At 35.7% G+C, this 72089-nt stretch overlaps 1 protein-coding gene and 1 non-coding gene across 2 annotated transcripts; one reads left to right on the top strand and one right to left on the bottom strand.

The window, feature by feature from the left end:
- Window positions 1–34088: 34088 nt before the first annotated feature.
- LOC127130936 (uncharacterized) lies at window positions 34089–34472 on the bottom strand. The gene has a single exon (XM_051059888.1). It carries the CDS (start codon window positions 34470–34472, stop codon window positions 34089–34091), a length of 384 nt encoding a protein of 127 aa, XP_050915845.1.
- A 12237-nt stretch (window positions 34473–46709) lies between these two features.
- Window positions 46710–46816, top strand: LOC127133321 (small nucleolar RNA R71). The gene has a single exon (XR_007807305.1). It is a non-coding gene; the product is annotated as a small nucleolar RNA R71 (small nucleolar RNA).
- Window positions 46817–72089: the final 25273 nt, after the last annotated feature.

Genomic DNA, 72089 nt, shown 5'->3' with positions numbered 1-72089 from the left:
AAAGCTTCCCTAAAGTCCAATCTCAAGGAGTGTAGCATCGAGTCTCAACCAACCCCAGTCGGAACCGAAGTCAATTATCTCACTATTTTCTAATGGCTAGGATGAGTCAATTAGGGTTCTAAAGGTCTGATTAATGCTTTGATGACAGCACGCGGACGCCAAATTTTTCCTCAAGTAAACATGAGGAACATCAGGACATCCAAAGTGTCACATTAACCGTAGCCATCACTTTAACCATTCCAGTATACGCCGGATAGTCGCGATGATCTCTTGCTACTTACCTAAGGTACACTAGATCCGGGTGTAGGATCTTTCACTCAAGCATAAAATACCCAAGCAATCCCTTAAAAGTAAATCAGACAATTTGAATAAGTGATCTTGTTTTTAAGGTAACCTCTCTTTTTAAGGGTCCCCAGCAGAGTCACCAGTTCTGTCATACGGTGAACTGACTTTGTGTGTTTTTGCTTTGGAAAGCAAATGTCGCGGATAGCAAGAGTCGCCACCGACTTTTCTTTTATCCAATAAGGAAAGGTGGAAAAGAACAGGAAAGACCTTAATTAGATTTTGGGTTCGGGAGGTACATTATACAAAGGGAAGGTGTTAGCACCCTTTGTATCCATGGTTATCCATGGGCTCTTAAATGCTTGATCACTTATATTTTTCTTGTCTGAAAAAAGGGTTTGTGAATTGCTTAGAAAATGTTTTGAAAAGAGAGTTTAACTTTGTAATGATTCTTGTACGAATGTATACAAAGTATTTATCTCGTTTAACTTTGAAAGCTGTTTAGAAAAATATAACTTGGCAATGATTCTAGTATGAATGTATACCAAGTGGTGATTTTCTAGTAAATGTTTTGCAAAGTGTGATGTATGAAAAGTATTTTAAGTTGTGATTCAGCATTTAAGAGTTATACCTACTTAAGGTCTTTATGGACATTTCCTATCCTTATGAAGGTAAAACTGTCCTTACTATTGAGAAGTAAGTAGTCTTGTCCTTTTGGATTTAAGGGACATCGTAGGGTCATCGATTGGTCATTGAAGGCAACATTTGTAGGGATACCTTAGCATTCGAAGGGACGATCATCATTTAACCGTAGGCTACATCGAAGGGACTATGATTTATTTTATAGGGACATGATGATTTAATCGAAGGGTCTTTGCTAAGTATATCCCCACATTCGCGGGACATGACCATAATACCGTAATACCGTAATACCGTAAGGCAACAAAGAGAGGTCCAAGATCACATATTCAAAGGCAATATTTTATAATCAATTAGGTAATTAGGATGAATCTCCACATTAAAATCAATTAAGTAATTAGGATGGATCTCCACATTAAAATCAGTTAAGTAATTAGGATGAATCTTCCCAAGGGTATCCCACAAATAAAGTGGAATACCTAGCAAGCTACCTTTCCCGGGAGTATGTGAACCCTTACAAAATTCAGCAAACAGGTCAGAATACCAAATCAGGATGCAATCCAGAGTTGCACCAAACAAAGGAATCACAACGGTAATAATGTCAGGTAAACAATGCATGATGATAAAACATGTCGGATTAGCAAAGATCAGAACAGAAAAATCAGCGACTGTCATGTTCGCTGCTGCCTCGCCTAGCGAGGGTCTGACGAATACTCGCTACATGCTCGCTTAGCGATGTGCTAGCGAGCGGCTGCGGATTCTGGTTTTGATATCAGTACCATGTCAGCAAGCTTCACACCTTATGGCATCCATTACAGAGATCACATGGTTAAACATCCAAGATATTCATACATATTTAAATTCACATGCAAAGCTTAAGATATTTTCATAAATTCAATCATAATGCCATATGCAAATTAAGAACATAAAGCGGTAATAGTAAGGCAAACCTGTTTGCAACTGAATTGCAACCTTGAATTGGCAAGTCGGATTGAGTTAGGCGGAGGTAACCTTGGTGCAGATGAGTTTCCTTCAGGGTTTCCTTTAGGGTTGCTCTGAATTCTCTGGGTTAGCCTTCAGGGTTTGCTGTCTGTGAGTGTTTCCCTTCCTCTTCCGTTTTCGTTCTCCTTTTTCTGACTGAAGTTGTGGTATTTATAATGCTCTTTTTGTGACCTAATGGGCTCAGAATGAAGCCCAGAATTTCCTGGTATTCGCAAGCTTCGCTAGGCGAGTGGCGTAGCGAAGGGTTCGCTAGGCGAAGGAATTGCTCGCCTAGCGAGCAAGCCAATTTAGGCCATTTTCTGGATTTAGTCATCTGTGTGCTGGGTCTTTGTTCTTTTTAAGGTCACTGCCTTGAAAAATAAGTTGGGGTGCCTTAAAAATGCCTTGTAATATTAACGGGCAAATTTTGGGGTATGACACATGCCTATGGATAACTGATCATATGTTAGAGAGGCAATCAGTTTACTCTCCATCAGAATGTCAGAGATCAGCCTACCCAGAGGGATGTAGCTCTTTGTCCTTTTTCTACCATCTCTAGTTTCCCTTACAGTATCCCTTAGATGCTTAAACAGGAGTGCAAGAAGATTTACCTTCCGTTTTGATTTAATATAGTAAAATATATATTGTTGGTCACCATTGATGTAGTCAGAGGAGTTGATTGAAGGCCTGGGATGAATGCACCCAAGAAGGATTATGCCTAAACCTTCAAATGAGGAAGAAGATTCTTGATCTTACTATAGTGTTTCCCAATGGCGAAAATCACTTAAGACATCTCAATTATATTTGATTCCTTTTCCACCATTTGTTCACTCCTTATTCCAGCCCATCATGACCAATGAGTTTGGAAATAAGCTTATCAGATATCACTATCTTCTTCCCAAACACGAAGGAAGTATCTTAGAAAGGAGAAGATTTAACATGAATCTAGAATTCTCTCACATGGTTGAAGAAAACTAGGCCTTAAAGACGATTGAAGAAACTTTCCCATCCTTGAAATTTGACAGTAGGAAAAAGGTCAACTCCATTGTTCTAGTTCGTTGAGTAGTAACAACACATTGTTGTTGAACTTGTTGTTGTTGTTGAGCAGATTGTTGGGAAGTCATTGTTGAAGAGAAAAAGGTTTTAGGGTTTGCTGCAAATTTTTAGCTTAAAGAGAGAAAGTATAGGTTTTGATAATAGTGAAAGTGTATGAGGTGAGTGAAGTGGGCTTAAATAGAAGTTTTTGCAATCGTGACAAAAATAAAGAAAACAACAAAAATATGACAGGGGGTAAAGCGTGAAAGATTTTACCTATGTCCAAGGTATATCCCCCCAACGTGTCACATCAAACGTCAGAAACAGTTTAGTTTTCTAAGTCAAATATCTTAAAACTTGTTCCACTATTCGAGACTAATTGCCAGCTATTTAATGAAAAACTTTTCAGTATCCATAAACCAGATTTGTTTAACCAAACAAAATTTTGACTGGATACATCTGAACTTATGAAACCTTCTCACTTCAGAAGACTCACACATTCAGAATAACCAACAAATCTTAGAGTCTCATTTATCCATTCTAAGAGATTAACATTCTGATAAAAACATCTTTTTCATTATGGACATAAGTCCATTTTCAAATTTTTTAGAAGGAAAAAATACTAATCTTCAGCAAGGGGTTTTGTAAAGATATCAACCTATTGATGGTCTAAATCAATAACTTTTAGATTTAAAATTCCTTTCTGAACATAGTCATGTATAAAGTGATATTTTATCTCAATATGTTTTAATCTAGATGCAAAATGGGATTACTAGATAAAAAATAACATAAGTATTATCATAGAGTATAATAATGTTACTCTCATATAACTGGATATCTTCTAGTTGTATTTTTATCCATAACGTCCGAGTGCTGCATCCAGAAGCTGCTATATATTCAACTTCAATAGTTGAAAGTGCTATTGTTGATTGCCTTTTGCTGGACCATGAGATCAAATTATCTCCTAGAAACGGACAGCTTACAGAAGTGTTTTTCCTCTTAAGTCTGTCTCTAGCATAGTCAGCATCATAATAACCCATTAGCTTGTAGTCTTTATATTTTTTATAACACAAGTCAAGGTTAACCGTACCTTTCAGATACCTGAAGATCCTCTTAACAACTGTAAAGTGGGACTCTCTAGGATCTGATTGGAAGCGCACACAAACAGACAATAAAAAACATGTCAAGTCTAGAAGTAGTCAAGTATAACAGAGAACCAATCATACCTATGTATACCTTCTGTGCTACCTTAACACTTACCTCATCTTTCTCAAGGATGCATGTACGATGCATATGAGTCTTTGACATGTTGCATTTTGACATGTCAAACTCTTCACATGTTCCATGGTGTACCTCCTCTGATGGATGTACGTTGCTTCTAGACTCTGATTGATCTGAATCCCAAGAAATAACTTGAGTTCTTCCATCAGACTCATCTCAAACTCTGCCTGCATAGACTTAGCAAATTCCTTGGACATAGTATCATTAGCAGAACCAAATATGATGTCATCAACGTAAATTTGAGCAACAAGAATGTCATTTTTGAGTGACTTACATAAGAATGTCGTATCAACTTTCCCTATGTTGAAACCATTTTCTAAAATAAAAGTCATTAGTCTTTCATACCATGCTCTAGGAACTTGTTTCAGGCCATACAGTGATTTCTTAAGCTTGAAAACAAAATATGGATTTTTAAGATTTTCAAAACTAGGTGATTTGTGTACATACACTTCTTTAGTAATGTAACCATTCAGAAATCTCTTAACATCCATCTGATATAAGATTATGTTATGATTGGCATCAAATGAAATTAAGAGAGGAATAAACTATAACCTGGAAACTAGTGCAAAGGTTTATGTATAATCAATCCCCTCTTGTAGACTACAACCTTGTGATACCAGTTGAGCCATGTTTCTTACTACCTCTCCTTGTTCATTCAACTTATTTCTGAATACCCACTTGGTTCCAATAACGTGAGTTCTTTTGGGTCTTGGCACCAGATCTCACATGTCATTTCTGGATAATTGATCGAGTTCTTCTTGCATTGCCAGAATCCATTTTGTGTCTTGAAGTGCTTCATCAATTGATGTAGGTTCTATCATAGGCACATAACCCAAAATAATCTCTTTAGAATGTTTGAATGAGGATCTGGTTATGACAGGGTTAGACTTGTCTCCTAGAATCAATTCTTCATAATTTGAAGATCTTTGTATGTGCCTTCTTAGAGGAGTCTGAGCTTCAACAACTTCTGGTTGAGCAACTTTAGAGTCCTTAGCTTCAGCTTCTTTGGCTTCTGAAGTGTTTCCTTCAGAATCCGAGTAAGTGATCTCCAGATCTGCAAATTTCTCAATTAGCTTTGACTTTTCAGAGTCAACCTTATCATCGAATCTGACATTGATTAATTCTTTAAAAAAATTGTGTCTTAATGTTATATACTATATAGCCTTTTAAGCGTTTAGAGTATCCTAACATGATGCACTTATGTGCCTTAGAATAAAGCTTGCTCAAATTCTCTTTAGTGTTCAACATAAAACAAGAACATCCAAAAGGATGAAAATATGAAATGTTGTGCTTCATATTCTTCCATAATTCATAGGGAGTCTTACCCATAATAGGTCTTATAGAGATCCTATTCTGAATATAACATGTTGTATTGACTGCCTCTACCCAAAAGTGCTTAGCCATATTAGTCTTGTTGATCATGGTTTTGGCCATCTCTTGCAGAGTCCTATTCTTCCTCTCTACAAATCCATTTTATTTTGGAATTCTAAAGCATGAGAAATAATGGGAAATTCCATTAGCATCAAAGAGTTTTTAAAAATATTTGTTTTCAAATTCTCCACCATGATCACTTCTGACTTTTACAATTCTGAGATCTTTCTCATTTTGCACTTGGGAGCATAAGGTAGAAAACACAAAATGTGACTCATCCTTATGTCTAAGAAATTTCACCCATGTCCATCTGCTGTAGTCATTAACAATGACTACTCCATACTTCTTACCATTGATAGAGGCAGTTTTCATTGGACCAAACAAGTCAATATGCAGAATTTCCAATGGTCTGGAGGTTGAAGCAACATTTTTAGCCTTGAAAGAAGTTTTATAAAACTTGTCTTTCTGATATGCTTCACAAAGAGAATCTGAAGCAAACTTCAGGTTTGGCAGGCCTCTGACTAAATTAAGCTTATTTAGATGAGAAATCCTCCTCATGCTAACATGGCCCAATCGTCTATGCCACGCCCATTCCTCTTCATTAACAGACATAAGACATTTTACATTCTGACTTTTCAAATAACTGAGCCCAATCTTATAAATTCTGAAATTTGAATTTTGACATTTTTCATGCTAACATGGCCCAATCTTATAAATTTTGTTCTTCCTATTTCAATTGAAATAACTGAGCCATCCTTTTGACTTACATCTTTACATAACTTTTGATTGAAACTAATGTCATACCCATTGTCACTTAATTGACTTATGGATATAGGGTTATGCATTAATCCTTCAACTAAAAGAACATCAGTAATGGAATGGAGAGAATTGTTACCTATTGTTCCATAGCTAATGATCTTCCCTTTCTAATCACCTCCAAAATCGACAATGCCTCTAGGCTTAAGTTCCAGGCTTTAGAACATATTCCTTCTTCCCGTCATATGTCGTGAGCATCCAGAGTCCAGGTACATGACTGGTGTCTCAACTCTATTGCTAAGGATATTTGCAACATATATTATCATATCCTTAAATACCCATATCTTTATAGGTCCTTTTGGGTTAGTCTTCCAGGATATCTATACATGAATGTATGATTTAAATGGGCATGAGGTTTTGCTTTAGCCTTAGGTTTAGAAACAATTCTACCTTTAGGAATCATAGCATTTTGTTTCCCCGAAGGAAAAAAATGTGACTGAAGCATATTTGGCTTCATATCTTTTTCTGAATCAGATTCGTCATCAGAATCATAGCCAATACCCCTTGTCCCATTTTTGCTAATGCCATAAATCATGGAAGAGATCAAGCTTCTAGCAAGAAATTTTTGGAAAGATTTATCATATTTCTTTATGATATCACCAGAACCTGTAGAGACTTTAGAAATAATTTTCTTTTCAAGTTTGAGACTCTTGCTTTGAGGCACAAAGTTAATGTTTTTCAAAATAAGATTTTCTTCACTCAACCTTGAAAAATCTTTCTGAAGCTTATAGTAAGCTTCTGATTCAGATACATGAATCTTCTTCAGATACTTGTATTTGTCTAGAAGATTCTGATACTTTTCCAGAACTTCTGATAAACCAGATTTAAGCTCAGAACAATAAATTTCAGAAAATACCTTTTCTGAATCTGACTCAGATTCAGATTCTGATTGAATTTTTTCTGCATGAGCTTCTATGCAAGCCATCAACTCTACATTTGCCTGTTCCTCTTCAAAATCATCTTCTGAAGACTCTGAGTCATCCCATGTATCCATCAAACCCTTCTTCTTTCCTCTAAAGTACTTCATAGGCCTTTTTTGTCTTTAACTTGGGACATTCATTCTTGAAGTAGTCAGGCTCCTTGCACTAAAAACACATGAGTTCTTTACCAGCTCCAACCTTCTTGGATCCATAACTGGAGTTAGAATGACCACTTGTCCTTATTTGTCCTTTGAATTTTCCTTTCCTTTCCTTCCAGAGTTGATTAACGAGTTTGGACAAAAGAGACAACTCATTTTCTTCTTCTGATTCCTCTTCAGACTCTTCATCAGTTTCTTCTTGAAGAGCTTTTGTCTTATTAGATCTTCCTGACGAATTTAAAGCAACAATTTTTTTCTTTATCTTAGGCTCATCTTTCTCGAGCTCAATCTCATGACTTCTTAAAGAACTAACTAGTTCTTCAAGAAAAGTGTTGTTCAGATCCTTTGATAACTTCATAGTTGTTACCATAGATCTCCAACGCTTAGGTAGGCTTTTGATGATCTTTTTAACATGATCAACAATAGAATGCCCTTTGTTAAGAACTTTAAGTCATGCATTAAGAGTTTGAAACCTTGAGAACATGTTCTCAATAGTTTCCTAATCCTCTATATTGAGTGCTTCATATGTTTGAATCAAGGTAGGAGCCTTGGTTTCTTTGACTTGTGTATTCCCCTCATGCGTAACCCTCAGAGAATCAAATATAGATTTAGGAATATCTCTGTTTGTGATTTTTTCAAACTCAGAGTATGAAATAACATTTAGCAAGATGGTTCTTGCTTTGTGATGATTCTTATAGACTTTCTTCTGTTAATCTGTCATCATTATTCTTTCAACTTTATTGCCACTTACATCTTCTACGTGTAGGTAGCCATCAACTACCATACCCCATAGATCAACATCGTAACCCAAGAAAGAAGCTTTCTATTTTATCCTTCCAATAGTCAAATCTATCTCCATTAAAAACAGGAGGTTTAGCATTGTAGTGATCTTTATCATTTGTTTGAGCAACTGGTGGTGGAAGGGTAGCCATTGTGTTCCACACTAGATCTTTATCTGACACTGTCAATTGTTTCATAATCTTGTCAAGACCTAGATCGGAGCTCTGATACCAATTTAAGGTGGAAAGAAACACAAGAAATAGGGGTTTGAATTGAGTTTCTAAAAATAAAAGCTCTTTCAAAGCCAACTCAATAAAGCAATAACACAAACAAGAAAAATAACAAAGTTATTTTTATACTGGTTCGCTGTTAAGGAAGCTACCTCCAGTCCACCCTACCAAGGTGATTTTTCCTTCTCAGCAAGGACTTAATCCACTATAACTGAAACTGATTACATACACCACAAAGAAAAACCGTCTCTGTCTTCTTGAGTCTATTTGACTAAAACCTAGTCACTCAAGGAAACCACTCAAAACAACTTTGTTATTTACAAGTTTGTGTTTACAAAGAATTCTTATAAGAAAACAGACTGACACAAGATTAATACAAAGAATATTTCATACAATAATGAGCAACAACTCTTGTGTGTTTACAAAGAATATATGCATAAAATATTTACTTCAGCAAGAGCGTGTGTATGTTCAATAGAGCAATGAATTAGCTACCATTTCTAGTTTCCTTCATAATTTCCCTTTAGTACTGAAAAAGAAGTGTGTGTAGGTTCACCTTATTTTTAGTAGCAATATAGTAGAGAACATATTGATGGTCATCATTGTTGCAGTTTGAAGAATTTGTTGACTTTCTATGATGAACACATCCCAGAAGAATTCTAGCCACAATTATCATATGAGGTAGAAGACCCTTGATCTTGTTGGAGTGAATTCTAGAAGTGAAAATAATTTTTTAAATCTAAATTAGATCAAACTTCCTTTCAACCATTTGATTGCATATTATTCCAGACTCATCATGTCCAATGAGTTTGGCAATCAGTTTCTCTGTAATAACAATCTTCTTTCCTATAACGAAAGAAGTAATCTGGAAAATTAAAGTCTTTGCATGAATCTAAAATTCCCTAACCAGATTAAAGAACATTGGACCTTGAAGACGATCAAAGTACTTCTCCCATCCTTGAAATTTAACAACACTAAAAATATAAAATCCATTGTCTTTCAAGTATTCAAATTTAACCAAGAGTTCATAGAGAACTTCCAAATATTCTATAGGAGTAGATAATGTGAGTTTAGGAGTTTCATAAGGATCCCTAGTGAACACATATTGAGCAGATCCTGAAGAAGATTTTGAAGAATTAATTTGGAGGAGATGAGGAGTTTGTTGTTATTGTTGTTGTTGAGATGACGAAGAAGAAGCACAAACATTTCTTTGAGTAGTTGCAACACGTTATTGTTGAGCTTGTTCTTGCTGAGAATATTGTTGTTGAGAATATTGTTGTTAAGAAGCCATTATTGATGAAGAACAAGGATTTTAGGTTGTAGAGAGTTTTAGTCTTAAAAGAGAGAAAGTGTGGGAAGTGAATGTAACGAAAGTGTGTGAAGTGGGTTTAAATAAGGGTTTTGCAATTATGAATAAAATCTTGAATAATGAATAGATATGACAAGGGGGTAAAGCGTGAAGATTTACATAATCACAAGAAGTTTATTTACCAAATGTGTCACATCAATAGTTTAGAAACAATTCAGTTTTCTAAGATAGTTGTCGTTAAAAGTGTTCCACTAACCGAGACTAATCGACATCTATTTAATGCAAAAATTGTTCAGTATCCAGAAGACAAATCGTTTAACCAAACAAGTTTTGATTGGATACTTCTAAACTTATGAAACCTTCTCACTTCAGAAGACTCAAATGTTCAGAGTAAAAAATATCTCAGAGACTCATTAAACAATTATGAGAGATTAAACATTATGAGATAATCATCTTTTTCATTCAGGATATAAATCCATTTTTAAATTCTTTAGAATGAAAACAAATCTATCTTCAGCAAGGGGTCTTATAAAGATATTAGCCCATTGATGGTATGTATCAATAAATTCTAAGTTTAAAATTCCCTTCTGAACATAGTCACGTATAAAGTAATGTTTAATCTCAATATGTTTAGCTCGAGAATGAAAAATGGGATTCTTAGATAAACATATAGCAGAAGTATTATCACAGAAAATAGTAATGTTACTCTCATATATATGAAAATATACTAGCTGACTTTTCCTCTAGAGCATCTAAGTGCTACATCCAAAAGCTTCAATGTATTCAGCTTCAGCAGTTGATAGTGATATTGTTAATTTCCTCTTGCTGGACCATGAGATCGAGTTGTCTCCCAGAAACAAATAGCTTACAAAAGTGCTTTTTCCGTCAATTCTATCTCTAGCATAATCAGCATTGCAATAACACTCTAGCTTGTAATCTTTTGAATTTCTATAAGAAAAGCCAAGGTTAATGGTACCTTTCGTATAACTGAAGACACTCTTAACAATTGTTAACTGGGATTCTCTAGGATCTAATTGGAAGTGAGCATACAAACAGACACTAAACAAAATTCTAGGTCTAGAAGCAATTAAGTATAAGAGAGAACCAATCACACCTCTATATACCTTTTTCTCTAGCTTTTCATTTACCTTATCCTTCTCAAGGATACATGTAGGATGAATGGGAGTCTTTGAAATCTTGCATTATTACATGTCAAACTTTTTCAGAAGTTCTTTAGTGTATTTACTTTGATGGATGTATGTTCCTTCTGGACTTTGATTAATCTCAATTCCCATAAAGAACTTGATTTCTCCCATCAGACTCTTCTCAAATTCTTCCATCATAAAACTTAGCAAATTCCTTCCACAAAGAAACATTAGCAGAACCAAATATGATATCATCTACATAAATTTGAACAAGAAGGATATCATTTTTGAATGATTTACGAAACAAAGTTGTATCAAACTTTCCTCTGGTGAAATCACTTTCTAAAAGAAAATTGATTAGTCTTTCATTCCATGCTTTAGGAACTTATTTCAGACCATACAATGATTTCTTATGTTTGAAAACAAAATATGGGTTTTTAAAATTTTAAAAACCAAGAGGTTGGTGTACATACACTTCTTCAGTAAAGTAACCATTTTGAAATGCACTCTTAACATCCATATGATATAAGATGATGTTATGATTAACATCAAAGGAAATTAAGAGACAAATAGACTCTAACCTGGAAACTGGTGTAAAGGTTTCTATATAGTCAATCCCCTCTTGCTAACTATAACCTTATGCAACTAGTCTTACCTTATTTCTTACTACCTCTCCTTGTTCATTCAACTTGTTTCTGAATACCTACTTTGTACCAATGACATGAGTTCCTCTGGTTCTTGGCACAAGACCCCACACGTTATTTTTAGAGAGTTGATTGAGTTCTTCTTGCATAGCCATAATCCATTATGCGTCCAGAAACGCTTCATAACTAATGTAGGCTCTATCAGGGACACCAAACCCAGAAGCGTCTCTTTAGAAGGTTTGAAAGAGGACCTTGTTATGACTGGTTCAAATTTAACTCCCATAATCAATTTTTCAGAATATGAAGAGCTTTGTCTGTGCTTCCTCAAAGGAGTCTGAACTTCAACAACTTCTAGTTGAGTAGCTTTAGAGTGTTTTGCCTAAACGTCTTTTTCTTCTGAAGTCTTACCTTTAGAACCTGAATAGGTGATCTCCAAATATTCCAATTTCTCAATTGGCTTTGACTTTTTAGAGTCAAGATTATTATTGAATCTGACATGGATTGATTCTTCAATAAACCGTGTCTCAGTGTTATATAGTCTATAGCCATTTGAGCATTCAGAGTATCCTAACAAGATGCACTTTTGTGCCTTAGAATCAAACTTGTTCAGATTGTCTTTAGTGTTCAACAAAAAACAAGAACACCCAAAAAGATGACAATAAGAAATGTCAGGCTTCTATTTCTTCCATAATTCATAGAGAGTCTTACCCAAAATAAGTCTTATAGAGATCCTATTCTGAATGTAACATGTTGTGTTGACTACCTCTGCTCAGAAGTGCTTAGCCATATTAGTCTCATTGATAATGGTTTTGGCCATCTCTTACAGAGTCATATTCTTCCTCTCTACAACTCCATTTTATTCTGAAGTTCTAGGGCAGGAGAAATAATGGGAAATTCCATTTGCATCAAAAAGGTTTTCAAAATATTTGTTTTCAAATTTTCCACCATGATCACTTCTGACTTTAATAATTATGAGATCCTTCTCATTTTGCACTTGGGGGAAGAAGGTAGAAAACATAAAACGTGACTCATCCTTGTCTATCTACTGTATTCATCAATAATGACCAGTCCATACTTCTTACCATTGATCGAAGCAGTTTTCACTAGTCCAAACAGGTCAGTGTGTAGAAGTTCCAATGGTTTGGAGGTGGAAACAACATTTTTAGCTTTGAGAGAAGTTTTAGAAAACTTCCCTTTCTGATATGCTTCACAAAGAGCATCTAAATCAAATTTCTGATTTAGTAGGCCTCTTACTAAATTAAGCTTATTTATGTGAGAAAGCATCCTCATGCTAACATGGCCCAATCGTCTATGCCACGTCCATTGATCTTCATTTACACACATAAGACATTTTACATTTTGATTTTTTAAATCAGAAATTCTTATCTTATAAATTTTGTTCTTCCTCTTTCCACTGAGCCATCCTATGACTGACACCTTTATAGGACTTTTGATTAAAAATAATGTCATAACCATTGTCACTTAATTGGCGTATGGATAGAAGGTTACGCATTAATTCTTCAACTAATAAAACATTAGTAACGGAAGGGAGAGAATTGTTACCTATTGTTCTGGATCCAATGATCTTCCCTTTCTAATCACCTCTGATACGAACGACACGTTCGAGCTTAAGTTCCAGGCTTTGGAACATATGCCTTCTTCCGTTCATGTGTCACGAGCATCCCGAGTCCAAATACTATGATTGGTGTCTCAATTGTGCTGCTAAGGATATCTATAACATAGATTATTTTATACTTAGGCACCCATAATGTTTTGGGTCCTTTTTGGTTAGTCTTCTTAAAGTTTTTAACAAACTTGGGTTTATGTGCATGATATTTATACATGTATGCATGGTTGAAATGGGAATGAGCTTTTTCTTTAGCCTTAGGTTTTGAAAAGTTTTTACCTTTAGGCATAACACCATTTTGTTTACCATAAGGGACAAAATGGGAATGGAGAGTTTTTGGTTTATCATCTTTTTCAGAATTATATTCTTCATTAGAATCATAACCAATTCCTCTTGTTCTGTTCCGGCTTATTCGATAAATCATTGAAGCCATTATGCTTCTATTTAGGCTTATAGCAAGAAATTTCTAGAATGACTTGTTTTATTTATTTATGACATCACCATAGCTTGTAGAGGCTTCTGAAAGATTTTCCTTCTCAAGTTTGGAACTCTTACTCTGAAGCACATATTTATTGTTTTTCGGACTTTTCCAAAGATTTCAGAGCAACAAATTTTCTCTTTCTCTTGGGTTCATCTTCTTCAAGCTCAATTTCATGAATTCTTATAGAACTAACGAGTTCTTCAAGATAAGTGTTGTTCAGATCCTTTGATAACTTCAAAGCAATTACCATAAGTCTGCATCTTTTAGGTAAACTTCTGATGATCTTCTTCACATGATTAGCAGTTGAATACCCTTTGTTCATAACCTTAAGTCATGCAACAAGACTTAGAAACCTTGAGAACGTGTTCTCAACAATTTCATTGCCTTCCATCTTGAACGCTTCATATTTCTGAATCAAGGCAAGTGCCTTGGTTTCTTTGACTTGGGCAGTCCCTTCGAGAGTCATCCTTAGAGAATCAAATATGGAATTTGTAGTATCCCTATTTGTGGTGTTTTCATACTCAGTGTATGAAATGGTGTTCAATAATATAGTTCTAGCTTTGTGATGATTTTTATAATCTTTTTTCTGTTGTTCTGTCATCACTCTTCTTTCTACTTTATTTCCACTAGCATCTACAAGGTGTATGTAGCCATCAACTACCATATCCCATAGATCAACGTCATGACCTATAAAGAAGGTCTATATTATATCTTTCCAGTAATCAAATATTTCTCCATCAAAAATAGGAGGTTTGATGTTATAGTGATCTCTATCCTTTACAAGAGCAACTGGTGGTCGGAGATCAGCCATTGTGTTTCATAATTGGATCTTTATCTGACACTATTAAGTGTTTGATAAACTTATCAATACTAGAACTGAAGCTCTTATGCCAATTGAAGGTGGAAAGAAACACAAGAAATGGGGGGTTTGAGTTGGGTTTCTAAAAATGAAATCTTTTTAAACCCAAAACAATTAAATAGTAAACACGAACGAGAAAAAATAACACATGCATTTTTATATTGGTTCCCTGTTAGCTAAGCTACCTCCAGTCCACCCACCAAAGTGATTTTGAATTATCAATAAGGAATTAATCCACTAAAACAAAAACTGATTACAGACACACAAAGAATACTCGCCAATGTCTTCTCCAATATATCTGACTAAATCCTAGTCACTCAAGGAATACAATGCAAACAATTGAGATTACAATAATGTGTTTACAATATTGCTTCTAAGAAAGCAGAATAACACAATTATTAAGTATAATGAGTTTGTCACACAATAACGAATAAAAGCTCTATGTGTTTTTCTCTTCTCTATACACAATAATATCTAGTTAAGCAAAAACGTTGTGTAGTAGCAGCGAATCATCGTAGAGAATTAGAAGTTTGTCCAATCTTCCAAGTCTCCTTTATATAGGCAATGAAAAGATTCGTTGGAGGGTAGAATTGGAATACCAAAATGCAGTTGTAGCCTTGCATAACGGCTTGCATAATGGAAGGTAAAATGGTACAATAGTATAGTCCTTAGCCCACAAAATCAGCATAGTGGAAGGAATATTTGATCTTGTACTGTGTATTATTTTCCTTACGCAAAACCTTTTAATTTTATCTTCTAATCTTAAGAGGCTTATGAATAAATGATGTTGAAGTATGTTTAGAAGGATCAAGAGACTAGTTGAGAGAATATTCAGAACCTTGGTCTTCAGAGTCTTGAAACAGTTCCCTAAAACCTGGTATAAGAAGCTAACAAAAGATACGAGTAAATTACAAAAAATTATCTCTACTTCCAAAGACATTATCTCTTCCCTTGAATTAAAAAAGAAAAACCTAATGGAAGAAATAAAAAATCTTTGAGAGAGAGAGAGAGTATATGATCTAATTCCAAATTCTTCCTTATCTCATAAAGTCTTAGACAAATTTATTAAGTGTGATCAATGCGACATTTTGAAAAATAAACTTGCATATATTCAAAAACACATGATAAATTCACTAAAGGGAGTTACAACTTGAATATTCTATTAGCTAACCAAAGGGTGTCTTAAAATATGGTTGATCATGGTTATGAATGTAACACCATAAACCCTAAAATATAATTTATAACAGATGTAGAAAACATAAAGATATAAAAGGGTGTCACATCTCTCTAACATTTGCAAAATATAATTCACATCCCCACCTACAACTTATATACTCGTCATTGGTTCCTTTCGAACCTAAAATATACCATAAACAATTATTGACATTTTATGGCCACGTCATTAGTTCCATTGAACATAATTATCTCAACATCAACAATCCTTCCTCATGAGGCATTTGCCAATTAACTCAATCATAATAAGTCAAACACTTTTCTCATCAATCCTTACCAAACAAAAATAAACAAATTAGAAACTCAAATACTTCTCTGAAAATCGAGTCAAACATCCTGAAAAAAAAAGTCAACACCGGGTTGAAGGTCAGCCTCTCACAGGAATGACAGTTGTCACCCTCCCAACCAGCCTGTCCATCAGATCCTGACGATAAGACTAAGGCATTCATTGCATCGCGTGTTGATAGTCAGCCAGTTACATCGCTTACACCCGTCAGCTCGTCCAAGTTGGTCTTCTTTCCTAGCGCGATGACGGGTGGTCCGTCACCTAGGGGGACGCCTGTCACCACTGAAAATAACATGAAAATCTGTGTTTTCACCATTGCATCACTTCCAAATCTCAATTTTTGAGTCCCATATAGCCTCACACGCATAGTAATCTTCCATTCACGATTCATATAACATGTAACACATAAAAACATGTACATTAAACACATATATCACAAATTATTCATGAAATCATCATCATATTCATTAAAACATCACATACGTTCATGAACATAAGAAATTTGAATTAAACACATATATTGACATAAGATGCATCATTAAAATAACATAACTAAGAATTATATAATAACAATCTAGAGAGGTTTTGCACAAACCATCTCAAGGTTCAATTTCACATCAATGTTAAGGAATCTCCACTATCCCCATACTTAGACACCAATATATCAAAAATCCCCCCTTATCGTGATTACGCATAAAAGCTTGAAACTTTGAAGACTTTGGCTATGGAGACTCTTCTCTTTCACTTTACATGATAGGGTTTTCTCTCTTCTCTTCTTTCCCTTTATTCCACCAAAAATTCTACGCATTGCCATTTTCCTTCTAATTAAATAAAACCTAATTTATTTTATTTTAATAATTTCTACTAATTCCCTCAATTCTCACTAAGTCTACTCATCTCCTTATATTTTATGAAATTCTAGTTTATTGCCCAGAATCACAATTTCTCAAATTCTCCAATAATTTGAATATTAAACTATAATTAAATTCTCTCAAACCAAATTAACCTAAATGATAATAATTAATTAAATAAAAGTCACTCCAAAATATCAAATAAAATTAAAAATACTAGAGTAAAAATCAAGACGCTACAACTAACTTAAGAACAATATTAAAAGTTTCAGCAATATTTGCAATGCTCAACAAAAATCAAAATGCAAAACCATAAAACGCAATTATTGCAATAAAGACACATTGTCATGTTTTGTTTTATAAAAAGGATTCATGAAAGCAAAGAAGGAAATCCTCCTTCATACTTTTATAATTAAAAAGAGAAAGATGCCTGCTCATAATTCCACTAACATCAAAGGACTGAAAAAGATTTAGGTACAAAAAGTAGAAAAGTCAAATTGTGTTGAAGATGGCGATACATAGAGTTTCTCTTCAAGTGAATGAATAAATAAGTTTTATTGTTCCACTCACTACTACGGAAAACACCTATGACAATGGTTGGAAAAGGGATATCACCATTCTGAACCAACCGTTGTGAGGTAAGGTGTGGTTGTATGTATGATGCTTTCAACCACGGTTGTGCGACCATGATTGTATCTATGCAGCGCACTACCTACCATAACTGTTACTTTAAACAATTGTTGTTATATTGTTTAATGCAACATATTTAACAACCATTGTGCTAAACAACCGTTGTGATATATAAACCTGAGTTTATTATAAATTATGTGGAATGCTTATTTCTCCAATGCTCACTAAACATATAACCTTTCAATCTTAACTAGAACATTATAATATGACAAATTAAGTTATATTAGAACAAGAGGTTCACTTTCAATGCTTGACAAGATTTCTTCAACATCTTATTCGTATTTTTCTCTTTAACAATAAGAACTTGGTTTAATGATCCTAGTTCTTCAACCACCCTTGCCTTCACCTATAGTTATTTTTGAAAAATATTATCTACTTTACAAACAATATTAGAGGTGGAGAGAGAGGTGGTTGAAGACCTACAATCATAAAACTAAGTTCTAATGGTCAAAGAACAACATGCAGTTAACGGTGTGAAGAATTTGTGTCAAGAATTGAACGTGTACTTGTTTTCTAATGCAACTTTATCTATCATATCATAATTTTCTAATGAATTTTGGAAAGTTATATATTTGGTAATAGATTGGTAAAATAGTCAAACCACATAATATATAATAAACTCATCTTTTAAACAAACATTAACAACAATATTCATCAACAATAAATACAATATATCAAGTCATAGAATGCTTCAGAAACGTACCATACATGTTCCATAATTGTGTGTCCATAATGAAATAAGGATGAAGCTAAAGTTAGAGAAATAAACTTAACATCCCTACCTATAAGTCAAAACAAGAAGAAAGTTCATACATAATGAAACAAGCTATTGAAAGAGATTTTGAAAAAAAAAACTATAGAGAAAACGAACTTATAAATACCCATTGGTTAAGATTTGATGTTATGGTTTCATTTCGGGGTTTACATATGAGAGAGACGAGTGACAAAGTTAGGGTTTCATTTGGAGACAGACGAGTGAAATAGTTGTTTGGGTTTTGTTTTGAGAGAGACGGTTGTTATGTACTGAAGCGATTTTGCTTATATATAAATAAGCATCACCTTTCATCACAGTTGGTAATAAAAACCGTGGTGATATATATTGTCAATCACATTTTTATCTTGATAAATGGCTAATTTTTGGTGTTGAGATTCAAACTATTTCACTTTGTGTAACTTTCACTACGGTTGCTTCATTTGACCATTGTGACATGTCCTTTAGTAAATACAAAAAAAAACACCCAAAAATAAATTATTACCACGGTTAACATTATAAGCGTTGTAAAATTGGTGTTACGGAAGGTTTATTTTGTAGTAGTGACTCTTAAGAGGCAAGAAATTTATTTTCCTAATAACAACAAGATAAAATCATTGGATCTTTGAGTTTTGGTAGAAGTAAAGGCTAGTAATTTTGGAGGTGTCCCTTAATTATGATGGTATCCCTGAACAACTGCAATCATGGAACCTATTGAAAGGGTAATATGATAAATTTGTAATGGATATATTAGTCCCATGTTTGGACCAAATCTCATAGCAAGGATTAATAGAGAAGGAAAATCGACAATGGTTTGTATTTTCCTCGAAAGGGAAAGTCTCTTAAGTTACCCTGGGATTTTAAGGTAGTACACTTAATAGAGATTGAAAATTCAGAAAACTATGATTGACTCTCTAGCAAGTGATTTTTTAATTGCTTAGTGAACTAAATTTATTTTCTACTAACCTATGATTGAGTTACGAATTTTGTTGGAGAAAAGGAGTGGAAAATGCAGTATGCTTAGAGTCCAATATTAGTATAAGGCCTAAGGAGGATCAAAACTGGTTGTCCAAAAGATTTCCTAAGATGAAAGAATCAAAGAAAAAGGTAGACTCTAGAATTTCCTCTCAGCTTAAAAAGCTTCAAAGAACTTTGAGTTTTGTTCAAGAAAGAATTAAGAGGAAGAAGTTATCAAAAATATAAATATCAGATAAATTCAAAGTTGGAGGCTACCATCCACGAGGAGAAATAAAATCTTAGATCCTATTCTCTATGCCTCACTCTAGACTTCTCCTGTCCACCTTTACAAGGTAACTTGTTCCTTTTACATGGGATCTATGTGCTTATATATTTTTTACTTCTCAAATAAATAGTTTTTTCATTGATTTCGAAAAGGGGGAGAAGTATACTCTCTTGGGGAGTATAGTATACTCTCTACTTAATTGAGGGGGAGTTTAATCACTCCAAACAAATACATGATATCTCTTTTACTACCTCCCTAAGAGATGTGTTATTATCATAAAAAAGGGGAGATAATGTGGATCTATGTGCTTCCAGGTTTAAGGTTAAAAATACCGCTGAAGATCTATCTGAAATTTTGATGATGCCAACAATTTTAAAATTCCATGGAAATAGCTTTAAACATTGATGATGATACTATAACCAAATAAATTATCCCATGAATCATCAATAAAAAAAAAACAAGATTGAAGTCCATGTATAATTTAAAGAAAGGTGTGAAAGCTCGCCAGCTCATGGTTGTCTAAGTGACCTAAATATTGTAAAAGTAAGGGAGTAGCTTAAAAGTACTAAGGCAACTGACACACGCATTAAAAAATATTTTTCTCAACTGTGTTTAACTTTAAAATAATTTTCTAAGTCAAAGACAAGCGATTAAAAAGCTCTCCAAACCCTTTCAAACCATTTTTAAACTAACCAATTGATTGGTAAGTTTCCCAATTGATTGGAAAAAAAATTGAGCCAACTAAACTATTAGAGCATCAAGCTAATTGATTAGAAGAGTGCTAAACGATTAGCCAAAATATAAGGACAAAACATTAATGAATTGCAACGACTATATATCTAAACTTTCTTATTTTGGTTGTTAATTGATTAAAAATGAGTTGTCTAATTTATTAGAGCTTTATGCCAATTGATTAGATCATTAATTTGGCTCATGGATTATTTCCATTCCTAATTTTTCCATCTATTATATAAAGGAGCCAAGCCTCCACTTCAAACCACACCATTTTCCAATATTTTACTATTTCTTTGGAATTTATTTCTCTAATATCTCTCTCTCTATATATAAAATATTTCTTAAACTGCCTTAGTGCTAGTAAGTGAAAATTTGCTCGTGAGGAAGTAATCTTTGTAAGCTCTTGTGTCAGTTGTTTATATTCTTAAGAGTGTGACACTCTTAAGAGGTCAAGTTTATTTCTTTAGATAAACTCTTCATAAAACCCTATAATTTGTGTCTTAAGCTTTTACTGAAAAAACTTTGTTTTTGGTTATTGAGATAAGTCATAAATCTTTAAAAGTTTCATTAACTTATCCTAGGATAAAAGATGTCATTGGTTGGGGATAAGCTTATAAAAATCTAAGAATCATAATGTATTTAGTTTCGTGAGTATAACCTTTAAAAGCTCCAAATTTAATGCCACAATCTTAAGAAGATCTCTCAGGGACAAGACTAAGGCAACATTCGACCAAACCTGGACAACTCTTTATTGTAATCTCTCTAACGTTATTCTCCTTATTTTCATCTATTTACTTTTTATTATTTATATCCGATATGATTTACTCAAACAAAATTACTAATGCGGTCTTAATCCAGAAAAATATCAATCTAAACAAGAATTTTAAATACCACAATTCATCCCACCTCTTGTGCTTGGAGTCACTTGTCCAACATAGACCAATGTTCGGCAAAACCTAGATAACACTTTGGTGAAATCTGGCTAACCCTGTCATTTTAATTTCCTCTATTTAATTTTAATTACTTATTTCAGCTACAATTCACTCAAACAAAACTGCTAACATAATCTTAATCTAGAAAAGTATAAAATTAATCATGTACTTTAAATACCACAATTCACCCCCTCTATTGTGTTTGAAGTTGCTTGTTCAACAAGTGGCATTAAAGTCCAACTCCTGTTAAGTACTAATCATCTAAAGAGGAAAAATGTCTTCAAGATATTCACTAAACAAACCCTCATCCTTTAATAGAGAATGATATAGTTTATGGAAAGAGAAAATGGATTTTGTCATAGAAGGGATAGATCGTGGTATTTGGAAGGATGTGAAAGAAGGACCTTTTTTCCCTGCACACAATGTTTATGGTGTTGTTGTAGACAAACTTAAAAGCATTGGTCTAAATAGGACAGCTAGAATGTGAAATGCGGTTTGAAAGTGAAGAATATCACCACTACCTCTCTCGATCTTGATGAACTTTTGCGAGTTTCTCACAGAAAAATTGCTAAAGAAATGTGGGACATTCTCCGAATTACCCGTGAAGGAACTCCTAACGTAAATAGGGCAAGGTTGGGCACATTAACCCATGAGTATGAACTCTTCGGAATGAAACCTGAAAGAAACATAATTCAAATGCAAACAAGATTCACCCATTTCGTGAGTCATATCAGAACTCTAGGGAAAACATTCTCAAATGAGGAATTAATCATAAAAAAATTTAGAAGCCTAAACTGTAGTTGGAAACCTAAAGTCACTGCAATTTATGAATATAAGGATTTAGCGACTATGGACACACACACACACACACATACACACACACACACACACACACACACACACTTTGGTAAATTGCAGAAATATGAAAATGGAATTCAAAAGACTTGTGATCCTCTTCCTCGCACGGGTAAAAACGAGTTAATAAAACATAGTATACAAAAGCGACAATCGAGTCGTATCATAAGTACTCATAATTAATTTAACCAATAGAAACGATAAAGAGGAGTTTTCAAGGTTTTAGAATAACAAACAAAAATACACAAACTAAATATGAATATGATGAACGAGGAAATCTAATGGTTCGATTTCTGACTTATCATTGATTATTATAATGCCAATTTCCTAAGCGTATTTTATTGTTATTCGATTACACTGTCGATCAAACAAGCCCTATCTATACTATATGTATTACGTTATTATTTGTCCAATTGAGCATACAGTTAAAGATAACGTGAATTGACGAAAAAAGCTAAGTTAGTGCGATTAAATTAAGGAACATGCATCAATCAAATTTTATCAAATCTATTATATGAGAACTAGAATTAAGAAATGATATTCATCGAGATAATTGAAAAGGAATCAAAATTGAATTGGAAATTGTATTAATCTCAGAGTTTTGATGGAATCTGAAATCAATAGATCAACCTTTGGTGGTTTATCTCTCCATGGAATTCATAGCCTTCTATTATAATTTTGTGTAAACTGAATACCCTAGAAGTAGTACTACATGTTTGCTTAAATAATACAAGAAAGTTAGGCTCTAAGAGCACCATACCCGAAAAACATAGATTCGGCCCCAAAACTAATTATTTTATTAAGTCTGTTACAAATCCGAATAACTTTACTCCTCTTCACTATGAATTAACTTTTGACTTCAACATAAAACTTGTAGTTTTTCCTCTTAGATTTCAACTCATATTAGAATGCGACAATCATATACTCGTAGCTCAAGTTATGATTTGCACAGTGAGAAAGTGTCAAATTACAACTTATTCAGAAAATAAATAACGGAAATAAAATAAAATAAAAATTAAACTAAACTTTTATAAAACATACCAAAAACAATAAAAATAACAAGGGAAAATATAGAATTTTAGTAGCACACAGTAAAAGAGAGTGCATCAAAATGCATTGATCAAGTGTCAAGTGTTTAGGTTATCTGTTTACACTCAAAGCACGTCATGAAAGTTAGAACTACCATAAGCTTGAAAAAAACTTTAACACCCACACTTTAAATACATGCACACAAAGATCAAACAGACTTTATCCGGGTTGTAACATGACCAAATTAAGAGTGAGATGAATTCTAAGGGTTACTAAGCTAAAATTTAAAGTGACAAAAGAAAATTTAAAAGGAGCTGCGAGAGTTGAACTAATCATCACTTTATTCACTTTCAAACAACTTCTTCGCAACTATTTTCTCTTCTCTTTTCTCTTTTTCTTCTTTTTCTTTTTTTTTCCTCTTCATTTTTTCCAAAATAAATAGTAATATAAATTTTCTTCATTCTTTTTTTCTGCGAACTGTTAAAATATCACAAACATACTAATTCAACCCCGCATAACTCATAACAAGACTCCTTCATCCCCTTAAATAGGATCATATTTTCTTTTTACTTTTAGACTTGTAATGAGTTATAAACAAAAAATGGGATAAATAGGCTCAAAGGAGTTTCAAATAAAGGATGATAATTTCAAGGTTGCCTCTTTGGCTAAGTGGCTAAAAAATAAGATAAGAAAAAATGCCTTTATCATATCAGTGTTCACATGTAAACTAAAAGTTTCACCAAGAGTTAAATCAAGTTCTATAGTGACTAACAAACATGACTGGAATCACACAAGAAATAAAAAAAACAAGATTTTTGTATGTCATCCATTATAAGACTCAAATTCTCACTAAGGATAATGATCTACCACATGTGATGCATAATTTAGAATTAAGTCCTACTTATCATACAAAGAATGCAAATAGAACCACGCACATCACACCATGAACCTTTAGTCAAGAGAAGGGACAAATTACTTAAATTCGCAACCCCAAAAACTAAAGGAAAAACATGTTTATTTTTTTAAAATAAACTAAATGTAAATGACAAATAAAGTAAATGACATTCATCCCCCACACTTAAAATATACATTGTCTTCAATGAAATAAACAAGTATAAATTAAGAGAGAGAGAGAGAGAGAGAGAGAGAGAGAAGAACACATATGAGGATTCAAGACAAATACATGAATGAATAAGTAGCTTTTCCTAATGAGAGTTCTTCTATAGTTTCTTCTTCCAATGTAGGGCTCTCATGGAATAACTTAAGGTGATGTCCATTGACTTTAAAAATTTTATGAGCGCCTTTGCTTTTTATTCCAAGATAAAATAAGTATCTTCTATAAGTAAAAGTGTCGAATAAGCACGTGAAAGTGATCTCATTTTTCATAAAATCAAGGATCAAAGGGTTAAGGGGTTGTCTCACTTCTTTTTCTCCATCTTCAAGTAAGATCCTATGTATACACATGGATGGCCTAATATCAAGAATGTCAGCCAATGTCTATCCAATTTCCTTCTTATGTTTCCTCAATACTTGTAACAACTTTTGTTCATGTTCAAATTCAAATTTAGATGAAATTATTACAGGAAATGTTTTATTAAATTCTAAAACGTAGGAGTGACTTTAGCTCTAAAGCAGTTGGTTGCTCAATGAATGACAAAATTTTGGTAGCAGAAACTACATTTACATATGCAACCTCAAATGTATAAGTAGAAATCTCATAAGAAATATAAACGTGTAAAGCAACTCCAATTTCAGCACAAACTAAACATAAGTGAGTGTCATTACAAACATTACAAGTATAAGTGTCATCAAAATCAGACAAAGAATGGAAATCACCAAAAAGTGAATAAGGTGATACAAGTTCTATTAAGGTTATATTTTGATCATCCATGATATGATTATCAAATTCAAAATCAGTATCAAATCAACACATAATCAAATAACATCACTATCAAATATGACTAATAAAATCAAAATAAAAATCAAATTAATACATAATAAAATAAAATCATTATTAAATATGACTAATAAAATCAAAAATGAAATATAATGCAAAGACGATGAAAATAAAATCTAATAATTATGAAAATATGACTAAAAATGAAATAAAATAAAATAACAATCTACAATTTTTTTTGAAAATATAAAAGTAGATAACAATTCAAATAAAATAGAAAAAAAGAGGAATTTTCACTTTTAGATTCAATTAGAAGTATCTTCTAAAGAAGTACTATTTGTTTTTTTTTTAAATTATAGAAAAAAAGTTGGAGCAATTCGAAACAATAACATATATAGTCATCTGATAGGTTGGGATACTTACCACTATACTGAAACCTTTAAAATCAACAAACAAAAACAAAAAATCAAAAAATATTTCTAACAAGACTCTAAACTAGGATTCTAAAATTGGCTAAAATAAATAGAGATTTCTCGGTTGTAGCACCAATCTGATTCGTTGACGCACACAGGTCAAAAAACGAGTTAATAAAATCTAGCATACTAAAGCGACACTCGAGTCGTATCGCAAGGACTCTTAATTAATTTAACCGATATAAATAATAAAGGTATCTTTCAAAGTTTTAGAAAAATAAACGAAAATAGATAAACTAAATACGGATATGATGAACGAGTTAATCTACTAGTTTGGTTTTCGACTTATCATAGATTATTATATGCATATTCCCTAAGAGGAATTCATTCCTATTCTATTACAACATCGATAAAACAAGATTCACCGATACTATATGAAATACGTTCTTATTTGTCGAATTAAGCATACGGTTAAAGATAACGCGGATCAACAAAAAAGCTAAGTTAAACGCAATTAAATTAAGGAACATGCATCAATCATATTTTATCCAATCTATTCTATAAGAAATCTAATTAAGGAAACAAGATTCATAGAAATATTGAAAAGAAATCGAAATTGAATTGGAAATTATATTAATCTCAAAGTTTTGATGGAATCTGAAATCAATAAATCAACCTTTGGTTGTTTAGCTCTCCATGGAATTATAGCAGTGTATTTTAATTTTGTGTAAACTGAATACCCCAGTAGTAGTAATAGTAGTAGTACTATGCATATGCTTATATAATATAAGAAAATTGGATTCTAAGAGCACCCGACCCGAAAAACATAAATTCGGCCCAAGTTATGATCAACACGGTGAGAAAGTGTCAAATTACAACTTATTCAAAAAATACGTAACGAAAATAAAATAAAATAAAATATAAACTAACCTTATAAAACATACTAAAGAAAATAAAAAACAACAAGATAAACTATAGAATTTTTGTAGCAAAAAGTAAAATAGAGTGCATCAAAATGCAATGATCAACTTGCCGTAGATGAAGAAGAAGAAAAGAAAAATAAAAGTCTAGCACTTAAAACTGAGGAATCTGATTTTGATGGTGACATGGCTCTCATAGTAAAGAGCTTCAAAAGATTTATGAAGAATGATACATAGAAAAAATAAGAATAAGAAAAAGATGAAGAAAAAACACCATTCGTTCTAACATACTTCATCTGTGGAAAGAAAGGACACATCAAACCATATTGCCTCCTATTGAAGAAGGTAAATACGAAATTCAGAAAAACTCAAAAAAAGAAGAAAGCTTATGTTGCATGGGAAGATAATGCTATGGAATCCTTGGATGATGAAGAAGAAAAATCCAACATCCATCTAATGGCAAATCATTAAGACGATGAGGTATCCTCTCACTTATCTTACCATGATTTATTTGGAATCTATAAAAAAAAACTAACAAAAAAACTAAAACAAGTTATCTTTACATCTAAGGATATTATCTCCTCTTTTGAAATTAAAAATAGAACCGTAGAAGAGGAGATAGATCTCATTATAGAGAAACAAAAGGACTATATCCAAAACTCTTCCACTTCAAACGAAGATGATGAATTCCTCAAGTGTGATAACTGTCTTCATAGTTTAGGATTATGTAATAGTATTAAATGGATGTTAGATAGGGTAGGTTTAACTAATTTTTATGAATGAAAAGACCCCATTTATGTGAGGCTCACCTTGTGATTTTTAAGTTCTCTCTCATATACTACTCATTTGATGACTTCTAGCTCTATCGGGTTGGTTAGATTTAGAATGTTTCACAAAGAATACACATATGACCAAAATGTTATAGCTGACCTGTTGCACTTCCCCTATGGTGAAGGTGTTGTTTGTGAAACACCCTTAGATACTGATTGGGTACTTGAGTTTGGGAGTTATTGGGAACAATTAACAAGTAATATTGTTGACAGTTTCGAGGGGAATAATGCAACTCACATCCCCAACCCGACCATTAGATACTTTCGCCAAATATTTGCACAAACCATTTTTGGCCGAGAAAACAATAATAAAATAAATGCTAAAGAGTTGTTTTATACTCATAGTGTTTTCGCACCCACTGGAGTTAATTCCGCCCCATTTATGCTACCACACATGCAAGCGATTAACACTTCTAAAAATGGGCATATCTCTGTTGGAGGAGTGATTACCTCTATAGCTCGTGCAATAGGCTTAGAAGCCGAGCTTTCCAAACTTGATCCTCTATACCCATACCCTACCTTGATATTGTTTCCTACCGCCATTCGCGGTTGATTAAAACTATGAGGGATGGGATATATTCCCTGATGATTAGTAACAGGGAGGTCCCTAGTGTTGCTTTACCTTTCCCGGACTGCACAAATATGTAGATCAGGGCAAATTGGATCTATAATTTGAATGTCGGTGTTGAGGTCAGATCGATGCCCATGGACATTCCTGAGAATGCCAATGTTGGAGGGGACATCGATGATGAGTATGGTTAGAGAGAGCAAGGCTCTCTAGTGAATGAACCCTCACCATACCATTCCCCTCATACTCCTGATTCACCTGCACACACCACAACATATTTTTCTAACCATTTTGCAGGTACTTCTACCGGAGCCACATGCACTACACTTGGTAACATACTTAGTGAGATGCACGCCCGGATTGCCACAGACGCTGAGCGTGACAGCCTGATTAATGCCATGCATCAACAATTGACAAATATGATGCATCATATAAATCAAATGCAAACACAACAAATAACAATGATGGAGCAGATGGGACAAAATGCAGAATTTTAGAACAAATATGATGGATAATGTGCAGCTGATCTAGGCTACCCAGGTAGAACATGACCAATAGTGGCAAACCTTTCAGAACTCCTGTTTACCGTGAATATTGGTAAACAACCGTAGATCTTCCAAATTACTAAATTTGGTTACTTACAGGATCAATCAGATTGATCCATGGACATGTGCTAATTGTTTAAAGTGAAATCTAGTAAATGTGAACACTTCGACAGTGTTTGTAATGCTGGTGATTAGTGAAAATACTTAAACACTAAAAGACCAACACAAATTAAAGAGAAGCATTGTAAGAACGAAGATAACTAGCAACAAAGATGAATCCTTAAAATAAAGAAGTATTTCTGGAAAATAAAGATAAATTGAATTACTTCAAAGTAAATGACAATGGTGTAAAATGAATGTACATTTCTCAATTTACTGTTTCTCTACACATGGGTACTTGGTAAATTTTACAGATTTTGTACACACTTTGACACACATGGTCCTAATACTAAGACCCTCTATTTATACTAATCGAAATAACTGCTTCTAATGGCCTTTCAATCACGTCGAGACAAATGGAGCTTTGCATGGATGCAACTATCCATTATGCTCCACGTGTATCTTTAGCAATTTCAGATAAGAACAAAGTTCCCTCCTTTATTTAAATTTTGAATTTCTAGTCGAAATTGTCTTCAAACAGTAAAGAATATTTCTAAGTCCCTACTGCATACTGATCATCCTCATCCAGGAACTTTCGACTAGAGCTTCCAATATCAGATTCAGTCAAAAGCATCTTCATATGAAATTCCATTTTTTAACTCTTATAATGGGCATCAAAATTAAGAGCCAACAAATAGCCCCCCAAAAATGTTATTTTCAACACATAGAAGATAAAGGAATTTTTGAGAACATGCTTTGACGCCTTGGATAACTCTGGCATGTTGCCAAATGTTCCAATGTTACAAAACGTTTCAGTTTCTTCCAGCTGTCTGGTGACGTCAGAGTCATCATTACCTTTTTCCTTACCATGTCTCTTCAACCCACAACCGAATCTTTTAATCATCACATTTCCTAGACCCTAGGAGATCGTGGGTTAAGGCATTAATTACCACCTCTGCATCACACCATCCAAGAAAGACACGTGTCTCACTAACTTGTCAAGCATTAATGTTGATTTGAAACGATTTTTCTTCCAAGCACGCTTATAAAAGCCACAAACTCACCAATTCCACTCTTTACGCCTTCTGAACTCTCAAACATTATAACTATTCATCCTCAAACAATCTTCAATCAAAAAACCCAGGTTATCTCCTCTTCTTCCAACTTTCAACAACGATGGAAACCTTAAGCAAAACCTCCAAAGAAGTAAGCAAAGCTACCAAGACTTCTGTCAAGTCAAAAGCTCCTAAGAAGATTTCATAACTCCCTCCTTTCACCATATTACCTGGTCAATTAATGGTGGGTAATCAACAATACATCCCAGAACCCAAAACTGAGGACAACAAAGGATTTACGCTTCCCAGGTACTTATCCCTATTTTTGTTTCTGGTAAAACTCATATTATCTGGACCTTTGGATGATTTAGACACTGATTTTAGCAAACTTAAGGAATACTTTCCCTCTTACCATAAATGTAAATCCATAGGGAAAGCGAAGAAACCTAGGGTTGAACTAACCGCTGCTGAAAACCGAAAAACAAATGAAACCATAGATTTGAGATTCATGAACAACGACATTAGAGTTTTTCATGCTACTCCCTTATTCAAAGACCCAAAAAATTATTTGGAATGGCTAAACAAAATAGAAAAAACCAAAGCCCAAAACTGGAAAGACATGGGAATTTACGACCTGATAATGTTGTCGAAAGTAGGCTTGGAGTATAGCACTTCTATGTTGGTTTCTTCACTGTATTTTTGGGATAACACACATTACACCTTCCACCTTCCATGTGGCATGATCATACCAACACTTTTTGACCTAGCCGCTATCACAGAGCTAACACCCACTGGACACACATATGACCCTGATATTGATTCTGAGGATACTATAGCTTTTTCGACCTCTAGAGCTGCGTATTCGACCCACATTATGCACTATCATAACAAAGACACTGACACCATCTCTGATGTGGAACACATAGATTTATTAGCTCTGTGGCTATCTCATTCTGTGTTCTGCTCGAAATCTCTACAAGTCGCCAAGAAGTACATTACCCTGGCGAACCAATTACATGTTAGGCATGATGTTTGCTTAAGCAAAATGATACTAGCGAGCCTTTATGAATCATTGAGTGATGGAGTCACTCAACTGAAGAACTCGGGGGAAAAAGGAAATCTCCTCCTCTCTGGTCCCTTTTGGCTATTACAACTCTGCCTTAATGCCACATTCGAGGCAAGTCTACCCAATAAAGGCTTCGTCGATGAAGAAGCTGAGGAAGTGAAAAACAAAGGAATCGAAGGAATTATATTGGCCCATCTAACCCCCAACGACGAAGGACAAGCTCTTCGACCAACTTTCAAGGGTTTTATCATGATGTTCGCCAAGCGCCATGTATTTACTTCGAGCATGGCCCCCTTCGCTGCCAGGAAGTATGGTTCGGAATGGTTTACAAGGCCTTTCCCATCTCCCTCCAAAAAACGAGAGACAAAATCTCTACTGATTTAGGAAGCCTTTTTGACTCCTAGGGTCTTAACCTTTGACTAAACCCCTTGAAGGTTCAAGTTACTTTGATCGCCTATCAACCCAACCTTGTAGCTCGACAGTTTGGGTTAATTTAGGCTCTCCCAAAGTGCTTGTATGACAGAAAGGGTAGCCTCCTCCTCTAAAACACATTCCATAATAAAGCCACAATCCTTAAACATCTAGCTAGATACATTGGTAAGACCCAACTTACCCTTATCAACTTTGAGGCTAACTTCCTCTGTACTCGAGATTTTGGGAGATGGTGGAATGCATACTATACTGAAGAGTTCTATGATGTCCCCTCCTTTATCCAACATATTGGTAAAGCTTTTCTTCTTGTGCAGGAAAGAACCAAAAAAGGTAATTACACACTCATCAAAGAACTTTAAGCGTTCCAAAATTACTTTGAAACTGCCTATAGGCCCGATGATCTTAGTCGAACCATCCGCAAAGCAGCTGCTACGCTAAAGGAAAAATTTTCAAAGAAAATGGAAACTCTGAAAATACGTTCGTACGTTCCTCATGAGAAACGCTACGAAATGGCTTTCAAATTGTTTCCCCCAAAATTTCCTCAACTGCCAAATGCAGACTTTGGAGTGGCCCTTGCCCCTCCATTTCCAGACTGGTTTATCTGTGGGGACACCATTAAAATCCTTCAACAGCAGTCACAAAAAAAATCCCAGTGGGTGGTTGCGACTAAGCATACTCTAGATAGTTTCAAAGGGCATCTTCATATAGGGATCGAAGATGTTCATATCGAATCAGACATATATGAAGGTGTGACATCAGAGGTTTTTCTCAAATCATACCCCTCTATTAGGATATCCACCCTTAGCTTGCACTAACTGTTCGATGTTATTTTTTCTTTTAGCCACTAGGGTCCCACCCAAGAAACCAATAATCAGAAGGCCAGTCAAATCGAAGACTGAGGGAGGCAGTAATCCTACAAAGGTATATCTTAGTATTACCCTTTTTACTCTTTTTTATGTCTAATGGTACTAATACTTCAATATCAAATTCAGGTTGCTCAAAAACCTCTTCTAACCCCAATAAAAATCCAAAACAAAACAACAGAAACCCCTGTCATAATAGATTCTAACGAAGAGGACCTGTCACCTGTGCTCGACCTTACTTCCAGGAAGAGAAAACAACAACCAAATATCATTGAAGCTTTGATCCATCCTCCAACAAAGCTTTCCAAGAAAGGCCTACTGCATTAACTATCTAAGAGCCTACCCTAGAGACCACAGCGAAGATAGCAGCGACTCAGAGCGAAAGTGATAACTCCAGCTCTGGGGTCGAAGGAGACAAGGTAAAAAAAACCTCACTCTATCTTGATTAGTTGATTTATTGTCTTCCACCACTTATCTTTCGATTGTTCTGGTTTCAGGATGGTGCAGGTACTGCCGCTCGAACAATAGCTACAACTTCCTCCGCGCCAGTTTCCATAGCAGTTGTCCTCAATAGCGCTGGCAAACCTACCTATCGACCTTCATCTGAGAAAAGCTCCATGAGTGAAATAAATCAACCCATTGTTGGTGAGCTTGATACTTCGCCACCAAAGACCAATACCCAACATTCACATACCAGCGGTTCCGATCACGAAGCTAATTCAAGCGAAGAGGACCAAGATGGAGTGAACTAAGATACCATGGTAGTGGAGGAATAAGTTCAAGTTGGAGACAATCCTGGAGACGGTTCACCCAACGTCGAAGGCACAGTCGATCCCCGACAAGAGGGTAACGATGGCGAAGATACAGTAATGGATGAGGAAGACGAAGGTAACCATACCCTACTTAACGTTGGTGATGATGATGGAGGCTTCGAAGAAGAGGACAACAATGATGAGGGGAACCAGGACATAGGTGAAGGACAGACTCAAAGTCAAACTCTTGTCACTCCAACCATTGCAGTTATTCCAAAAGGCAGAGTTTCGACAGGAAGCACTAGGGGTTTCTCTATAGAAGAACTAGTTATTCTAAAATGAAACCAACCCCTTGAATATCTGAAAGCTATGTTAAGCTGTAGGGAGAGCTCTTATGAGAAAAGCCTTAGCACTGCTACGGCATCTGATGATCAACCTTCGAGTACGCCTACATATGAAGTGCTTTCAAAAATCAAGGAAAAAGTCTTCAAGGGTGACTTGTTCCTGCTTCTACTGGCTGATCCTTCTGCCCTTTTAACATTGAAGCCTCTTCTTAACCAAGTCAATCTACTAGAAGCTTCCCCTGAAGTGGCCAATGTCAACTTGGAGATAGGCACTATGATCGACCAAGTTGTCGAAGATCATAAGCTATTACCCCAGCTAACCAGAGAGATAAAAAAGAAAGTTGGTTCTGAAGCAGCTGCTTGGAATGCTGCCATTGAGTCTATCAACAAGGCAATGGAACTGGAGCAGACGAAACAAAAGAATAAAGAGGAGATCGAAGGCCATGAACATGACATTACTTCATGGAGAAAACAAATAGAGGAACTGCAGGCCAAAATCTCTGAAGCCTAAAAGCGCAAAAGTGAACTTCTGGAGTTCGATGATGCCTTGTAGGCTAAATAACTAGAGTTTTGCATGGAGTTCGTCGAAAAAGCGCGAAAACTTGAATCAAAAATCATACTTCTCCGGTCAAAACGGTATTTATGTGAGAAACGCCTGGAACTTCTCAAAACAAAGTACCTCCATATAAAGGCCAATCTCCCTTTTTAGTTCTAGTCTCCTTTTCCATTTTTTGCCTATTTGATGTAATGAATATAAGTCTTGGTTGTAATGAATATTATCCCTTTGGGCCTTTAATACAAATTTAAATCATTTTGGCACCTTTTACCATATTGGCTATGCTTAAATTATACACAATTACTCATTTCTTATTTTTATTTCTTAGAGTGTTGGCTTATATCTTTTCAAATATTTTCCATTCACTCTCAAGATTATTTTGTCTTCGCTAAGTTCCTCAATCTCATAGGCTCCATTAGAGAATACTTACAAAATTTGAAAAGGGCTTTCCCACTTGGGAGACCACTTCCCTAAGGTCCTATCCTTTCGATCCATTGGAAGAACAAATTTCCATACCAAGTCTTCAGACGAAAATGTTTTAATTTTTACCTTCTTCTATTAAGAGCTTTTTACTCTCTTCTTCTGCTATTTTAATAACTCCAAAGCATTTAGTCTCTCTTCATCTAGATCGATTAGCTCATCCAACATCATGTTACAATATGACTCTGATGGAATTTCATGATGCCTCTGAATACTTATAGATTGTAGGTAAATTTCTACTAGTAGAACTACATCATGACCAAAGGTCATTCGAAAAGGGGTTGAATTTGTGGCTTCCTTGGGAGAGGTACGACATGCCCACAAAATCTGATCTAAAGTTTTGTGCAAATTTATAGGCTTCTTCCCCACATGTTTCTTAATCAAACCAATAATCACCTTAGTAGCTATTTCGACCTGACCATTAGTCTGAGCATAATATGGCGTAAAAGTTAACAATTTGAAGCCCATTTCCTTAGCAAATTCTTGCATCTTTCGACCAGTAAATATTGATCCTTGATCTGTTGTGGTAGTCTCTGGGATTCCAAATTTATAAATAATATGTTTCTGGATAAAATCGATCACATCTTCTTGGCTTACATTTGGTAAAGGTACAACTTCGATCCGTTTCGTAAAATAATCAATGTCGACCAAGATATACCTCTGATTCTTAGATGATGGTGGTCGAATTTCCCCAATCAAATCCAAAGCCCAACCTCTAAATGACTATGAACACAACTTGTTATGTTCACAACAGAGTTACCTTGAGGAAAGGGACCCCAACCACTTTATATGAAGTCTGGAAGGGAAGAAGACCTACTATTAAATACTTCCATGTGTTTGGTAGTAAATGTTATATCTTGGCTGATCGTGAACAAAGAAGGAAAATGGACCCCAAGAGTGATGAAGGAATATTTCTGGGCTACTCAACAAACAGCAGAGCCTTTAGAGTTTTTAATTCCAGAACAAAAGTTATGATGGAATCTATCAATGTTGTTGTTGATGATCAAGAGACTGATGTCACAGACGATGTTGAAACATTTCTGAATGATGCCCCAACTGATCTCATGGACAAAAGTAATGAGAGTGAGTCCACTTAAGCTGAACCTGAAGTTGATAAAGTTAATACGGGACCCTCTATCAGAATTCAGAAGGATCATCCTAAAGATCTCATTATAGGAGACCCAAATAAAGGGGTCACCACTAGATCAAGGGAAGTGATCTCACATGCCTGTTTTGTGTCCAAGATTGAGCCTAAGAATGTCAAAGAAGCCTTAAATGATGAATTCTGGATCAATGCCATGCAGGAAGAGTTAGGCCAATTCAAGTTAAATGAAGTGTGGGAATTGGTTCCAAGACCTGAAGGAATAAATGTTATTGGAACAAAGTGGGTTTACAAGAACAAATCTGATGAAAAAGGTGTGGTTACTAAAAATAAAGCAAGATTGGTAACACAAGGATACACTCAAGTTGAAGGAGTTGACTTTGATGAAACATTTGCTCATGTAGCTCTCCTGGAGTCCATTAGATTATTGCTAGGAGTGACATGTATTCTGATCGCGACTTTATGGGTCGAATTTGGGGTACAAACTGCAAGTGCACAGTTCTATCGCGTAGTTTTAAAAGATATCGATCCCACAGGGACTTATGAATCGATATACCGTTTTCTAAGGTTGCTTCGTAAAGCTAAGGCGGATAATACTTTGATTGTTTGGGGGAAAAGTTAAAACTAAAATAAGATCTAAATTAAATATTAATTAAGCGGATATCGGTATGTAGTTCGTCGTAATTAGGGAATCAATTCTTCGTTGGTTTCTTGGTTTTAAAACAAATCCTTTCAGTAGACACTATTGATTAAAAGTCTTATCTCAAACTCTCGCTCTGTTGAATAAACTATGATTTTATATTAACGTAGCTATCACTTATTAGTTAAGTCCAAAATCACTTTTTGAAAATAATAGAATCCGTAGAAACTCTTTTTAAGAAAACACTAAACGTTTAAACATCCTTGTCTCAAACTCTTGCTCTGTTGACTTAGATTATATAATTAAATTCAAATGCTTAACTCTAGTCCTCACATTCAACCTTTAAAAATACTTTTTGAAAAAGATTAGAATTTAATTAACTCTAAAAATTGCTTTCGCCCTGATCTAGAATTAATGTCCAATTTACACTGTCCAGTTAAAAACTCAAACTCTCGTTCTATTGATTTTAACTTCTTTATGTCTTTTACTTTCGTACAAAACCTTGTTATTAAACATGTAAATTGAGACCGTAAAAAGAGTGATTTTATTTTTAAATGTAATTAAACCAACTTAGTTTTGATTCCTTCATTCCGCTTACTCTACATACCGATACCTAAATAAATTAGCCAGACATGCTTAACAGATCTAAATAATCAACATGCATAAATAATTCCGTCTTAGGCAAATAATATAAATAAACAGTAAAGCAGAGCATATATAAATTCAAACAATAATTAAAGAACCTGAATAATTTATAGCAATCTTGAACACTCCACCACAGACCGGTTGGATTTGTTCTTGAATTCTTCAATCGGACAGGAAAACAAAAGTGAAGGAATAAAAATCTAGGGTCTAACGTAAGGTTAGATCTAGTGAAAGATACACAATAGTTTCCGGTGTAGAAACTATTGTGCGAAAAATTAATTAAGTGCTGAAAGATTAACTGGAAAGGAAAGTAAAAATAAGAATTGCAATTAAAAGAAAAAACAGTAAAGGAGAAATAATGGTATGCTTGCACGGCTGGAAGAAGAAAATTGAACGAAGCGGAGAGTCCCGCAGGGTTTGCCAAAAGCTACTATTTATATTGGTCAATTGTTGTAACTGTTTCCAGAGGTCTTCCGTGTAAAGAGTCTTCACGTTGCAAATGGTCAAGCGTAACAATAGGCCTCAACGTCTTTGTTGCGCTTCTGAAGCCAAAAATATAGGGGAATGGTGTGACGTACGTCACACCATGTGTTACGCTCGTAACACAAGTAGGTAGGGCGTGACGCTCGTCACAGCTTGTGTGACGCTCGTCACGGGCGCAGCGCCTTGCTTTTGGGCTGGGCTTTGGCTTGGTGGAATTTGCTTCTTTTCATTTCTTTTTGCACCTCCTTTTCTTCCTTTTTCACTTGTGCTTCAAATAAGCTACCTGAGATAAATAGAAAGAAAATACCGAGTAATATCGAATAAAATGAAGTAAATTGAAGTAAATAATAATATAATTTAATTAAATCGAGTCCTAGAATGTGATATTATTTCATGTTATCAAACTCCCCCATACTTAGACCTTTGCTTGTCCTTAAGCAAAATACAGTATAGAACTCATTTTAAAAATTTAGCCAGATGAAATTTCAAAACACACATCAATTCGTACTAGGTTGCAAGTAGATTTTGTTTAGAAGCAACTTGAATTTAATCTCGACATCAAGAACTACCGTTACCACATCTGATAATCTTACCTCATGCAAACCAGTTCGAGTCATGCTATTATAGCTAGCCTGGTTCTTTTTCTCTTATTTCACCCGTTTTCATTCTAGCGAAATCACATTAAGCCCTTTATCGTTTCGCGCACATAGTGGAGTGACCGGTTAGTGATTCTGATCCCCTTTTTATCTTGAAGCTCTGGTACATGAGTCGGATAACTTTGTTATTTAGTCCATTGCGAATTGCGGGGGATCGAACCGTAGTCCTCCCTACCAAGTTCAGTACCAGATACCTGCTGAACCAACTCATAATGGGTCTTTCGTATTATGTTTTTATATGATCTGCAACCTTTAGATTAAATGATCTGGTAAGGATCACCTAACTTAGTTAGTGCATTTCCTGATATATATTTTTATTTTGGGAATCATTCACTTATATTCATCGGCCCTCCACGTAGTTTGCTATTAAGATGGTGCTGACTTCTTGTATAAACTACTCGGGGTTACTATAAAGTTAAAAATCCAGGGACTTGTATAATAGTTGCCTTTCTGATCTAACAAGTTGAGGTTTGTTTAGAGTGTTGGGGTGGTAATAGTTTTTGTCTTAATTTGTTCAAGTTCGATAAAATAAGCAACCTTTATACTTACTGAGTGTGTTGAATTTTTGTTATGGCTCATGAAAATTTTTGAGGGAGTAGATAATAGAAATTTTTCACACTAGGGACTTAACTTAAAATATATTATAAGAATTTTTTTTTATATATATATAATTCAAGGGAAATAACAATGAAAAGAAAGGTACATACTTGAAGAAGGGAGGATAGAAAGAACACGGTTTCCCCCCCCCCCCCCCCCATACTTAAATGAAACATTGTCCCCAATGTTTCAAGGAAATCAAAAGAAATACAAAATGAAAAGGAAATTAAATCAATGCTGCCTGCCGCCTCTTGTTCTTGGACCTGGTGATCGTTGACGTACTTCTAAGTCGTCAAACCTGCTGAGAAACTCAGTGAACTGCTGATCGGTTATAGCATTCCTCGCTTCCTGTTGTTGTTGCATTTGGCGCATCATTTGCATCATTTCGAGATTCTGCGCTTGCATACCATCAATAGCATCCATGATGTCGTCATTGGTTGCAGGTCTTCTTCATCAACGACGTCGTGAGGATGGGCCAGCGGCATTATCGGAAGGGTTGAGCGGGACTGATTGTTGTGCCGGAGCATGATCACCTAGCTCCATTTCTTCGAACTCGTCTGTAGACGGGTTTGCGTGTGAAGGCTCGGTAGCTTCGGGAGCATTCAGATCATAGAGGTGGCGGTTGGGGTTGGTGACATCCGTTAGGGCAATGTTGGGTAGAACAATGCTTGGGACTTCCTGGTTATTCACCATAAGGTAATATTTTCCGCCTACTCTGTTCTTAATTAGGCGGCTGGACCGATAGTAGCTTATATCCATAAATAGGGGAGGTAAAGATTCTAAAGTTTGGAGTCGGTCCCCTAGGTTTAAGCCAAGTGCTATGGTGGTGATTAATCCACCAATTACAAAAGGTTGACGGCCTCTAGCACATAATGTGCGGATATGATGAAATAGGAAGGAGGCGGCGTTTACCTTAGTATCCGGTTCGAAGACGCATTCGAGGAAGAATAATTCCTTTGCGTTGACTTTGTTGTTGTTCGGTCTTCTAAAAACTGTGTTTTGCAGGATGCGGATAAAGTACCAGATAGTTGGGTTATGTATATGGGAAACAAGGAGCTCTTCCCAGTTGTTGGCATCTACACCGGATATTTTCCTAAAGAGGTCGAAGGCGTGTATGTTCCACTGGGAATTCGGAGGGATTCTCGGGTGGACTTGACCTTCTACAGGGAACTGTAGCATGGTACTCAATTGGTTTTGGGATAAGGAGTATTCGGTGTTGAACATACTGAAGGTTGCGGTACCGGTTAAGTACTCGTCTTCACCGGTGAGAGTGTTGTACGCATATGAACTTAAAAATTCTAAGGTTAGGGAGGGGTAGGTAGGTTGATTATGCGTGCATAGAAAGGTTAAATCAGCAAGACGGAGCATCCATTCTATACCTTGAAGTAATCCTAATTCTTGTAAACAAGTTAGATCAGGATACCTGGTAGAGGTGACACCTCGTTGTTGGAAACGCTCGAACTGCTCCCTTTGATAATTGTCATCTTCGGATCGGAAGATGATATTTCCGAAAGCTTGGTTGCCCGCCATATCGGTAAGTGGTTTGAAAGAAGTAAAGGTAATAGGAAGAAATGTAGTTTATAGAATGATTTGTGGTGTATGAAGAAAGGTATGGTGGGTATTTATAGGAAAAAAAAATTGGAAGTTGGAAAGGGTGTGGTTGAAAAGTAAATAAATGTGGGTAAATGTGAATAAATGGGGAAGGTAAAAAGGTGAAGTGGTGTAACGGGCGTCTCCCAACGGTTAGTAACGTTAACATGGTCAGACGGTGTCACGCTCGTGACAGGGGCGTTACGGGCGTCACAGGCACTTGGTGTGACGTCCGTGATAGATTGTGTGACGCTCGTCACACAGTCTTTCTGTGGCACGTTACTGCTTGCGTTCTTTATAATAATTATAGTAATTTATTTTTATTATTTTGTTTTGCTTCAGTTTATTTTATTTGGCTATTGTGATACTTTAAATTGCCTTGCATGCTATTCTACTTTCCATAATATATATATATATATATATATATATATATATATATATATATATATATATATATATATATATATATATATATATATATATATATATATATATATATATATATATATATATATATATATATATATATATATATATCTTTAATAAGTTATGTAGGTAGCATACAGTAGAAAGCATTATTGCTAGATATTGCATAATTCATAGTAAAGTAAAATAAATCAATAGCTTCATAAATTAATCATAATGTAACATTGGAGGAGAAAACAACAAAAAAATGCGAAAGAGAAACAAATACGAACATAATTTGAAATAACATTAATGAATAATCTAACTAAAACTAAATAACTAAGAAAAACAACTTCTATCCATCCGCACGATCTCTGGCCGGATGAGCAAAGGAGTTAACATGGTTCAGCAACTCGTGGAATTGAGTTGTCATACTGTTCATGTATCCCAGAAATTCTTGTCCCATGTTAGCTAACTCTTCTTTGAGGGCGTCCTGTTCTGACATCAAAGCTTGAATGGTGGTGTTATAATCAGCTTCGGGCATATGATGTCTAGGATCAGGTATTGCCGACTCTTCGGTCGGGGTAGGTTGAGGAGGAGGATCAATATCATAATAACCAGATGGTGTCTGAGGGTCAGATTCAGCATAAGGGATCTGGTCATCACAAATCTCATAGTCCTGGATGGATTCAGTAGATCTAGCTGGAGAGGGTGTTGCGTTCAGATTGTAGAGCCAGTTATTGCGGTTATGAACACTAGTCCTAGGACTGGGCAAGCTGAATAGGCAAAGAACTTGGTTATTAATTATAAGCTCAAACTCTTCAGATCCTAGGTTTGCTATAAACATAGTGTTGAAGAGGAAGGGTATACTCATAATCGTAATGCCACAAAAAAGGCTTAAGTCAAGCATAGGTTGACGTAATCCGATAGCATTACCAATCATGGTTATCAAACCGCCTATTCGAATTGGTGCTCGTTCATCTTGGATAAGGTGGTCAAAATTTGCCAACATAAAAGTGGCACCGTTTACTGAACGGTTCTGGGAAGCACAAAATATGATGAAGAGCTCATCACGTGAAACTGAGGTACTGTTTGACTTCTTCCCAAATAAGGTGTGGGTCAGGATCTTATGGAAATAACGGAAGGTCGGGTTATGTATGTTCCCAGAGAGAAACTCATGTTCCTCGGGATCGTCATTTCCAGTCAAGCTTCCCCAAAAGTGTTCAAGTTCTCTATATTCAAAAAGTTCTTCTTGGCTCACTGTGAATGTATCAAGGGAGGTAGGGAAACCTAAAAGGTTGGTGAAGTCTTGAATATTAAATTGATACTCCATGTTAAACATTCTAAACTGGATGTAACCTCTGCTTATTCCTTTCCCATGGCTGGGTAGATAGATCAGGGAGCTAAGGAATTCTAGTGTTAGTCTCCGGTAGGTGACGAAATGTCTACGGATAGGAGAGGTTTCCCACCCAATCTGACTCAACAAATACAGGACACTTTCTCTTAGTCCAAGGGCAGTCATTGCCCAGTCATCAGCATACAAACTAGGCAGCATCTCTCTCGTGGCTAGTTCCTCAAACCTTTGTTTCTGAGCTTTCCCTCTGAATTTGATACCCATACGATCAATTTGTCCCATCAGGTTAGTGTTAGCTAGAGAAAAAGAAAACAAGAGTTTTAGTCAGGATTTGACCAAATGCCGAAAGAAGAAGAGAAAAGTTTTTAATAAATTAAAATAAATTAAGAAAGAATACTAAATAAAATTTAAAAGAATAATTAAGGAAGAAATGAAAATATAAATATTTGTGGGTTGTCTCCCACTAAGCGCTTTGTTTAATGTCGCAAGCTCGACATAAAAACTATCAATTATAATCTATAAATTCTGGAGGCATTTCGTCTAAGTGCAAGACTTGCGAATCTTCATTGTTTTCTGCATAGTGATAATGTTTTAGACGTTGCCCGTTTACGGTAAATGGTTCCATAAATTTTCCTTTAATTTCCACCGCTCCACTGGGGAAAACATTGGTAATTTGAAATGGACCTGACCATCTAGATCGTAGTTTTCCCAGGAATAACTTTAGTCTAGAGTTAAATAACAGGACTGTATCGCCTTGTTTGAAGATTTTCCTTGCTATGCGCTTGTCATGCCATTGCTTTGTTCTTTCTTTGTAGATTCTGGCATTTTCATAAGCGTCTCGTCTGAGTTCCTCTAATTCGCTTATATCAAGGATTCTCTTTTCGCCGGCGGCCATATAGTTTAAATTTAGATTTTTAATAGCCCAATAGGCTTTATGTTCTAATTCTACCAGGAGGTGGCAGGATTTTCCATAAATGAGCTTAAATGGGGTTGTCCCTATGGGAGTTTTGTAAGCAGTTCGATAAGCCCATAAAGCTTCTGGTAATTTCAATGACCAGTCTTTCCTTGAGGTGGCGACTGTTTTTTCTAATATCTGTTTGATTTCTCTGTTAGACACTTCCACTTGCCCACTGGTTTGAGGGTGGTAAGGTGTCGCTACTCTATGCCTTACGCCATACTTAAACAGTAGTTTTTCGAGTACCTTGGATATGAAATGCGATCCACCATCACTGACTACTATTCTTGGGACACCAAATCTTGGAAATATTATATTCTTAAAGAGTCTAGTTACTACTCGTGTGTCGTTTGTTGGAGAAGCTATAGCTTCAATCCATTTTGATACGTAGTCAACTGCCACGAGTATGTATTTGTTACCGAAAGAGGATGGAAAAGGTCCCATGAAGTCTATCCCCCACACGTCGAAAATCTCTACTTCCAAAACGCCCTTTTGTGGCATCTCGTCACGTCTAGATATATTTCCTGTGCGTTGACATCTATCACATTTCTTAATAGCCGCATGCACATCCTTCCATATATTTGGCCAATAAAAACCGGCTTGTAGGATTTTAGAGCAGGTCTTGGATGTACTTGCATGTCCACCATAAGGAGCGGAGTGACAGTGTTGGATTATATTTTCTACCTCTTCTTCGGGTATACACCGACGGAAAATACCATCGGGGCCTCTTTTAAAGAGTAAGGGTTCATCCCAGTAATAGTGTTTTATGTCATAGAAGAATCGTTTCTTCTGCTGGTAGGATAAAGTAGGTGGAACTATTCCGGCAGCTAAATAATTGACGAGATCAGCGTACCATGGTGTAACAGATATGGCTAAGGTGGTTTCTACCTGTTTATCAGCGTTATTTTCTCCCAAAGTAGCTATAACGAGAAATCATCATTAGTTGGTGTTCTTTCCAGTTCAAGGTTCTCAAGTCTAGAGAGGTGATCTGCTACTACGTTTTCAGTTCCTTTCTTGTCTTTGATTTCCAAATCGAACTCTTGTAGCAACAGGATCCACCTTAGGAGTCTAGGTTTAGCATCTTTTTTTGTTAAGAGGTATTTGATAGCAGCGTGGTCAGTGTAAATGATTATTTTGGCTCCGACCAAGTAAGAACGAAATTTATCTAGCGCAAATACTACTGCTAGAAGTTCTTTCTCGGTCGTGGCGTAATTCATTTGTGCTTCATCTAGAGTTCTACTTGCGTAATATATAACGTGAAGCTTTTTATCCTTTCGTTGTCCTAAAATAGCACCTACAGCGTAATCACTGGCATCACACATTATTTCGAATGGTTCATTCCAATCTGGTGTCTGCATTATGGGTGCGGAGATCAATGCTTGTTTAAGCGTTTGAAATGCTTCTAAACATTTATTGTCGAATATGAATTCAGCATCCTTCATCAATAGCCCGGTTAAAGGTTTAGTTATTTTAGAGAAGTCTTTAATGAATCGTCGGTAAAAACCGGCATGTCCTAAGAAGCTTCGTACTTCTCTCACAGTTTTCGGAGGTTGAAGGTTTTCGATTACCTCTATTTTGGCTTTGTCTACTTCAATTCCTCTATTTGATATAATGTGTCCTAAAACAATTCCTTCTTGTACCATAAAGTGACATTTTTCCCAATTAAGTACTAGGTTTACTTTTACACATCGTTCTAGAACTCTTTCTAGGTTTTCAAGAAATTCCTCAAAGCTTTGTCCGCATACGGAAAAGTCATCCATAAATACTTCCATGATGTTTTTGAGAAAATCGGCGAATATTGCCATCATGCACCTTTGGAAGGTTGCAGGAGCATTACACAAGCCAAACGACATTCGTCTATAAGCGAAGGTACCAAAAGGACACGTGAACGTTGTCTTTTCTTGGTCATCAGAATGAATTGGTATTTGAAAGAAGCCTGAGTAACCGTCTAGATAGCAGAAATGAGAATGTTTTGCTAATCGTTCTAACATCTGGTCAATGAATGGTAAAGGGAAATGATCTTTTTGGGTTGCTTTGTTTAGTTTCCTATAGTCAATGCACATTCTCCATCCCGATTCGATTCGTTTGGTTATAGTTTCTCCTTTTTCATTTTCAATAACTGTTATACCTCCTTTCTTCGGTACTACGTGTACAGGACTAACCCATTTGCTATCAGATATAGGATATATGATGCCTGCCTCTAATAACTTGGTTATTTCCTTCTTCACTACCTCACTCAGGATCGGGTTTAGTCTCCTCTGGTGTTCCCTAGAAGTTTTACAGTCTTCTTCTAGCATGATGCGGTGCATACAAATAGAAGGACTTATTCCTTTAAGATCGGTGATGTTGTATCCTAGTGCGGTTGGATATTTTCTTAAGATATGCAGGAGTTTTTCTGTTTCGAGTTTTCCTAGGTCTGCATCAACTATCACTGGTCGTTCAAGTTCTAAGTCTAGGAATTCATATCTCAGATTTTTGGGAAGTGTTTTCAGGTCTAGGGTTGGTTTCTTAAGGCATTGCGTAGGGTCCGGTGTTATTGCTAAACATTGGTTAAGTTTGTCTTCTGCAAGATAGTCAGATGATTTGTCTTTTTCTAACTCTGTTTCTTTTATGCATTCATCGATGATATCCATGAAGTAACATGTATCTTCTATTGCAGGTGCTTTCAAAAATTGGGAAAGAATGAACTCAATTTTCTCTTCTCCCACTTCGAAAGTGAGTCGTCCTCGTTTTACGTCTATGATCGCACCGGCAGTTGCTAAGAACGGTCTTCCCAGTATAATGGGTGTAACTTCATCTTCTCTAATGTCCATAATTATAAAATCAGTTGGAATGTAGAATTGACCTATGCGCACGGGAATGTTTTCAAGAATTCCTACAGGATATCTAACGGAACGATCTGCTAGTTGCACAGACATTTTAGTTGGTCTTAATTCTCCCATTTCCAGTTTCTTGCATATGGATAAAGGCATAACACTAATACCGGCTCCTAAATTGCATAAGGCTTTGTCGATGATAAATTTTCCTATGTGACAGGGTATAGAGAAGCTACCCGGGTCTTTGAGTTTAGGAGGCATATTCTGGATTATAGCGCTACATTCAGCAGTGAGTGTAACGGTTTCGCTATCTTCAAGTTTCCTTTTATTAGAAAGAATTTCTTTTAAGAACTTGGCATATGAGGGCATCTGCGTAATAGCTTCTGTAAACGGAATTGTGACGTTTAATTGTTTCAGTAGGTCAACAAATTTTTTAAATTGGCCCGCATCTTTGGTTTTAATAAGCCTTTGAGGGTAAGGGATAGGTGGTTTATAAGGTGGTGGAGGTACATAAGGTTCCTTCTTTTCTACGGTTTCCTTATTACTCTCTTCCTTTTCCTTAGTTTTATTTTCTTCCTCAGTTGACTTTTTAGAGTTTTGGTTTTCTATCCTTGGGTCAGACGGTCCTTCCACTTCCGTTCCACTTCTTAGTATGATTGCATGAGCGTGGCTTCTCGGGTTAGGTTGGGGCTGTCCAGGAAATGTACCAGTTGGGACAGCAGTAGGCGCTTGTTGTTGAGCTACTTGTGATATTTGTGTTTCCAGCATTTTGTTATGGGTAGCCAGGGCATCTACATTACTTGCTAGTTGTTTAATTTGTTCGCCAGTGTGTACATTCTGGTTTAAGAAATCTTTATTGGTTTGCTGTTGAGAAGCTATAAAGTTTTCCATCATGATTTCCAAGTTGGATTTCCTAGGGGCGTTATTGTTAGGTGTAGATGGGATCGGCTTTTGATATCCCGGAGGTATAGCTGGGGCTTGATTCGGAGATTGTCCAGATGCGTATAAAGCATTATTACTCTTATATGAAAAATTTGGATGATTTTTCCAATTTGAGTTATAGATATGCGAGTAGGGGCTTCCTTGAGCATAGTTTACTTGCTCCGCTTGGATTCCTGTTAGGAGTTGACAATCTGCAGGAGTGTGACCTTGGATTCCACAGACTTCGCAATTCTGAGTTAGGGCAACCACGGTGGCTGGAGGTGATACATTTAAACTTTCAATTTTCTGGACCAGAGCATCCACTTTTGTGTTAACATGATCAAGGTTACTTATCTCGTACATGCCAGTTTTAGTTTGAGGTTTTTCTACCATTGTTCGTTCGCTTCCCCACTGATAGTGGTTTTGGGCCATGCTTTCGATAAGTTGGTAAGCATCAGCATAAGGTTTGTTCATTAGTGCACCACCTGCGGCGGCGTCTATTGTTAACCTCGTGTTGTACAAGAGACCATTATAGAAGGTATGAATTACTAACCAGTCCTCTAAACCATGGTGTGGACAAAGTCTCATCATGTCTTTGTATCTTTCCCATGCTTCGAAAAGAGACTCGTTATCTTTCTGTTTAAATCCATTTATCTGGGCTCTTAACATAGCTGTTTTGCTCGGCGGAAAATATCGGGCAAGAAAGACTTTCTTTAACTCGTTCCATGTGGTGACTGAGTTGGAAGGAAGAGACTGGAGCCATCTTCTAGCGTTATCTCTTAACGAGAAAGGAAAAAGACGAAGTCGAATTGCCTCTGAAGTGACACCGTTAGCTTTAACAGTATCAGCGTATTGGACAAATACGGATAAATGAAGGTTTGGATCCTCGGTAGGATTTCCAAAGAATTGGTTCTGTTGTACTGCTTGCAACAATGAAGGTTTAAGTTCGAAGTTGTTTGCTTCGATTGCGGGTGGAGCAATACTCGAATGCGGCTCATCTTGCGATGGAGCGGCGTAATCTCGAAGAGCACGAGCTGGTTCTGCCATCTCGGGTATCGGCGAAGGAAGAAGATTTTTGAGATCAGGAAGTTCGACAGGAGGGAGATTGTTCGCAGCACGGTATTCCCGAATTCGTCGTAAGACTCGGAGATATAGTTCGATATCGTTGATTCGTAAGTAGAACAGCTCGCCTTGTGAGCGAGTATGTGGCATACAAATCAACGAAAGAAAGAAAGAAAAGAAAAAAATAAGCCTTAGTCTCTACAGCGTAACAGAAGAGTTACGATATCAAATAAATAAAAGTCCCCGGCAACGGCGCCAAAAACTTGATCGCGACTTTATGAGTCGAATTTGGGGTACAAACTGCAAGTGCACAGTTCTATCGCGTAGTTCTAAAAGATATCGATCCCACAGGGACTTATGAATCGATATACCATTTTCTAAGGTTACTTCGGAAAGCTAAGGAGACAAGGTAAAAAAAACCTCACTCTATCTTGATTAGTTGATTTATTGTCTTCCACCACTTATCTTTCGATTGTTCTGGTTTCAGGATGGTGCAGGTACTGCCGCTCGAACAATAGCTACAACTTCCTCCGTGCCAGTTTCCATAGCAGTTGTCCTCAATAGCGCTGGCAAACCTACCTATCGACCTTCATCTGAGAAAAGCTCCATGAGTGAAATAAATCAACCCATTGTTGGTGAGCTTGATACTTCGCCACCAAAGACCAATACCTAACATTCACATACCAGCGGTTCCGATCACGAAGCTAATTCAAGCGAAGAGGACCAAGATGGAGTGAAATAAGATACCATGGTAGTGGAGGAATAAGTTCAAGTTGGAGACAATCCTGGAGACGGTTCACCCAACGTCGAAGGCACAGTCGATCCCCGACAAGAGGGTAACGATGGCGAAGATACAGTAATGGATGAGGAAGACGAAGGTAACCATACCCTACTTAACGTTGGTGATGATGATGAAGGCTTCGAAGAAGAGGACAACAATGATGAGGGGAACCAGGACATAGGTGAAGGACAGACTCAAAGTCAAACTCTTGTCACTCCAACCATTGCAGTTATTCCAAAAGGCAGAGTTTCGACAGGAAGCACTAGGGGTTTCTCTATAGAAGAACTAGTTATTCTAAAATGAAACCAACCCCTTGAATATCTGAAAGCTATGTTAAGCTGTAGGGAGAGCTCTTATGAGAAAAGCCTTAGCACTGCTACGGCATCTGATGATCAACCTTCGAGTACGCCTACATATGAAGTGCTTTCAAAAATCAAGGAAAAAGTCTTCAAGGGTGACTTGTTCCTGCTTCTACTGGCTGATCCTTCTGCCCTCTTAACATTGAAGCCTCTTCTTAACCAAGTCAATCTACTAGAAGCTTCCCCTGAAGTGGCCAATGTCAACTTGGAGATAGGCACTATGATCGACCAAGTTGTCGAAGATCATAAGCTATTACCCCAGCTAACTAGAGAGATAAAAAAGAAAGTTGATTCTGAAGCAGCTGCTTGGAATGCTGCGATTGAGTCTATCAACAAGGCAATGGAACTGGAGCAGACGAAACAAAAGAATAAAGAGGAGATCGAAGGCCATGACCATGACATTAGTTCATGGAGAAAACAAATAGAGGAACTGCAGGCCAAAATCTCTGAAGCCTAAAAGCGCAAAAGTGAACTTCTGGAGTTCGATGATGCCTTGTAGGCTAAATAACTAGAGTTTTGCATGGAGTTCGTCGAAAAAGCGCGGAAACTTGAATCAAAAATCATACTTCTCCGGTCAAAACGGTATTTATGTGAGAAACGCCTGGAACTTCTCAAAACAAAGTACCTCCATATAAAGGCCAATCTCCCTTTTTAGTTCTAGTCTCCTTTTCCATTTTTGCCTATTTGATGTAATGAATATATGTCTTGGTTGTAATGAATATTATCCCTTTGGGCCTTTAATACAAATTTAAATCATTTTGGCACCTTTTACCATATTGGCTATGCTTAAATTATACACAATTACTCGTTTCTTATTTTTATTTCTTAGAGTGTTGGCTTATATCTTTTCAAATATTTTCCATTCACTCTCAAGATTATTTTGTCTTCGCTAAGTTCCTCAATCTCATAGGCTCCATTAGAGAATACTTGCAAAATTTGAAAAGGGCTTTCCCACTTGGGAGACCACTTCCCTAAGGTCCTATCCTTTCGATCCATTGGAAGAACAAATTTCCATACCAAGTCTTCAGACGAAAATGTTTTAATTTTTACCTTCTTCTTATAAGAGCTTTTTACTCTCTTCTTCTGCTATTTTAATAACTCCAAAGCATTTAGTCTCTCTTCATCTAGATCGATTAGCTCATCCAACATCATGTTACAATATGACTCTGATGGAATTTCATGATGCCTCTGAATACTTGTGGATTGTAGGTAAATTTCTACTAGTAGAACTACATCATGACCAAAGGTCATTCGAAAAGGGGTTGAATTTGTGGCTTCCTTGGGAGAGGTACGACATGCCCACAAAATCTGATCTAAAGTTTTGTGCAAATTTCTAGGCTTCTTCCCCACATGTTTCTTAATCAAACCAATAATCACCTTAGTAGCTATTTCGACCTGACCATTAGCCTGAGCATAATATGGCGTAAAAGTTAACAATTTGAAGCCCATTTCCTTAGCAAATTCTTGCATCTTTCGACCAGTAAATATTGATCCTTGATCTGTTGTGACAGTCTCTAGGATTCCAAATCTATAAATAATATGTTTCTGGATAAAATCAATCACATCTTCTTGGCTTACATTTGGTAAAGGTACAACTTCGATCTGTTTCGTAAAATAATCAATGTTGACCAAGATATACCTCTGATTCTTAGATGATGGTGGTCGAATTTCCCCAATCAAATCCAAAGCCCAACCTCTAAATGACTATGAACACAACTTGTTATGTTCACAACAGAGTTACCTTAAGGAAAGGGACCCCAACCACTTTATATGAAGTCTGGAAGGGAAGAAGACCTACTATTAAATACTTCCATGTGTTTGGTAGTAAATGTTATATCTTGGCTGATCGTGAACAAAGAAGGAAAATGGACCCCAAGAGTGATGAAGGAATATTTCTGGGCTACTCAACAAACAGCAGAGCCTTTAGAGTTTTTAATTCCAGAACAAAAGTTATGATGGAATCTATCAATGTTGATGATCAAGAGACTGATGTCACAGACGATGTTGAAACATTTCTGAATGATGCCCCAACTGATCTCATGGACAAAAGTAATGAGAGTGAGTCCACTTAAGTTGAACCTGAAGTTGATAAAGTTAATACGGGACCCTCTATCAGAACTCAGAAGGATCATCCTAAAGATCTCATTATAGGAGACCCAAATAAAGGGGTCACCACTAGATCAAGGGAAGTGATCTCACATGCCTGTTTTGTGTCCAAGATTGAGCCTAAGAATGTCAAAGAAGCCTTAAATGATGAATTCTGGATCAATGCCATGCAGGAAGAGTTAGGCCAATTCAAGTTAAATGAAGTGTGGGAATTGGTTCCAAGACCTGAAGGAATAAATGTTATTGGAACAAAGTGGGTTTACAAGAACAAATCTGATGAAAAAGGTGTGGTTACTAAAAATAAAGCAAGATTGGTAACACAAGGATACATTCAAGTTGAAGGAGTTGACTTTGATGAAACATTTGCTCATATAGCTCGCCTGGAGTCCATTAGATTATTGCTAGGAGTGACATGTATTCTGATCGCGACTTTATGAGTCGAATTTGGGGTACAAACTGCAAGTGCACAGTTCTATCGCGTAGTTTTAAAAGATATCGATCCCACAAGGACTTATGAATCGATATACCGTTTTCTAAGGTTGCTTCGTAAAGCTAAGGCGGATAATACTTTGATTGTTTGGGGGAAAAGTTAAAACTAAGATAAGATCTAAATTAAATATTAATTAAGCGGATATCGGTATGTAGTTCGTCGTAATTAGGGAGTCAATTCTTCGTTGGTTTCTTGGTTTTAAAACAAATCCTTTCAGTAGACACTATTGATTAAAAGTCTTATATCAAACTCTCGCTCTGTTGAGTAAACTATGATTTTATATTAACGTAGCTGTCACTTATTAGTTAAGTCCAAAATCACTTTTTGAAAACAATAGAATCCGTAGAAACTCTTTTTAAGAAAACACTAAACGTTTAAACATCCTTGTCTCAAACTCTCGCTCTGTTGAGTTAGATTATATAATTAAATTCAAATGCTTAACTCTCGTCCTCACATTCAACCTTTAAAAATACTTTTTGAAAAAGATTAGAATTTAATTAACTCTAAAAATTGCTTTCGCCCTGATCTAGAATTAATGTCCAATTTACACTGTCCAGTTAAAAACTCAAACTCTCGTTCTATTGATTTTAACTTCTTTATGTCTTTTACTTTCGTACAAAACCTTGTTATTAAACCTGTAAATTGAGACCGTAAAAAGAGTGATTTTATTTTTAAATGTAATTAAACCAACTTAGTTTTGATTCCTTCATTCCGCTTACTCTACATACCGATACCTAAATAAATTAGCCAAACATGCTTAACAGATCTAAATAATCAGCATGCATAAATAATTCCATCTCAGGCAAATAATATAAATAAACAGTAAAGCAGAGCATATATAAATTCAAACAATAATTAAAGAACCTGAATAATTTATAGCAATCTTGAACACTCCACCACAGACCGGTTGGATTTGTTCTTGAATTCTTCAATTGGACAGGAAAACAAAAGTGAAGGAATAAAAATCTAGGGTCTAACGTAAGGTTAGATCTAGTAAAAGATACACAATAGTTTCCGGTGTAGAAACTATTGTGCGAAAAAATAATTAAGTGCTGAAAGATTAACTGGAAAGGAAAGTAAAAAAAAGAATTGCAATTAAAAGCAAAAACAGTCAAGGAGAAATAATGGTATGCTTGCACGGCTGGAAGAAGAAAATTGAACGAAGCGGAGAGTCCCGCAGGGTTTGCCAAAAGCTACTATTTATATTGGTCACTTGTTGTAACTGTTTCCAGAGGTCTTCCGTGTAAAGAGTCTTCACGTTGCAAATGGTCAAGCGTAACAATAGGCCTCAACGTCTTTGTTGCGCTTCTGAAGCCAAAAATATAGGGGAATGGTTTGATGTACGTCACACCATGTGTTACGCTCGTAACACAAGTAGGTAGGGCGTGACGCTCGTCACAGCTTGTGTGACGCTCGTCACGGGCGCAACGCCTTGCTTTTGGGATGGGCTTTGGCTTGGTGGAACTTGCTTCTTTTCATTTCTTTTTGCACCTCCTTTTCTTCCTTTTTCACTTGTGCTTCATATAAGCTACCTGGGATAAATAGAAAGAAAATACCGAGTAATATCGAATAAAATGAAGTAAATTGAAGTAAATAATAATATAATTTAATTAAATCGAGTCCTAGAATGTGATATTATTTCATGTTATCATATTCTGAAGTTTAAGCTGTTCCAAATGGATGTGAAAAGTGCCTTCTTAAATGGCTACTTAAATGAGGAAGTGCATGTTGAACAACCTAAAGGGTTCACAGACCCAAATCTTCCAAAGCATGTGTATAAGTTGAGGAAAGCTCTTTATGGGTTGAAACAAGCTCCTAGAGCTTGGTATGAGAGACTCACAGTGTTTCTCATTGACAATGGATACAGGAAGGGAGGCATTGATAAGACTTTATTTGTCAAAGATGAAGGAGGAAAGCTCATGGTGGCTCAGATATATGTGGATGATATTGTGTTTGGTGGGATGTCAAGTAAGATGGTTCAACATTTTGTTGAGCAAATGCAGTCTGAATTTGAAATGAGCCTTGTTGGAGAACTAACCTATTTTCTTGGCCTGCAAGTCAAGCAGATGGAAGATTCTATCTTTCTATCTCAAAGTAAATATGCCAAAAATATTGTTAATAAGTTTGGCATGGAGAATGCAAGCCACAAGAGGACACCTACTCCTACTCATTTGAAAGTGTCTAAAGATGAAAATGGTGTCAGTGTGGATCAAAGTCTCTACAGAAGCATGATAGGGAGTATGTTATATCTCACAGCAAGCAGACCTGACATTGCTTTTGTTGTAGGTGTATGTGCTAGATATCAAGCTGAACCAAAGGTAAGCCACATAAACCAAGTGAAAAGGATCCTGAAATATGTCAATGGCACTAGTGACTATGGGATGCTATACACTCATGGATCTGAATCTGTGTTGTCTGGATATTGTGATGCTGATTGGGCTGGAAGTGCTGATGATAGGAAAAGCACATAAGGAGGATGCTTCTTCCTGGGGAACAATTTAATATCATGGTTTAGTAAGAAGCAAAATTGTGTGTCTCTGTCTACTGCTGAAGCTGAATACATAGCAGCTGGAAGTAGTTGTTCTCAACTGGTGTGGATGAAACAAATGCTGACTGAATACAATGTCATGCAAGATGTCATGACATTGTACTGTGACAACCTGAGTGCTATACACATTTCTAAGAATCCTATTCAGCACAACAGGACAAAACATATTGATATCTGTCACCATTTTATTAGAGAACTCGTGGAGGATCAGATTGTAGCCTTAGAGCATGTTGCTACTGAGATGCAGTTAGCTAATATTTTTACAAAGGCATTGGATGCAAATCAGTTTGAAGTCCTGAGAGGAAAATTAGGGCTTTGCATTTATGAAGACTTGTAGCAATTAATATGGAGTGGGAAAATTATGCAAAGTAGTGTCTATGTGGCTAAAATAAAGCGCCCCCATTATGGTAAATCATCACCTAGTTTTGGAAATACCATCTATTACGTTTTCACACGCTACCCCCACAACCTCACTACCTACTCCAACTCTTCCATCTTCCTGCTCCTTCCTCATACTCCTCGGCTAAGGCAACAGCATTTTTCCACAAAAACTTAAAGATGTCACAACATCAAACTACTTATGATTCAAAAACTACTAAGTCTACTCACAAGGTTTATTTTTGTTGTTGGAACCAAACTGAATTTTGACTATGGTAGATTTATGTTTGAACAAATCATCAAGCATGCATCTAGTAATGCAGTTAAGCTGCCTATTGCCTTTCCCTCTATGATTTGTGGGATTATCCTGAAGCAACACCCTGGTATTCTGAGTTCTAATGACTTACCTAGTAGAAGAAAACATGATCTGTCTGTGCACTATAAACTGTTTGAAGGCAGTCATGTCGAAGACATTGTCATGATATCTGCCATGAAAAAGCCAGCCTCAAAGGTTGGAACTATTGCTGAGCTGAAGGAGACTTGTAAAGAGCTGGGTGAAGGGATAAGGGTAGCAACAACTAGGAAACAATCGTTGGAAGCATTGATTGCAAGCTTGGAGCAAGCTGAAGGGGAAAATGTTGATCATGCTAAGGAAGCTGAAGCCCACACCTCTAGTGAGAGGTCTGCAACTTATGATGAGACAAGTGGCAATTCTATTTCTAGTGCTAATGAAGCTGCAATCTCTAGCTCCTCTGATTATCTCCTTTGACTTTGGTCCCTAGTGATGTGATGGTGTTCATTGATGTGATGGTTTTTATTGATGTGATGGATTTTCTTGATTTTGGAAATTATGTTTTTGCTATTTTGTTGGTTTGTATCTCAGCTTGCTTACAGCTGATTATGTACTTGGTTTTGTAACCCCTTAACTTTTGACATTTTGGTTTATGACTGAATAAACATTTATTTTGTCTCTTTGGTCTCTTTTTGGCTAAAAAGGGGGAGAAGTAGCTATAGATATAGCTACTGTTTGATGTTATGAGGGAGGGAGAAATGTTTTGTCTGTGTGAAGCAGATTGGTGCTTGGTGTGGACTAGCTGAAGGGGTAGGTGGTGTGTTATGAGCATAAGCGCATATGTGTTTACTAGTTGCTAATTCTTCTAGTAATATGTGTATGTTTACTTTTGCTGCTGAACTGATACTTTGATTGATTTATTGTGAACGTTTGATCTAATGTATGTTTAAGCCAAAATTTGCCAAAGGGGGAGTTTGTTGGTTCCATGTGTTGGCATAAATTTTGGTAAAACTTAGTGTTATCACAAGATGTCATGCGTGTTGTCTAGACATGTGATATCAGCTTCCTGCAGGTTTTTTAAATATGGTTGTGTAGGATTTAGCTAAGATGTCAGATCCAATGTTAAGACATGTGTATACAGAACATTCAGTCTGAATGTTATGTATTTTGGTATTGCGCTTTTCATGCAAATCTGTGTGTGCTTATGTGGAGGCTGAATGCGCTATTCAAGGAGTAATTTGATTTAAAACCAGAATGATTTATTTTCCAATAAGGGATGATTAGCTGTTGTTTCTTAGGATATACGCAAGTAAAATAGAATTAGGGTTTTATGCTGCCCAGGGCCGTTCAAAAAGGTTCTACTTAAAGGCCATGTAAAACCTGGTTTATACACACAAGATACGAACGATAAAGAGAGAGAGTTTTAGGGTTTTAGACTTGTGTATTGTGAGCCATTCATTCATCTTATTGATGTATGAATTGGATTGACTTTTGTGTTATAATTTGTCCACTCTAAGCTTTGAAGTACGAGTGTATTTGTTTACTTGGTTGAAGCTTTTAAGCAAGATCAAGTATGTGTCCTTGAAGTGTGTCTTCTTTCTTTGTATTTGTTATTATATCACTGCTGTGATTGAGGGGGAGTGAGTAGAGTCTCATATCTAAGAGTTCTTAGATAGAAGTCACACGGGTAGAGATTAGGTGAAAACACTGTAACTTGAAGTTGTTTACTGTGAGTCTTTGAACTAATTATGTTTAGTGGATTTCCTTCCTGGCTTGGTAGCCCCTAAACGTAGGTGAGTTTTAACCGAACTGTGTTAACAATTGCTTGTGTCGCTTGTTCAATTGTTTCTCTGTTTTTATCATGTTTATATTGCACTTGTTGTTCAGATATTAGTGTCGTGACATTACCTTCGACATCTCATATCTGATACCAGAATTTTAGACCCCCTGTGTTTTACCTTCCTTACTCCCTCGAGGTTTTGGGCTGCTTTCTTGTCGAACACGGCGCTGCATCGGGGGCACAACATAACCTCTGATTACTTCTTCTGGCACCTCCGGAGGAAATTAGACAGAGTTTCATCTTCTTTGGGGAAGACTATTTTATTATACTCTTCTTGTTGATATTCATTGTCAACTTCCATGGAGGTTTCTTGGGATATTTTGACCATATTAACCTCCATGTTGACATCTTCAGTGATGTCCAACTTCTGAAATTGCAATTGAAGGCCCTCAGTGGCCTTATCTATCTACACGAAACCATCATCACTTTCCTTGGTTGCTATCATCAAGTTAGAATCTTCAGTGATTCTAGTGTCAAAAACATCAGTGCTTTCATTGGTGGCATTTCCCATAGCTTCCTGGATTAAGTCATTAAAGAATTCCTGATCAAGATTCTAAGAAACCCTAACCATGATAGGTTCATTGACGAAGTCCTCAGTGACTTCGGTCATGTCGAAATCATCAGTGACTTCGACCATGTTTACTTCCTCTGGCTCCGTATAGTGGGCATCAACCATTTACAGAGGATTGGAATCGATCTTCATCAGGCTCCTAGGTTTGTCTCCAAACCTGAGTCTCCCTTCTTGGATAGCATTCTGAACAAGATCCCTGAGAAGAAAACATTGAGATGTTTTATGACCCAAAAAACTATGGTACTTGCAAAACCCTTTGTTCTTTCTTTGTTCTAAAGGAGGCACTTTAGCACCCAGAGGCACTATCATTTGACTGTCAAACCCCAATTGTGTCCGGGTGAGGAAAAATATTTCACCAGCATTCCCTACCCAATGTTATGAGACATGTATTTTATCTTAAGACATAAGCTTTATTTTAGGGTTTCTCAGCCCTTGGTGACATCAAGTCTTCAATGTCATTTTCATTTGTTGAGATCCTTAAGAAGGCATCTATTGCATTTGTCTCTTACTGCTATTACTAAAGCATGGGATGATATGTGCATTTTTTTTTGTTAACAAGGCCCATTTTGGTTTATCCATGAGAACTCTTGGTTTTAAAAAAGTCCCATTCACATAAACATCTCCATAATTAATATTGCAAAGTGTGGTTCAAATCTTTTTACGTCACTGATCCAAAAGTCCATTTGATTATCAGTAAGTATTAAGAGACATGATTATTTTTATGATCACTTGTCATTAAACCCATTTGCACATTTCAAATATATATGCCAAATCTATAAACCATTCATAAAAAACCTTAAACTAAACTTGCATCTTTTCTAAGTATGAGTATGTTTGGTTTAGATCAAGATACCACATGTATGAGTATTGGATTGGTTTTTTGGGTCAAAGTTTGAAATTGCAATATTTTTGTGGCATGTCTTATTTTAGGCCTTTTGTCACATTTTATTTTGGCTAATATTGATGTGCTAAAGTTGACCAAGTTGAAAATCCATTAAATTGCATTTTGGCTCAATCCATTTTCAGTTTGAGATATAGTTTAAGCTTTCTTTTGATTAACACAATTAAAATGTTAAGGTAATGTTTAAAATGTTAAAAGTGATTAATTGCATAATTAGATGCATAATCCAAAATTCCAAATAGTACAAGAAATTCATAATAATCCAAAGTTACATAATTAAGTCCAAATTCCAAATAATCCAAAATATCTACATAATTATCCAAAAAAGAGAGCTTAAATTAAAATTATGCAAATCTTACAAATAATCCAAATGTTACACGAATGGTCCAAATTCACATAAAAATCCAAAGGTACACATGTTAATTTACACGTTACAAATAGCCAGGACATAATCCAAATATCCAAAAGTTTCTGTTACATCAAAGAAGTTTGAAAAGGTTGGAAATATCCAAAAGTTTCTGTTACACCAAATGAATCTAAAGAAAATTGAAACAAGTTGTAAATCCAACAGTTTGAAGCAGCAAGCTTCAAAGACCTTGCCAAAGAAGCTCTTCTTGTAGCGCCCCCAATTCCAAAAGCAAGCGCCCTCTTTTCTAATCAACATCACTTCACCTGCAAAACCAACTCAAGGGTTAAAACAGCTTATCAAATAAGCACTTAAAAAACTGGAATAAATGGATAAAATAAATAGATTAATTGTTTACATGATGAATCAAGGAAAATGCTCAAGAACACATTGCATTATCCAAATCAACAACCTTAAATCCACAGAGTAAACATCCCACAATATCTGGAAAAAGGATCCAACAAATTATCTCAAAAACCAACATTCAGTATATATAACAACAACCAAAATTAACAGTAAAAAAACCAGTTTGGAAAATCTAAGAAGAAATTATCAAAATATTTTTCTTCTGTGAACCTAAAACCAAAACAAAGAACACGTTCTGGAAAATCAAAAGAGAAGCTACAAAATATTTTAACATCAAACCCTAACATTCAAACCAAGCATCAACAACATTCAAAACAAAAAATAAAGGAAAACGGAAAATAGAAGGAGACAGAGGACTTATCTTAAACGGTGGGGAGCGTCGCCGGAGTTTGACTTCAAACAAGTAAGTCTTCCATTCTCGTTTATCTCTCTGTGCCATCTTCTTCGCCCCTTCACGTGGATTAAAACCCCTTTTCTAATTTCTTCAAATCGTGACTTCAGAGGAGCGAATGTCACAAACTAGGGTTTAGGTTTTTCTTTTTCTTTTTGTACCGATTCGGACGTTTGAGAGGGAGTTTGAAAAAAACAAGTCCGGATTTGGAATCTCCGGCCAAAATAAAGTGGGGTTCTTGTTCAAAGGTTTGGGTTTTAGGTGGAAAGTCGGCGGAAAAGAGGGCGTCGCCGCCGCAGTTGGCCGGCCGCCACCGTCTTCTCCGGTCAGTTTGGCCGTGAGAGGGATGACGGAGGAGAAGAGGAAGTTGCAGAGCAACTTCATTCTCAGGATGAAGAGAGAGAACGAGAGGATCAAAATGGCTCTCTCTCTCTCTCTCTCTCTCTCTCTCTCTCAATTTTTGTTTTTATATACAGGTGGGAGTGGATGCATGGGCGCCACATGGCCACTTTTGCTAGCGCCACTTGGTTGGTTGACTCCTGAGTCAACCAGGGGATCCTGTATGGATCCCCCCACCATATGGTGGTGTACCCTCACGCGCCTCCCTTTGATCTTTTGACCAGGTCAAAGTATGCTGATCCAACAGCCCAGATTTCTCCCTAGAAGGTCAATGATTGACCAAGCTGTTTAGGGCCTTGGTAGCTCCGTTTTGGGCCAACTCAGGTTGGGCCCAAAAGACATTTTTCTATTCAAACTCCCTGTTTTGTTCAGCTTAGCCCATTTTCTTTTATTTTTAATTTTTAATTTATTCAACTTATTTTCTTTTATTTATGTACATATAAAATATATACATTAAGATTTTATGACTATCAAACAAAAAGACAATATTTTATTTTATTTACTTTCTTTCAAAATTATATAATTATATATTATTATTTTTATTATTAATACTTAATAGTAAATATGCAATGATGTTGTTATTATTATTATTATTATTATTAATATTTAATAGTAAATATGCAATTATTTGATTATATTCATAATTTTTAATTACTTATTATTTAATCAAAATAATCTACTAAATATTTAATTAATTAATTATATTATTATTAATGTCACTTATAATTTTGTAAGTCGATCGCTTGTAAAAGCATCGTCATCAACCTCACATGGCTTACTCTTTGGCCTTCTTACAATGAGACCTATTCGGTTTTTTATTAATCGATTAGATGAGTTATTCACTAAATACACTCAATTCATTCACAAAGATACAAATTTAAAACCTCGATCCAACATCGAGTATTCTTTATTAAGAATTAAAAATACCTAATCACAATCAAATACTATTTCACTTAAGAATAAAAGAGGTAATGGTTTTGAGTTTTTAATTCCTCTCCTCGATTATTTAAACACGAACTCTTGTACTCGATTAATCGAACAACCGTCATTTCTAATCCACCTAAGCGCAAATAAATCAAATTCTTTTACATTAAGGAATAAAAAGGGAGATGACTTTGAGTCTTCAATTTTTCTCCTCGACTATTTGAGTACAAGTTCTCTTACTTGTTTAGTCAAATAGTTATCGTTCCTCTACAAACCTCCAAACCCCGATTAAACCAAAATATTTTCACAGTAAGCTAAATGAAAAAAGAGTTGACTTTGAGTTTTCAACTTCACTCCTCAATTGGTCGAATACGAGTTCTCTTACTCGGTCAGTCGAACAATTGTCATTTTTCCGCGAACATACAACTTAATCAAATCACTTTCATAACAAATTATACGAAAAGGGAGATGGTCTTGAGCCTTCGATTCCTCTCCTTAAATGCTTGGATATGAGTTTGTTTTACTCAGTCATTCAAGTACTTGTCGTTCATTATAAAAATACGTCAATCATATACAACCTTATTTTCATAAATACTCAGATAAAACAAAGAGCGGTTTAGAGTCTTCTATTCCCTTTCTCGATTATTAGGATACGAGTTGTCTTACTCGATTATCCGAGTATTCATCATCCTTCCAAAACACCTTAACTATTATCAAATCTTTCCTATAATTAAGGATGAAAAAGAAAGTGGTCTAGAGTCTTCTACTCCCTTTCCCGACTGTTAGGATACGAGTTGTCTTACTCGACCATCCGAGTGATCGTCATCCAACCAAAAATATCTCAACCAATAAAAATATCCAATATATTAATCTGACTTGTCAAAATTCTTTTCAAAAAGAACACCATTTAATCCTTCCTAATGCACATAATAAATCAATGTTTAGGCCTCCACCGAGAGTGGACAAGCCAACATTTAGCCTTTAGGATGTGATCTAAACAGTTGTTCATTTAAAAAACACCAACCAACCATAGTTCCCCGAACTACGAATGCTCTGACTTCTTTATTACACCATAAGGATACGTAGGCAGGAGATTGCTGTATCTTCGCGAGCACACTAATAAAAAACCTCCCCTTTCCCTTTCTGAGGTTCTCATCCATTTCAATTTCTAATATTTTATAACCCAAAGATAACAAACAAACATAAATTAACACTCGAAACGCAAATTAGAACTAAAAGGTTCTCGTTGAGTACAACGGACGTAAGGGGTGCTAATACCTTCCCCTTACGTAATCCACTCCCGAACCCGAATATGGTTGCGACGACCATTATTCCATTTCCTAAAAGTTTTATCCATATTTTCCTATCCCTTTATTGGGATAAATAAAGTTCGGTGGCGACTCTATTCGAACGTAATTTTATCCACGGCCATCGCGAGGGATCGTATTTTTCGAGATGCGACATTGACCATCCTTAACTAACAAATCAAAGATTTCGTCATAAGTGTAAGTTTTATTAGGAAATTTATCATTCTTTTCTGGTTCAATAGGGTTTTTTCCACTCGACGGGGTCAAGACCTTACACGCGTAAAGTGCCCCTTGCTTCAACTCAGCAAGGTCGATTTCATTTTCGTCGAAGTCTAAAGGCCCATTAGAGGATCCTTCGTCATCATTGCTGAAATCGATGTAGGCTACCATTTTATTCTTATTTTCTCTTGACTTTTCTTCCTTCAAGCGTTCTAACTGCCGAACCATATCAGCCATTTGGGCCATATCTTTAAAATACTTGGTATTTAATTTCTTCCTAATAGAATAGTCAAGGCCCCCAACGGCCATTTTGAAGAAGTTCATGCTCTAGTACTTGTGTAAAACACCTAACTTTGAGTAATGGAAACCTATTCAGATAGTCATCAACTGGCTCAGTGAACTTTCGTTTATACTAGCCAATTCCTTCTAACTTATCTTTGTTTGCCCCATGTAAAACTGCTCATGGAACATTCTCTCCAATTGATTCCAAGTATGATTCGAATTTTATGGCAAGGTGGTGAACCACGTGAAGGCATTCTTTGTGAGAGAGCTTGGGAAATATTTTATCCTAAGGCTTTCGTTGTTCGAAATGTCTCCTGCCTCTATTAAATATCTAGCCACATGTTCGATAGTGGATTCAGTAGTATCCCCAGAAAACTTGGTGAATATGTGAATTTTTGTTCTAGGGGGTGTTTATGCCTGTAGGATATATTCCGACAAAATGGCCGCTAGATTATTATCTGCTACCATATCATCATGTCGAATCTGCTGTATGACATTATCAGTGTTTTGGTTTCTATTTACCATTATTATCCTTGACTCTCTTTCCCTGAGGATTTGTGGTTCAATCCTAGGGGGTTTGACTCCTACTCCCTAATTTACCATCTCTGGTTGTAGTTGATTTTGTGGAATTTGGTTGATAGTAGGGTCTTCTTTGAAGGTTACCCCCTGGTTTTCCCTTACCCAATCCCTCAGAGGGTTTCGATAAGGCTGTGGTACACCCCAGAAATCAGACATTTGTGCCATCTGCGCTATCATCTGTTGATTTGATTGTGTCATATTTTAAATCAAAGGGTTCAAAACGGTGGTCAACGTTTGGGTAAGCATTTGGACCATCTCATGGTTTCTTTTATTCATTTGTTGTCTCCACACTACTTTGGAATTATTGGTAAGGCTGGGTATTTGCGTTTGGTATCCCAAACCTGAAGATTGGTTATTTCGACCCACATTAACCCCAGATCCTGACCCTTGTACTAGGGGGGTTATGTTAACCACTAGTTATGAAAATGTCAAAGCAATGTTATGTAACCTTGTTATCACTGAAGTTGGCATTCCATATGGCTTTTCTCGACCACCAAAGGGTATAGAGAAACCAGGGGGTATCGAAGGCCTGTTTAAAAAATTTCCAATCGGTAGGGGGGGGGGGGGGGGGGGTATGAGGAGGCCCCCTAGGCCCAATGTAAGTCAAAATAGGTTCAGTATGGGGAAGCGAATGCGTAGGCATCGAACATGCCATAGATGGGACCGATTCAGACACGTGCATTATGGTCGTGTTTGCCTCGATCGAAGAAGAAGGGGGTGGTACATTGCTGATTGATGGATTTTGAGAATTTTGGTTATTTGGCGCATTTAAATTCTCCATTCTCTTAGTAGATCTTCTCCTTGGTCTGTCTTCGTTGGTTGTGGCTACTTTATCACTCCTTAATAACATACAAGGACTTCTTTCAAAAGGGAGAAGATGAATGAATGACCAGAATAAGCAAGAACAATTTTACTTTTCTAAAAAATGTTAGCACCGTCCCACTGGGTGTGCCAATTTGTTTACCGTGAAAATTGGTAAACAATCGTAGATCTTCCAAATTACTAAATTTGGTTACTTACAGGATCAATCATATTGATCCTAGGACATGTGCTAATTGTTTAAAGTAAATTCTAGTAAATGTGAAGACTTCGACATTGTTTGTAATGCTGGTGATTAGTGAAAATACTTAAACACTAAAAGACCAACACAAATTAAAGAGAAGCATTGTAAGAACGAAGATAACTAGCAACAAAGATGAATCCTTAAAATAAAGAAGTCTTTCTGGAAAATAAAGATAAATTCAATTACTTCAAAGTAAATGACAATGGTGTAAAACGAACGTATATTTCTCAATTTACTGTTTCTCTACACACGGGTACTTGGTAAATTTTACAGATTTTGTACACACTTTGACACACACGATCGTAACACTAAGACCCTCTATTTATACTAATCGAAATAACCACTTCTAACGACCTTTCAATCACATCGAGACAAATGGCGCTTTGCATGGATTCAACTATCCATTATGATCCACGTGTATCTTTAGCAATTTCGGATAAGAACAAACTTCCTTCCTTTATTTAAATTTTGAATTTCTAGTCGAAATTGTCTTCAAACACTAAAGAGTATTTCTAAGTCCATACTGCATACTGATCCTTCTCATCCAGGAACTTTCGACTAGAGCTTCCAATATCAGATTTAGTCGAAAGCATCTTCACATGAAACTCCATTTTTTAACTCTTAAAATGGGCGTCAAAATTAGGAGCCAACAACTCCATGGAGCACCTCTAGCAAGAGATGTTAGAGCACCTTTGGTTTTTGCAAGCCGCTGAAGATCACTGCAACAACCAATTTGATTCCTTATCCATGTAGTTGGCTAGATTATAGTTCCAGATGGATGGTGGACATGGGCACAATGGATATGGTTGGGGTAGGAATAATGGACGAGGTGGTTGGAACCAAGGAAAGGTTGAGGTTGTGGCTGGCACTGATGCCTTCACATATTTCATCCAGGTTCTATTTTCTTTTCCCACTTTTATCAAAACATTGAGGACAATGTTTGATTTAATGTGGGGGATGAACTTTATCGCTTTCTATTTATTGCTTTCTAGTTTAGATTTTTTTATCTTTTTGCTAGTTTCTTTATTTTTATCTATTTTTTAAAATTTTTAGCTTAGTTGTTTGATCAATACAAGTGTTGCTGAGTCATTCATGTATGGTTTATATCGGTTGTTAAAGCCCCCTTAAAAATTGAGCACCAAAAAAAATTTGTTTATGATTCATGATATGAAACACTCTAAAAGTATATAGGTTGTTTTAGTGTATTGGCTATGTTTGAGAGACTTGGGAAAGTCCCGACAAAATAGGCTCCGGTCATGACACCATAAGTCTCCCAATTATGCAGATTAAATTGGATACCTGTTATGGCAAAATCTTAAGTCTTGTTTTTAAGTAACCCTTGAGTAGTTTATATTAACAGTCAACACCATCTTAAGCGCATACTACGTATGGAAACCGATGCAAATAATTGAATGATCATGTGCTAATTGAATAAATGAACAAAATGGGAATGTGCCCTCTAAGTTTGGTGACCCTCACCATATCATTTAGCCCAACGATATATGAAAATCCAAAAATTTAAGCTAAAGCCTAAGTGCATGAATTGAATTAAACAAATATCATAGTCACTAACAGATTTTCTTACTATGTGTGTGAAAAGATAACATGCTTAATGTGATTGCGCTTGAATGAAAAAGGGTGAAAAATGATAACTGATCTAGGTTGAGCCATAATAAGATGATTCGGATCAGTTTGCATAGGAGGAAGATTTTTGATCACTGAATATGGAATTGTATCCTTATGGTATCCTTAGTGTTGACACACTAGTACATATCGATCTAACGTTAGCCAAACCAAAATGAACAATCACGTACGAGTAGAAGTGATGTTGTATCTATATTTCACTTACACTGTTTGTATATGAAGCTAGCAGAAATATACCCGAACGTATCGCACACTCAAACATACAACAAAGTCTCCATCGAACTTTTTTTATTCCCGAAGGGGCGCCACCCATGGGGCGTCACCCACCTTAAAGAAAAAGAAAACAAATTGAAGTCTAAAGCGTGTAGCATTCTCCATAGGGGCATGGCGTTCGCCACGATCCCCAATCAGCCCACGTTCACCAAGTTAACACTCATGGCGTTTTCCATGGGCTTTAGGAGCTGAAAAATAGCAGCTGCGTGGAATGAGTTTCTGCCACTTCACATACATTTCTCTTCACTTCTTCAACATGATTTTAGAATGTTTTTACCAAGATTTCACTCTACAAATAGTTCTTAGTTTTGAGTTTTCAGCATCCAAGCATAGTTAGGCACAAATATCAGTTCTTAAAAGCTTCAATTTCTCACATAGATGGATTATTGCAAAAATTAGTGTTAGGCTTAGTGTTTATTTTGAAGCAAGTTTATATTCCAGCATTTTATTTCCAGCGAGACTTTATTTCCTGTACCGAATTAAGGACTCCGTTTGGAGCAAAGTGCAGTTTAATTTTCAAGTTGAATTAACTTTCTCTCTCAAATATCTATTACCTCCATTGTTATTATTTGAAGCTTTTACATACCATTTTTTCTAAACGGTCTTTAATCTTACTTAATTTTTATTTTAATTGTTGAATTCATATGCTATTAATCTTGTCTTAGCAATTTAATTATCAATTTATATTTCATTGTTATTACTACTTCCATGAACATTTATAATTTGTTTACTGTCATTGACACTCTATTTATGTTTGTTCATGTATCCAATATGTTCGGCTAAGCTTCTAGAGCCCATGATGTGAGGGTTGTCATTCTGACGGGATTCAATAAACTGTATCGGCTCTAATTTTTAATATTAATTTATTTTTTCGATTTTGAATTTTTAGTTTTTAAATTAAAAGGTTTTGCACGAAAGCTTAAACACTCAGATACTGGCCAACACCGCGATAGTGTGAGACTGGTATCCGATCAACAAAAATTGAATTTTTAATTTCTAAAAACAGCGACGTCGCTTTAGAAATTAATAATGACTTATCAGTTTCCAAATTTTGTTTCGAAATTGTAACTTGTGGAGCGACATGACTTTTACAGTTTGAAGTATGACACGGGTTGCGCGAAACTGAGCAATGTTTTTAAATAAATATCTCCTCCGATTTTTTTTAACCAAAACGAAGTGCAAAGTTTTACCTAAGTTTTAAAGGTACACCGGGTATTAGATTCTGGTCTCCTTTTATTAAACCTTTAAACCCTCTAGTTATATCATTTCTCAAAACTAACAAAATTCGATTAACCTTGTATTTACAAAGCGACGATAAAACACAGTAGGTTGACATTGGTCTATGTGGGTTCGATATTTTTAATCCTACAATTGATTGATTCGTGCACTTGCGGAGACACCACATCAATAATATTTCTTTCACTTAAAATTGCAATAGTGCTTGTGAGCGGAACTTTATTTGTGAGGAAGAATTTTGTAAATGGTTATGTTTTTTGTTTAATTATTGGCAGTGTGATATTTTGAGAAGACCGAGTTTGGTTTGTGAGATAAACCAGTCATAAAATCTCTATTATGGTTTATTGAGCTTCACCGAAAAAAGTTTTGTTTTGGTTATTGAGATTACCCTGAAAATATCTAAGAAGGTTCTACCTTAACATGTGGTAAAGTTATTTTAAGTTGGGGATAAGCCTGTTAAAATATCAAGATCAGCTTGTATAAAAGTTTGTGGGCATAACCGATAAAAGCTCACAAGTTTAAAGTGAAAATCTCTAGAAGATCTTTTGGGGACTGGACTAGGTCAACGTTCGACCAGACCTGGATAATTCTCTGGGGCAATCTCTCTAACCCTATCCTTTTAATTTTTTCTACTTACCTTTCATTACTTATTTCCACTGCAATTCACTCAAATAAATCTATTAAGACAGTCTAAATCAAAAATATAAAATTAATCATAATTTTTAAATACCACAATTCTCCGCACCCCCTCCCCTCCTCCTCTTGGGCTTGAAGTCAATTGTTAAACAAAGGTTAGGCATATTAACTCACGAGTATGTACTTTTCAGAAAGAAATCTGAAGAGAACATAAAGCAGATGCAAACACAATTTAGTCGTATCGGGAGTCATATGAGAACTTTGGAGAAAACACTTTTAAATGAGTAATTGTTTTTAAAAATTCTTAGATGCCTAAACCGTATTTAGAAACCTAAAGGCACCACAATTTGTGAGTCTAGGTTATAAACAAACATGGACTCTCTCTCTCTCTCTCTCTCTCTCTCTGATAAATAACAGAAACATGAGATGGATAAGAAAGTGACAATAAGAGAAAAAGTATTTCACTAAATGAAACTTACATCAAAGATATAGAATCAAAAGTTGGAGACTATCAAAGTGACATTAAAAAATACATGAAACTCATATTTAAAAAATTCAAGGATTTTCTAAGGCACGAAGAAAACAATTTCAACTTTCCAAGAGTAAAGGGAAGAAAAATACTCTTTTGTTCCCATATGTCACCAATGCGAAAAGGAAGGGAACATAAGACTAACTACCCTAAAAAATCAGAGAAAATTTAAGAAACCGCAAAAAGAAGTTAAGAGAGCTTACATATCTTGGGATGTCAATGTTATGGAATCCTCTAACAAGGAAGAATAATACACGTGTCTCATGGAAAATCATGAAGAAGACGAGTGTAACCTCTTATTTTTCTTATCAAGATTTGTCCCGTATATGTAAAAGCTAACTAAAGAAACAAGTAAATTAGGACAAATCATCTCTACCTCCAAAGATATTATTTCTTTACTCAAATTGAAAAATAAAAACTTATTGGACTTAATAGAAAGGCTTAAAAAGAGACGAGATGATCTTATAGATTCCCCATCTTCTCACGAAATCTTAGATGAATCTATCAAGTGTGATTAATGTTACTTTGAAAAATAAAATTGATAAATTCACTAAAGAAAGAGACAACTTGAATCTTTTGTTAAGAAATCAAATGGTGTCTTACAATAAGCTTGATCTTGGTTATGTACCTAAGAACAACAATAAAATCTTTGACATTATTTTCAATGTCCAACCAACATTTAAACTCAAAAATCTAAAATCCTATTACTGTAATGAATATGGTCATATTGCTATGTTCTTTTTTATCATAAAAAATGTCATGAAATTAAACATGAACATCTTTCCTCGTATTTTTATAAATGGCATTATAACGGTAAAAAAGATAAAGATATCTCCTTATAATATGTGTTTCACTACCCTCAAAAGATCCAAAAAAAGATATTTAAAGCTAAATGTCAAAAAGTCAAATTATAATGGGGGATGTGCTTGAAAAATTGAATTCAAAAAATGATAATGACAAATATTATTCAAATCATACAACAACTATTTCAATTGCCCTTTAAATAAGTTATTTGACAAAGGTAATCTCTATAGTGGTTTATTGAGCTTCACCGAAAAAAGTTTTGTTTTGGTTATTGAGATTACCCTTAAAATATCTAAGAAGGTTCTACCTTAACATGTGGTAAAAGTTATTTTTGGTTGGGGATAAGCCTGTTAAAATATCAAGATCAGCTTGTATAAACGTTTGTGGGCATAACCGATAAAAGCTCACAAGTTTAAAATGAAAATCTCTAGAAGATCTTTTGGGGACTGGACTAGGTCAACGTTCGACCAAACCTGGGTAATTCTCTGGTGCAGTCTCTCTAACCCTATCCTTTTAATTTTTGCTATTTACCTTTCATTACTTATTTCCACTGCAATTCACTCAAACAAATCTATTAAGACAGTGTAAATCGAAAATATAAAATTAATCATAATTTTTAAATACCACAATTCTCCCCCAACCCCTCCCCTCCTCCTCTTGGGCTTGAAGTCAATTGTTAAACAAAGGTTGGGCATATTAACTCACGAGTAAACAGAAGGTAGATGAAATCAAGGTCAAACATTAGTAAACAGAAGCAAGATGAAGTTTAGAAGTCAAGAAACAAATAAAATATTTTTGGTATTTTTCAAAATTAAAATAATACTTGAATTAAAATAAAAAATTAAAGGTCAAAATTCAAATCCATTTTAAATCAACTTTGAAAAGGCCAAATGGATCATCCTAAGTTCAACAAGGTCAAACAAAGTTTGACAAAAAAATTCAGCATTTTTAGAAACCAGAAACTATTTTTAATTAATTAAAAATGCATAAAAATAACCTAATTGAATTAAAATCTCAAATAAATCTCAAATCAATTAATAAATTGATGAGAATATTTTTCATAGATCCATCATCATTCAAAGAGGTTAGGAAAATATTTTTGTATTTTTTGACTATCAAAAACTATTTAAAATGAATTAAAAATAACCAGAAAAGAGAAAATTCATAAAAAATATCAAATGATAAAATAAAAAATATTAAAAATCATTTTTACAAACTAGAAATTAAAAGAGAAATAATGCATTTGGTCTCACATTTTTTGGACCAATAATGAATGAGATATGATTTTTTGAAATGAAATGGAATAAAAGAAATAAAATGGAAATAAAAATCAGAAAATGAAAATAAGAAAAAGCGTGAGGCGTTGGATCAAGAGCTCATTAATTGAGTTGGCGCATCAGACGGATCTAAGCACGCGCCTACCAAACACGTTAGTCAAACGAGCCACATGTTGCCATTAAAAAAGTCATAAAAAAAAGTGGTCCAGATTAGATCTGGAAACAAGATCGTGTGGTCAGGATTTGATCTGGAGTTGGGACGGTGGTGTACACCACTATCTTCCCTGGCAAGACCTCCAACGCCGGTGAGAGTTGCAAACATGGCAACCTCCATCAAATGCCACAATCTATATAGCAATGGAAAGTTGGGGTGATATACATCACCCCTGTGCCCTCTATTTTCACTCTAGACTTCCATGGTAAAAGAAATCAAAGGTTGAAAATTATGATGTTCAACTGAAACTTAAAGGATTTTCAAAATTCAAAGCACAATTATGTTGCCTCTGATGAGAGGACTTCAGCCAACCCAATAAATGCAAGAAATAAGCTATAGACAATGAGTTTCGAAGAAAATAAGTTTGGATGTCCACCTCTGAAATGTGGATCTTGAGAGCACGATTCTTCAAAGCTTTTGCCTGCAGTGTAGTCTAGTGATGAAGATGAGCAAGGTTTAGGAACTATAGATCTAGAAATCAACCAATGTAGTTGAAATTTAGATCTGAAAATTTGAAGAGAAAGAGAAAGTTCCTTTAAGTGAGGCTATGGAGGGATTCTTGCAGCATAACAGGCGCCTTCAGGTTGTCCAAATGTGAAGCTATGCACTCCTATATATAGCAATTGGCAAGGTAGAAGCATGAACAAAGCATGTGCATGGATGAAGAGGGCCTCCATGCATGGGCCTGTACATGCGCATGGAGGGCCCAATTCTGATTGGAATGGCAAGCTGGTATCATGTGGAATTAAAATGGACGTGCAGAAATGATGTCATGAGCTTGTGCAATGTGTTTTCAATAACTTTCCAAAAATGCACCAAAATATTATCCTCTTCGAAAATGCTATTTCCAAAAATGAAACATAGCCTTATATGTAATGGTTAGAAAGCTCTTGACATGAGGATTAATTGTTATTTTGAACAAAACTTCATTTGGAATTGGGAAATTGGTGAAAATTGATCATAAAGTGCAAGGTGCAAAACATGTCTATGTGAAAATTTCCAAAATGGGCCAACTTCAAGCCCTTCTGTCTCAATGATGCAAGCTCCAAATGACAAAACCTTCAACATCAAAGTTGTAGATCGTTTCAACACAATCAATTTGGACTCAAATTTTGAATCATTTGGATTTTTTATTAGAACGATATGGGCACTTGAAGTTGGACTTTTTCACATTTCAATTACTTTGGTCCAAAGTGACCTATAATGTTTTGTATTATCACATGTGTTTCTTTTAGGATTATGAAAAATTGTCCAACATAAAAAATGAATTAGGCATCTTAAACCTTCCAATTCATTGAATCCCACCTCAAAATCATAAAAAATGAAGGAGTTATGTTCTTGGGAAGTTGACCCAAAATTAGGCTTTCAGTCAAAATGACCTATAATGTTTTAAAATGGATGATGACTTTCCAAGATTCAAATCAATTTTTGATTAACATGAAAGTTTTTAATATGGTTCTTAAGATCATTTTTTATCTTGTGGTCATCTCCATTTGACAAACACATCAAATGTTAGGTCTCAGTGTACTTCAAAATAGTCAGATGAATTGACTGATCAACTTCTCAAGTCCATACTTCGAATCTTGATGAATTGATGATTGAGGACACTCAAATAAGCTCAAATATGCATGAAATGATGAGTGAAATAACTTCCCTTGATTGTATTTTATCATGGGTTAAGGTTGCTTCATGGGCAAGGCACAATTGATGCACAGATGAATTAGGGTTTCCTTGGGAAACAAGCCTCAAGCCCTTTGGTTTGCTTTGATCAAAATGATGAATTGAGATACTTGGGTTGTATATTTGATGAATGAGAGCTTTGGGAACCATTGTCATGCTTGCCTTCATCTTCATCTGGCCACATCAATGAGCATAGGGTCTCCTAAGAGCCTCAGATCTTATCATTGCTCAAGCTAAAAAACCAAAGATGTTAGTGACATATTTTTGTGCTTTTGGTTAGTAAACAAAAGAAGAAAAGCAATAATATACAATTCAAGCATGCTTGGTGATCTCAAACCAACTCACAAAAGTTCCCACCCTAGGGTTAAGGAGCCAAGATGTTATG

The sequence above is a fragment of the Lathyrus oleraceus genome, chromosome 3 (genome assembly GCF_024323335.1).
Source record: "Lathyrus oleraceus cultivar Zhongwan6 chromosome 3, CAAS_Psat_ZW6_1.0, whole genome shotgun sequence".
Classification (NCBI taxonomy): Eukaryota; Viridiplantae; Streptophyta; class Magnoliopsida; order Fabales; family Fabaceae; genus Lathyrus; species Lathyrus oleraceus.
Note: the sequence above shows the minus strand (reverse complement) of the source record. Positions and strands in the feature narration are given on the sequence as shown.

Bases quoted from the DNA above. Each gene is read 5' to 3' on its own strand.
- LOC127130936 (XM_051059888.1), bottom strand. From the start codon at position 34,472: ATGCAAGAATTTGCTAAGGAAATGGGCTTCAAATTGTTAACTTTTACG.